We start from the raw sequence: 72,089 nt of genomic DNA on the forward strand, positions 1-72,089 counted from the left end.
CCTATAGGATTGCTATGAGTCCAAATCGACTCAACAGCAATGGGTTTGAGTTTATAGGGTTTCCAAGGCTGTGATCTTTATGAAAGCAGACTGCCACATCTTTCTCCTTTGGAGTGGCTGATGAGTTAGAGCTGCTAAGCTTTCTGTGAGCAGTTGAGCGCTTAACCATGTGCCACCAGGGCTCCTTAGGGTCTGATTAGAGGCTGTGTTTTAGGGTATATGGCATGCCCTTGGTGATTCTGTTTCTGTAATCAATGGACCCTGAGAACCTGCCCCATGCTTTGATGCTATCTTCTGAGACGTTAACAGTGATCTAGATAACCTCCTTTCACTGTCCCCTCTTTGGAGCACCTTCCCAATATTCGGGTTGACACTGCCTGATTCAAATAATACCTACTGAAAATAAATATTTTCTGTTACACTAATTTTGGTGTTTCTCTGTGCATTTAAGTTTTGACAGAACACTGAGTGGACATCCTTGGTAACTATTTTCTTGGATAAATCAATAAATGGCAAAGACTGAAAAATTATATAAACTTTCTATTGGATTTATATCACTTGGACTTTAATATATACAACTTCAGGTGACTTAAATCATTCATTACTCTTGGAAAGACTAATGCATATGCTGCTGGGGACCAAAGACTCTGATAATTCCAGATATCCCACTGACCTCTGGGACTTTGTGAGAACTCCATTAACACCTATGCTCCTTGGTGTCTGTTTCTTTAAAATGTGGGTTATAGACTGGATCAGCATTTCTTACCCTTTTGGGTTTCATGAAAGAAGTTGGCGTTAAATCAAGTTGAAGTTGTCAGCATTTCTTTCTGAATCAGGACACAAAGTTAACAAACATACGAACTCCCATCTTTTGTTAAGATATTTCATTAAAAGCAACATTTTAACAACAAAAGTCAGAAGGGCAAATTAAAAATAAAAGAAGGCTTTTAAATTAATTATATGTGCATGTTTGTGTATTTCTGAGAAAAAAACATTCCAAATTACCTTTTTTTTTTTGTCATTTTCATCACAGACTAGCAAAAAATTTTCACAAAGACCTAAAATCATTCCAAGGACCTTTGCTTAAGAACTATTGAATTAAATGCTTTTTACTCTCCTTTTCAACTCTAAAACTCTATGATCTATATTCTTCATTTCAATGCAGAATAGTGTTATGTAAATATAATTAATGTTAGATAGTATTATATTAATTAAATGTAATTTAACACAATATAATTTTGAAAAATGTAAAAATACTCTATTTTGTAGAGAACATGGGAAAACATCTCCTAATAGTTTATATAATAGTTTGCCACAAGTCATTTTAACACACTTTTAAAAACAGTTCCTGTGGGAAATGACAATGTCATTTGGGCCTATTAAAGCATCTTTCTGATTGCACAAACAAAGGAGAAGTACACTGTGGTAACACTAGCCTTTATCTTGTAGACCAGTTTTGCAAATTTGTAGTATCATTTCCCTAAACAACTCAAGACTGAACTGCGCTTCAGTTCCTCAGTTCTACATTTTTGCAGCTGCAAGAAACACAACCTTTGACTTTTTTTTTTAAAGCATTGCTGAAAAAGTTGAGATAGCTTTTGATTTTACCATGCATAACTATAAAGTAACATTTACAAGTGAACTAGACAAGGATATAATAAATTAGACCTCTCCTCTTTTTAGAGAGAGAAGATGGAAACAACGTTGGTTTTCTTTTCTCAATTAAGTATGTGCGAATCAAAAGAAAAAACTTTTTTCAAGTTAGTGCATGGTTTAGGAAAAGAAGAAACAAGCAAAGAAGCCAAAATCAGGTAAAGTCATTTTTGGTCTTAAACTTTTTAAAATACAATTGATGTCAAATATTTGTTAGTACTGGTTTTTGAATTATCTACTTGCAATTGGGAGAGGAAAAAAGCTCTTCATTCATAACGGTAAACAATAGTTAAATCTAAAATACTTCCATTACAAAAAAATAAAACAAGTATAACAATTATAGCCACACAGAATGGCTAAAAAAATCTTTATTGAAATATAATTGTAAATACTTTATTGCCACTGAGGGACAGCAAAATGTATTTCACATTTTTTTTTAATGCTAATGCCGCCATGTACATAATATTTCAGTGGGTTTCACTAGGCAAAAACCGTGTGAGTTTCACTGTGAGTATAAATGTGAGTGTAGGGGTGTTCAGGTGATTACCAATTCTAAGTGAGTTTGGTAGTCAAATGGAGAGATTTTGACTGTCATATAAATTGTCCTGAAGTTGATGTCTTTTTATTACAGAGCTAAGGAAAAAAGAAATAGGCTAAGTCTCCTTCTTCAGAGACATGAGTTTCATGAAGGTACTCACTCCAGTACATCTGGAGACTGGGCCAAACATACAAGGTAAATAACTTTAATTCTTTTGGAGGGGGGAGATTTTACTGATTCTGTTACTAAAAATTTGAAAAAGAAAAGAACGTGAAGGCTTTTTACTTTACTGGAAATTATACAGTAAGGTTAGATGATAAGTGAGGTTAGAGTTCTTATTTCAAGAAATTAGGAATGTTTCATAATATTAACCACTTTAGTAGCTTGAATTAATAATCATGTAAAAATTTAAAGGTACTCTTAAAATTTTATATCTGTCATTTTTAAATGATGTATTTTACTCCTTATAAACTGATGAAATACTCGTTAAGAGTTTTCACAATTCATATGGTAGTAGGAAACAGCTGTTCGTCTCTGTCATCAGCAGTTTGAAAAAATGCTGTATGTAGAAGAGAAAACAAAATTCAAATAATTATTAATTTAAAATTTTTAGCCATTTTTAATTCACAATGAGAGCAATCATCTTAATGCTAAATAATACAGTTCTTCCAAATTTGAAGTATGACAAATAAAATACCTAGGAAAAATGTATTCATCTCTCTTGATTATCATTTTATCTAAAAAGAGAGTTCTTATTCCTTTGGAATTTTATTAGTCAAACTTCCTGTATCTGCTAATTTTTTTTATATTTATATATATAATATTTAATATATATAATATATATATGTTAAATATATCGGCAAAATGTCAAAAGAAATTTGACCAATGTATTTGCAGGTGCCAAAGTAAATGCAACATTCATTTTCTAGTAAGAAAGGAGAAGCCTTTTGAAATATGACTGAAAAGGGCAGTAACATAGCATATGACAGGACAGATTCGTAAACAGACTTACTGCGCATTCCATTATAAAACATTTTGTTTCCTGAACAGAGTCTCCCCTGAAGAGGCAGTGAAATGGGGTGAATCATTTGACAAACTGCTTTCCCACAAAGGTTAGTGATATCTTTTCCCAAATATTTATTTTTTCCAGTCCAGTAAGTCTGTTTTTATTATTATTATTATTTTCTATTGTGCTTTAGGTGAAAGTTTCTTGTTCCTCATTAAACAATACACAATACATAGATTGTTTTGTGACACCCCGTGATGTGTCAACACTCTCCCTTTCTGGACCTCGGATTCCCCATTGCCATTCAGTTTTCCTGTTCTTCCTACCTTTTCATCTTTGCTTTTGGGCTGATGCGCCCATTTAGTTTAGTATACATGGTTGAATTGCAAATACTTTATTTCTTAATGGAAAATTATATGAAGTATATAATTATACAAAACTGGCTGTCATGACAGTTGAGGGTTTGGGATAATTTGTCATTTACAGCACTTTGAGTTTCTGATCACAGGACTCCGGATAGAATAGCCAACTAATGAAAGATTTTTTAAGATACTTGATTTTATTAAGTATTACTTATTACAGCTGAAATATTAGTATTTCTCTGTACTGTGGTAAACAGTTTAAAAATTTTTAGCTTTTCTGATTTGCACAAAACACTTGTTGTGTACAGTCCAGTTGATTCTGACTCATAGCAACCCTATTGGAGAAAGTAGAACCACCCCATAAGGATTCCAAGGCTGTAATCTTTATGGAAGCAAGTTGCCACATCTTTCTCATGGGTCGGCTGTTGGGTTTGAACTGTCAGCCTTTTGGTTAGTAGCCATACACTTAACCACTGTGCCACCAGGGTTCCTACAAAACCCTTGGTTTTATTAAATTCTAAATTGTCTATGTCACTTTTATTAAGATTATATAAAGTTTAGTTTTTTGACGGACATTCAGAGAAACCTCATAAAAACAAGTAGTACTTTTTTTTTTTTCAATTTCATGAATGTTTCACTCTGTGACCTTTATGTCAGTCATATATTTTTGAAACAGAATTTTGTATAAAAGTTGAGCAGTAAGTGAGGAATTAAGGTGGAGCTTTGTGGACGAGACAGAAGGTGAGGACAAGTATTGAGTCCCTGTTTGACTTACCAGCCTTAAAAGAAAGCATGAGTTAGAGGGAAGACTGCCTGGATTGCTACTCTCTATTTTTTTTTTAAGGTCAATTTACATAAAGTAAGTGACTGAGACATTTTGTCTTTATTTAGTCCATGATTTCTTTCAGAGAACAAACCCAATGAGTTGAACAGAGGAGGTTTCTGGGCTAGGCAAACACAGGGCCTATTCTCTAAACTGAACGGGTCAGAGTCTGCTGCAGAAGTTCACACTCTATTTCCACCCAAATACCAAGACACTTCCTCAAGCCTACAGCTCTAATTTATACCTCAAATTTTCCTGGTTCCTTACCTCATTCTTTGACTGAAACAGAAATCCTTCTCAGCTCTTCCCCAGACCATTCCAAGATGAGGCTAACCAGACTACTGTAACTACTGTGTACAGCATTTGTTAGTGGGTGTCTTATCTTGAGGTGTCGAATGTAAAAAGCAGTTCCTGTTGCCATGGAAGCTGGGAGCACCAAACCAAACCAAAAAAGGGCTTGTAATTAGGACTGCATTTGATGTAAATGCTGGACTGCATTTGATGAAAGACCAATTTATTTTCTGGTTTTTCCGCCTCCTTTAAAATTGTCCAACTCTCTATAAGGTTTTGGTGACCTCTTCGTTCATGTTACCTGCTCTTATTCAATATTCTATTTCTGCAGACTAGCCCTGTAAACTTTCCCTCTCACTATGAAAATAGATCACTACTCTGAATGTTGACTCAGAAGGAAAAATGTAAGTAGACAAATCAAGGCTTAAATTTAGGCAAGTATGTAATTGATGAGAATGGAGAATAGTGGTAAGAGGAAGTTTATGCTGATGGAAGTATAATCTGTTCCTTCTTCTCCTCTCCCTTACTTCACATTACACATCTTTCTTCATTCCCAATATTTAATCATTTCCCAGCTGTTGCTAAAATCCTAGCCAAGTATATGTTGAACCTGTCCATCTTTACTATATTCATTGCCACAGTCTTGGCTCAGGTTTTTTCCTGTTCTTAGTAGGCTAATTACAGCAAGCTACGTGAAAATTTCCTCCATGATTCATTCCCTAAAATTTGTTTCTCTTATTTCCTCCTATTTCAAAACATTTTGGTATATTTCTTGCCTTTAGTCCCTTTGCTAGTCAGAACAATGAGAAAATGAGGAATGGAATTCATTTTAGGCAATTGGACTAATAGAAGGAAGCAGAAGTTTTTTCATCCATGAACCCCAAACCCAGCTCACCCCTGGTAAATATTATATGCTCATATGAGAGAATTTGTTGTTAGGACCTAGTTCAGGGTTCCTTTGCCGTTTGATTTCTTTTTATCTTTTGTGACATAATGGTTGTATAATCTTAAACTCACTAATCGCCCTGGCCTCCAGCTTCCTCAACTGTGAAGAGATATGAATGACTTTAGTAGATTTGAGATAATGAATAAAAAGCCAGTAAATTTTAGATACTACCACATATAAATGCTTTCCATTCTTATGAAAACAATTATTGTCAACAGTAAAAGTAACAACATGTTTCTATTTTTTCCAACCTATTTCCCAATTTGATAAATACTAGAGTCAAAAGTTAAATTAAAAGTAATATACAAATTTGATTTTTTTAAACAAAAAAATAGATAAAAACCAAGAAATTTTGACCTTCAGTATGAACTTTAGCTTAAAATAATGTATCAATTTCTAAATGCACTTTAATAAAAAAGACAAGCAGTAATAAATCAAAAACCATTATCAGACTACACTAGTCATTCATAATCATCAATTTCAAATTTGGTTTTCATCAGTCTTCTCACAGAGTAACTTTATAAAAGTAAATGTTACCGATTTGAATTTTGGGACTCAATTAAATCCAATAGACTATACATGGACACACATTTATGAGTGTGTGTACTCATATATTTTTGTGGGTTTGTGTAAAACATCTTTGTAAGTAAAAGGATGCAGTAGAATAAAGTATAACTGAAAATAACTGGCTAGATATTTTTTAAAATGCTGTAGAACTTAAATGTATCATGTAGGCGTTAAAGGAGATAAAATACATATGTGCAATAATTCAACAGGCAGAAGAAAAGGAAACCACTGGCAGAGAAAAAGGTATAAAAAGGGTGAGAAAAAAAAAGATTCTGGTGTAACCTAAAAAGTCAAGGATTTTACTAATACTGAAGCAAATTGTCATGAACACATTAGGAAATCAAGTTGGAAGTAGATTTTGGGAGACTGTTATATAGCTCTGGTGGTGTAGTGGTTAAGTGCTATGGCTGTTAACCAAGAGGTCGGCAGTTCAAATCCACCAGGTGCTCCTTGGAAAGTCTATGGGGCAGTTCTCCTCTGTCCTGTAGGGTGGCTATGAGTTGGAACCGACTGGACGGCAGTGGGTTTGGTTTTTTGTTTTGGTTATATAGCTTACTGGCGTGGATAGAAAGGTAGAATTCTATGCATGTAGTATGGCCTACATACAAGGCTATTACAAACAGAGTCAACTTCAAAGTAAGGGCCATTTGAAAGGAAACTTGATAATCTTTAAAACTGAATTTGTATGTATGTTGCAGAGTGAAGTGATAAAAAAATAGGAGATGATGAAAAGGATGACCCAAAGATCTTTAGATTTTATTCCTTATTAATAGGAACATAATGGTGCCTTTTATAGATGAGAAATAGAAGAGGGAAAACAAATAACAGGTTAGAGTTTGAACTTGTTAAGTGTGCTGGTAAATCTTTTCAGAATGTTTGGGGAGGTGTATAGGTGCACATGGAAGCCCTAGTGGTTAAGAGCTACGGCTGCTAACCAAAATGTTGGCAGTTCAAATCCACCAGGTGTTCCTCGAAAACCCTGTGGGGTAATTCTGCTCTGTCCTATACGGTTGCTATGAGTCAGGATTGACTTGATGGCGAGTTTGGTTTTTTGGTATCTAGAGTGTGGGGAAAGTTACTGAGCTACATACAAAGACCCACTGCCATCGAGTCAATTCCGATTCATAGTGACCACATAAGATGGAGTAGAACTGCCCCATAGGGTTTCCTAAGCTGTAATATTTACAGAAGCTGATTGGCACATTTTTCTCCCTCAGAGGAGCTGGTGAGTTTGAACTGCCAACTTTTTGGTTAGCAGCCAAGCGCTTAATCACTGCATCAGCACGGCCCCTGAGTCACATATAGAAATTTTTGAACTATTCCACATAGCTGATAATTGAAGATTTGAAAGAGAATTATTTCCTATGAAGAGGGTCCCTATCAATAAGAAAATCTCCCCACTACAGCATAACTACTTTCCCAATGTACTACTTCCAGACATTTCAAATAATTTCAGTATTTTTAATGTTCTTATCAATAAATATTGACTTGGACTTTTACACCCTGAATTGTGGTTCTAAGATGAATTCTGAGAATAATTTATAATATGTAAGATAAAAATAAAATATGTAACTCATTCCATCCAATTAAAATTATGAACTGATTATGTTATGGAAAACACTTTATTACTGACTTTGAGTAAGGGCTGGGAGGAATGCATGCTACTCTATTATGGAAGGAAATTAGTACTTCTCATTACAGTTTTCACTTTCTGGCTTTTCAAGTTGCTCTTCCCAATTTTCAGTAACCAGTTTTCTGCAACGTAAGGGATTCCAATGTACTGCGAAGTCAAATTTCTGGGTCAAGCTTACCCATAACTAACACTCAATTTTTTAATCTATCTAAAGAATAAAAGTAAACCAAAGCCAATGTAAATTATAAATGGATCACACAAAGGAAACCACAATGTTCTGTGCCAGACCAAGAGATATGAAGCCAAATATGAAAAGAGAAACAATGCAACCTAGTATTTAGGAGATTATACTGTACTTGGGTTTCCAACTTCAGAGTTTCTTGACTTTTTGTTTCATTGGGTTTCTTGGCATCAGAAAAATACTCCAACAGATGCAAGGGTTTCAATTTAGAAACATACAATTATAAGCATTTCGTATTTGTATGACACATTGAGCCAACTTCTTCCAGTGTGAATTCTAATCCAAGGTTATATCAAGCACTTTAAAAATAGTTATTATTATTATTATTTACACAGCAAGTTAGGATCCCATTGCACAATTTCTACACAAATTGTTCAATGACATTTGTTAAATTCATCACAATATGTCGACATTCTCTAACTGTATTCTGTTGCATTTTCAGTACTCTGGTTTCCCTGCCCTCTTATTTTCTCATCTTTGCTTTTGAGTAATTGTTGACCTTTTGGTCTCATAATGATGTTTTTTAAATAGAGCACTGATCTTACGGGTAATATTCTTTATTTTGTGTGTCTCTCTGTTATTTTGCTAAAAGTTGATCTCAGGGGACAGGCTTGATTTTAGGTTTAAAGAGTCTCTCAGGGCAATAGCCTCCTTGATCCTCTGTTCTCTACTGTTCCAGTTTATCTGGATTTTTTTTTTTAATAAGGTTTTGAGTTCTGCTTCACATTTTTCTCCTATTCTCTCTGGAACCATCTGTTGTGACCCTGGTCAGAACGATCAACAGTGGTGGCTGGGTCAGAATGGTCAGTGGTGGTAGCGGGGCACCAGCTAGTTCTTCTGGTCTCGGGGTAGATGAGGTTGTGGCTCATAAAGCCTTGTTTATTCTCTGAGCTTTTGGTCCCTTCTTACAGTTCTGCTCCCGGCAAGTAGAGACCCATACTTGTGTGATGGCTGCTCATAAGCTTTGAAGACCCCAGATGCTACTCACTTCATTGTGATGCAGATCATGATTTTCACGAGCTGTGTTATGTCAATTGATTGAGTTGTCCCATGAGAATATCAATTGATTGAGTTGTCCCATGAGAATATGGCCCTAAGCTTTCAAACCTGGAAAACCAATCTTAGGAAGTGTTTGATTATGTCTGTGGAGTATCCGTGTTTGTATCTTCAATGAATATATGTGCCTGTATGCACATATTTGTATTTATACATACCTGTAGTTTTTTTTTTTTTTATAGTTACTTCGATGTGTCCTCACCTACATTATTCCTGTACCTACCAGTATACCAATATGCCTATACTCATCCATATGTGTCCAACATTCGTTTTTACTTGGTTGTGCTATAATCACTACATCCACATTTGGCATCACCTCTCCCATCACCAAAAAAAAAAAACAAGTCTTTATGATTTGAAGTCTACTTTCCCCTCCCTCCTCTTCTCCCTAGTAACCACTGATGAAATTGATCTCTCTATATGTACCTACTCTTATCTTCTTATAAAAGAGGGATCATACAGTATTTGTATTTGTCCTTATATGCTTGACTTATTTCTCTTAGCATTATGCACTCCCAGTCAATCCATGCCATAGTATGTGTCATGGATTCATCATTGATCTTTATGGTTGCATGGTATTCCATCGTACGCATGAACCAAAATTTGCTTATCACTTCATCTGTTGATGGGCATTCAGTTATTTCCATTTATTTGCAATAATTTGAAAATAAAGCAGCAATGTTATTGTGAATAAAGTGTGTATATGTCTGTTCCTGTCATTATTTTTATGTGTCTGGGATACATACAGAAGCCCTGGTGGTGCAATTTTTAAAGCACTGCTAACCAAAAGTTGGTGATTCGAACCCACCAGTCGTTCAAGAGAGAAAGATGTGGGTGTGCTTCTGTAAAGATCTACATCTTTGGAAACCCTATAGGGCACTTCTACTTTGTCCTTCAGGGTTGCTATGAATTGGAATCTACTCAACAGCAGTGAGGTTTTTAGGATATATACCAAGAGTGGGATTGCTGGATTATAGAGTAGTTCCATTTCTGGTTTTTTGAGAAAGCACCATGCATTTTCTATAGTGATTGTGCCATTTTACAGTTCCACCAGCAATAGATAAGGGTTCCAACCTCCTCACATCCTCACTAACATTTATTGTTTTGTTTGCTTTTTTTTTTCTAAATCAGTGTCATTTTAGCCGGGGTAAGATGGTATCTCATTGTACTTTTGATTTACATCTCTCTAGTTTAGTGGCTAAGGATCTCTAACACCTTTTCATTTGTTTGTTGGCTGCTTGGATGTCCTCTCTGGTGAAAGTTCTGTTCATGTCCTCTGCCCATTTTGTGACTGGGTTGTTTGACTTTTTGTTGTTGAGTTGTTGCAGTTTTCTATAGATTTCAGAGTTTCCAAAGTTGTATAGAGTTCCAGAGTTTTTTTAAATAAAATCTTTTGATGAGCATAATTTTTAAATTTTTTGAGGTCCTGTCTGGTTCAGGAGCTACTGTGCGGTGTGTGGCTCCTACTGCGGATGACTCAGGTGAGCACTTAGCTGCCTCCCACCCAGTAGGCAGCCCAGGTAGCTCTCAGTGTGGATGCCTTGCGCAGGCACTCCACTGGGTTCAGCTCAGCTGCCACTGCCTTCTTTGCTAAGCCAGCTGCCGGGAGGGCCAGTTTTCCTGTGAGAACCTGCCTGGGGAGGGGATGGTGTAGGCCAGGTGGCAGAGGGAGCCTGAGCCAGGGCTGGAGTGCCTGGGCTATGTACCTTTCCATTGGAGCCCTAAGGAACCATACCAGACAAAACATGGGGACTAGGTCTACTGAGTCCTGGGTGCTGAGGAGGACTGGGACTGAGAGTTTGGGCCTGGGCCTCCATCTCCACAGACTAAGTAGCTTCCAGGCAGCGCACAGCAGAAGTGGGGCTCCAAACTCAACAAGAGTGTCTGGCATCCTGGCACTCAGACATCTGGGTGCCCCAGCCCACAGACATATATGAGGTCAGGCATTGCTTGAATGGATGTTAATTAAGCAAAGCATACCTGTAATCAGTTATGATCTTCTTTATCTCTGTTGGTTCAGTTGTAATGTCATAAATTTTGTTTCTTAATTTGGTTATTTGCCTCTTCTGATTTGTTTCTTTTGTCAATCTAGCCAGTGGTTTGTCTATCTTATTGCTCATTTCAAAGCACCAATTTCTGATTTCTATTGCTTTTCTGTTTTCTATTTCATTTCTTTCTGCTCTGATCTTTATTATTTCCTTTTTCTGGTGCCTTTTGCCTTCTTTTCCTCTTCTTTTTTTATTTGTTCAAGTTGTTGGTTTAACTTAATGATTCTGGATTTTTCTTCTTTTTTTAATGAGGGCATTTATTGCTATGAATTTCCCTTTGAGTACTGTTTTTGCTAGGTCCCAAATATTTTGATATGTTGTGTTTTCATTTCAGTTTTTTATTAATTTCACTTTTGATTTCTTCTATGACCCAAAAGTTTTTTGGAAGTGTATTATTTAGCCTCCATGTATTTCTTTTTCTCTTATTTTTTCTGTTGCTGATTTCTAACTTTATACTATTATTGTCAGAGAAAATGCTTCATGTGATTTCAATCTTTTTAAATTTGTTGAGACTTGCTTTGTGTCCTAGCATATGGTTTATTCTGGGAAATGATCCATGTGTGCTGGAGAAGAATGTGTATTGTTCTGATGCTGGATGGAGTGTTCCATATACGCCCATTAGATCCAACTGGCTCATGGTTTTATTTAAGTTTCCAGTGTCTTTAGTGATATTCTTTTTAGAGGTTTTACTATAATCAAAATGTTGTGTTGAAATTCCCTACTATTATTGTGGAAATGTTTATTTCCCCTTTCACGTAAGTCAACAGTTTTCCATGTATTTTGGTGCTTTGCTGTTCAACCAAACAAACCCATTGCTGTCAGGTGCATATATATTTATAATTGTTATATATTCTTGCTTGATTGACCCATTTATTATTATGTAACATCCTTCTTTATCTCTTGTAATAGATTTAAAGTCTATTTTATCTGCTATCAGAATGGCCACCCCTGCTCTTTTTTGTTTACTAGTTGCATGGGATATTTTTCTCCATCCTTTAATTTTTAGCCTGTTTGTGTCTTTATGTCTAAGGTGTGTTTCTTGGAGACAGCAAAAGGATGGGTCATGTTTTCTTATCCATTCTGCCACTCTGCCTTTTGCATGGGGCTTTTAGACCATTCACATTTAAGGTTATTACTGAAAATGATGTGTCTACCTCACTCATTTTGCTATAAGCTTTTTGAATGTTTCATGTCTTCTTTGGTTTTTTATTCTGGTTTTTCTGTTTTTGTTTGTATTTGGGTGCTTTCTTATAATGAGTCTTTTTGCTTTCTTCCTCCTTTTCTTCAGAATGTTTTTTCTTGGTGATTTCTTAGTGGTTGCCACATGTATTCCATTACACAACTTATAGTTGCAACAATGCTTAACATGTGAACCACAGTTAATATACAACCTTAACATAATAAATCTACATCTGATATGGTCTTCCCATTCCCATTTCTGTTGGTGTGTCTCCATTAATATCAAATATAAGCCTTATTTAATAAGTTTACTTTGTGCTTATTTCTTACAAACTTGATGTATTTTTCTGTGTGTGGGATTTAATTATTGATTTTATTTCCTGAAAAATGTCATGTACTTGGTCCTTATGATTATCTGTGTTGTCGCATTTTTTGAAGATCACCTGTTGCCGTCAAGTCAATTCCGACTTATAGTGACCCTATTGGACACAGTAAAACTGCTCCATAGGGTTTCCAAGGAGTGCCTGGTGGATTCAAACTGCTGACCTTTTGGTTAGCAGCTGTAGCTCTTAACCACTATGCCACCAGGGTTTCCTTGGAGATCACAATCTCTCTTATTTTTCTCTTTTTTTCCCCATGTATCGATATGAATATTTATTTAATGCTCTTCCCTTTCAATTTAGAGTACTCCCTTGAATAATACTTGCAAAGCTGATGTGGTAGTGGCAAATTTCCAGAGCTTCTGTTTGTTTGGAGATGTCTTGATTGATTTCTCCTTTGTTTTTGAATGACATCTTTGCTGGGTAAAGAATTCTTGGCTGGTGATTGTTTTTTTTCCATATTTTATTTATATGGTGGGCCCTGGCAGTGCACTGGTTAAGAGCTTAGCTACGAACCAAAAGGTAGCAGTTTGAACCTACCAGCTGTTCCTTGGAAACCCTATAGGGCAGTTCTGTTCTGTGCTATAGTGTCTCTATGAGTTGGAATCTACTCAAAGGCAACAGGTTTGGTTTTGGGTTTGGTTATTCTATATATGTCATTCCACTGCCTTCTGGCAAATGTAGAGGGAAAGAGGCTTAGCTGGTCACAGGCCCTGTCATAAGCGGTGGAGCTCCATTTTCCTATGGTGAATGTGGGGGACCTCCTATGTTGTTCCATCATGGGGGTCCCTGCGTAGGCTCTACCATGTTGCCCTGCTGTGGGCCCTTTCCCTCTGTGTCACCCTGTCAGTCTAAAGTATTCCCCTAACCCTGTTGCCCTTAAAGCTCCTGCAGGTACTAGTGACAGTCCATCTCAAACCTCATTGAGATTCAACAACACTCTCTCATAGCACCACAGTCTCCCTATAATACTCCCTCCCAATTGTGCAACCCAAGAACTCTCATGGCCAATTTGTGTCACCTTAAAAAAATTGGGCTCTTGCTTCCTCAGATTGTCTCCTTTTCTGTGTTCCCTACTTGGGATGTTACCCAGCCCTATCCCAATATGGCTGTGATGAGTGAGCATTTCCGATGTTAGTGGGTAGGTTCTCCCAGATTCTGTGCCATCCTCATTCCTCCTTTCCTCCACTTCTGGACTCACTCTGACTCTTTAACACCTCAGCTGCCATCCAGAACTCTGAGATCTCAGTCTGTAATGTTTTTCATTTGTTATTCATTGGATTAGTTGCTTGGGGAGTAAATGGGAGTGTCCGCTTAGTTCATCATCTAGCTCCGCCCTCTATCAAGCATTTTTGCCATCTACATTCATCACCGTAACCTTCTAAAAGACTGTTTAATAAACTACTGCCTCTGTGTAAGAATGATTCCATTGTGATCTGACTTAGTGCAGCTGCTCAAAGTGAAAAGCAGAAATAGGAAGTAATTAATGTGCTGGAATAATCTTGTATAACATTACATATATTTTTAAAAGAATAATTTACTTAAAGCTTAAATAAAAGAACTACTTTCTCTTCATCAATTCATTTCTTGCATTAATATTGATTCTTCACTAGTATATTCATGTCAAAAAATATCAGTTAACTTTGGTGAACTCAGTGTGATCAATCACATCATTTTTCTGTGACTTAATTTTGAATGTTCATATTAAACTTGACACTTACCATGATAACCAAGAATGTTTCTATATATTTCCTAGAACAGAGGCTGGCATATAGTCAACACTTATACTTTGTGAATCTTTTAAATAAGGAGTCCTGGTAGTGCAATAGATTAGCATTTGGCTGCTAACCTAATGGTTGGCAGCAGGAATCCACCAGCAATTCTGTGGAAGAAAAGACTTGGTGATCTGCTCCCGAGAAGACGATACCCTAGGAAATCCTTTAGAGTAGTTCTACTCTGTCCTACATGGTCTCTATGGGTAGAAGTTGACTGGACAGCAAAAAACAACATCTTTTAAATAATGTTATTGTTCTTTTCTGGAAGGCTTCTATTTGAATTCCATGAAAGCTGATTTTTTTCCTGTTACTCCAAACTGAATAAATCAACCCTGCAGTTGTTCTTCATTTGTCCATGGCATATGCATGTCTGTCTTATTCATTAATCTCAATGTCCCTCAAAAGTAAAGACTTAGCTATCTTCAGAGTAGTTTAGTGGTAAAGGGCCCGTAATTTTGAATAACATAAACCTGGGTTCAAACCTGTGCTCTCTTTTACTATCTGTAAGATTTGGGGCAACTTAATTCTCTGAAGCTGAACTTCTTCATCTGTAAAATGGACATAATAAGATTGACTCCATAGGGCCGATACGGAGAGTAAATGGAATTACGCAACTACAATCACGCGGCAATGTGCCAAAACTTTAGTAAACATTCAAAACTGAGTACTGTTGTAATCAAGGTTACTGCATCTCAGTGTACAACACAGCCCTTCGCTTCACACTAGGTGTTTCATAAATAATTAAAAGATTGATGAAAGGAATTACTTTTAATAAGTAAGTGACAACTTCGGTTGCTTAACATACCTATGATCCCTTTTAAGTGTCAGTACAAAACAAGTTACTATAATTGAGATCTATTAATTGGAAAAGTAATGGACACATCCTTCATAAATCTTGACAATATATTGATGCACTTTAGGAATAACTTGATATTTAAAAACTGATCAATCCATACTTATACATGACATAGGGGTAGAGCAGTGATATCAATTTGCATCCCTTCACTGTGGTCAGTGCAACTTTATTCACAAATACTGAGTTTCCTTTTTCCAAACTAGACCTGACCTGAAACAGACTGCTGTCTCATCGCAGATATTTATTTTGCCACTTTACTTCAATTTTCCTTTAAATAGTAACAGAAGGCAAGTAAGAACAAGCGAAAATACTTATTATGGGGGAAGAAGGAGAAAACCAAAAAACCGAACCCATCGTGTCCGAGTCGATTCTGACTTGTAGTGATCCTATAGGACAGAATAAAACTGTCCCATAGGGTTTCCAAGGAGCAGCTGGTGGATTGAAGTTGCCGACTTTTTAGTTAGCAGTGGAGCTCTCAACCACCGTGCAACCAGGGCTCCTAGAAGAGGAAGTGGCAGCATTTAAATTATAAACAAACAGACAACAATACCCAATGACATTCTTCCTAAATCCAACAGAATGCACATTTTCATATGCATACTTTAAAAAACTACCTTAAAAAAAATCAGGCTTACCTGAAAATATTCTCACAATCATTTTATTATCTTGCTTCCAATTGATTCCTAGTATTTAACCAAGAAATTATCTTCAGATATCTGCTTTATAGCAGCTACAAAGAACAGCATGCCAAGACATTAACTCTGTAATAAAACATTGCAGATTTCTATTAGAAAATACAAAAAACCTATCACTTCTGAAGATAAGTATTGGAGATGAATTGAGAAAATATAAATATTTTTGAGAAATTGATCCAATAAAAAATGGGTATTAATTTTGGGGAAAAAACATTTCAGAAATTTGAAAGTGGAAGGAAATGTGGGTGCTAGCAACTGTTTTCCATTGCACTTAAATATTCATAGAGGGGAAAGTCCTCAAGAATAATTAAAAAAAAAGTTCCAGTCAGAGGCTAGAGCATGGTTACATGATCCGCTAAAGTTTGGTTCAAGCCTGTCAATCTGCAGATGTTTTTGTTGTGGTTTTGCTTTTAGACACATACATTGCCCACATTTGAAACTCTACCTTAATTTCAGTTTAGACATTGAAAGACATGTTTTGCTTCGGTCTCTTTGTTTCTTTCAAAATTAATAAAGAAGAAGGGAGGGAAAAAAGATGAAAAGTAAAACTAGAGATTATTCAATAAAACTGATTTTCCTTACATGAAAGAGCCCTGGTGGTGTGGTAGTTAAAGTGTTTGGCAGTTCAAACCAACCAGCCGCTCTGTGGGAGAAAGATGTGGCATCTGCTTTTGTAAAGACTTACAGCCTTGGAAAACACATGGGGCAGTTCTACCTTATGAGTCAGAACCAACTGGACGGCAGTGGGTTTAGTTTTTGGTTTTGGTTTCAGTTACATAAACAGAAAAGGAAGAAGTTTTTAAGTTGCTGTCAATCAGTAGTCAAATGATGTTTACGCAATCTTTTTCCCACAGTCCTTAGCCTGAGGCTCCAACTTCACCTGAAGTCTGGAGAGGATGCTACACTCTAGTTTTCAAAAATTAAAGGAATGTTGCCTTGGACATTGTAATGACTCAAACTGCGTTTTTACGAGTTCAGGCACTGAGAGCAAGGGCCAAATGAATTGTGGGAAGGAAAATCAAACAGGAACAATAATCCCTATGGGTGCTTATGTGGTAATAAATCAGGGTAAACCAGCATGTCTGACTCCCCGTTGTTCAAACTGGCAGCTTTTTTGTTTTAAAAACATTAAAAGTAGGGACATGCCATTAACTTTTCTCTGAAACATGTACATTTTAGGTATTAGGGGAAAATTTGCTATGAAATTGTTTCAAAGAATTATTACCCATTTATATTTCCCTTTCATGCTCTGAGAAAAACACACTGCTCAGCGTGAGAAATAAATTGTAAAAATCATGTACTAACCAAGCTAGAGGAATAAGAAGATTGGGTTAAACATCACCCATATTAATTACTCTTGCTTCTTCTCAGCAGTCAGAGTTTGCCGATACATTCAGGAATCATTTAGCACTAAGGTCTCCATAAGCAGGTTATGTTTGACTAAGGATTATCTCACTGGCATCCAATGACTGTAGACAAGTTCTGAAAGTTGCCTGTCAGTTTTATGAAGGCTTCTCAAATTCTTGTTGAGCCTGAGCTCTGCTCATCTCCCTAGTTTCTTCGCTAATATCTAACCACTAGCATCTGGTGCTTCCAAACCAAAAAAACCCACTACTGTTGAGTCAATTCCGGCTCATAGCTTAGAGTTACTTTATTGGGGAAAAGAAATGTCAGGACAGTCCCCTCCTCCCAGTGCAAATGGCAGAGTCAGTGGGGTGAAAGAGACTCACATCACTGTTTCATCATCATAAAGGTCAGAGTCATTCCATATTCTGACACTTAAGGATGTCCATAGGTTGTCATGTCACTTATTGAGTACTGATTTCTTAAATATGAAATTTATGGCACCCTAATATTTTCAAAAGATTACCTATAAAGTTAAAAAAAATGATATTCCATGATGAAGAGGCCAAGTTTTACGTATAGGAGAAATAAATGATTATATGTAAAATAAAATTAGAGGAGTGTATTAGTTTCCTGTGGCCGCTGTACAAATTACTACAAATAATATTAGTAGGTTAAAACTACACAAATTTATTATCTTACAGTTCAGTAGATCAGAAGTCCAATACAGGCCTCACGGTAATAAAATCAAGGTGACGGCAGGTTATGTTCCTTTCTGGACAGTCTAGGAGAGAATCCCTTTCCTGTTCATTCAGACTGTTGGCAGAATTCAGTTCTTTGTAATTTTGAACCAAGGTCCACATTTTCTTGCTAGCCATTTCCACCTTCTAGAGGTCATCACATTCTTTTGTTCCTGGCCACCTTCTTCCATCTTCAAAACTAGCAACACAGGGCCAAGTTCTTCTCACATAGTGTCTCTCTTACCCACTCTTTGGACTTCTACTTTTAAGGACTCATGTGATTAGATTGGGCCTACCCAGATAACTCAGGTTAATCTACCAGTCTCAAGGTCCTTAACCGTAATTATAACTTCAAATGTCTCACAGTCTAAGGTAACATGTACGCAGATTCTGGGTAACAGGGCATGGACATTTTTGGAGTGCCACTACTCTGCCTACCACAAGAAACATTCCCTTCCTGAGAATGACACACTTCTACAAATCTACTTTTATTATTTTTTTAAATGAGATCTTGGACAATTTAACTTATCTGAACCCCAGTTTCCCTATTTATGAGAATTAGTATATGAGATTTATTCCAGGTGTCTGTTGTGACAATTAAATTGGTAATGCATATACATGGCACTTAGCACTAAGCCTAGAACATAATGAACACTCAAACTCTCTAAAAATGTTAAATATGTAATAATTCATAGCTGTTGCCAGAATTCTACCAATATCTTCATTCTATATGGAATTTTTTATATTAGAAATAGTCATTGATCACAGCAAAAAGTATTAGAGAGGAGAGAGTACAAAAAATGGCACTATAAGTGAAAATGAGTTGAGCAGGCAAAGAGAGCTATAATTTATTTCACATTTTTCCAATAATATATCCAACATATGATAATATGATATAATTATTAGCAATCTTAGTTGCATTGGGACAAATCTGCTGCAAAAGACCTCTTTAAAGTGTTAAAAAGCAAAGATGTCATCTTGAAGACTAAGGTGCACCTGGCTGAAGTCATGATGTTTTCAATCATCTCATATACATGTGAAATCTGGACAATGAATAAGGAAGACTGAAGAATTGATGCCTTTGAATTGTGGTGTTGGTGAAGAATATTGAATATACCATGGACTGCCAAAAGAATGAACAAATCTATCTTGGGAGAAGTACAACCAGAATGCTCCTTAGAAGCAAGGATGGCAAGGCTACATTTCACATACTTTGGACATGTTATTAGGAGGGACCGGTCCTGGAGAAGGACATCACACTTGACAAAGTAGAGAGTCAGCACAAAAGAGAAAAACCCTCAATGAAATGGATTGACACAGTGGCTACAAAAATGGGCTGAAGCACAACAACAGTTATGAAGATGGCACAGGACAGGGCAGTGTTTTGTTCTGTTGTGTGTAGCATTCCTGTAAGTTGGAACTGACTTCAGGGCACCTAAGAACAACAAAAACATTAACAGTCTACTCACAGTTAAATCACTACAGAACAAGTAATCATTAATCAAATCATTCTCTGAGAGCTTTTAAAAATTATCGAGACTATATTCTACTGTAAGCCAAGTTTTTTTTTCTCTAAAGACAGATTTTATTAAGGTGAGTTGCTGTTTGTTTTCATTGACTTAAAAATACTATGAAGATGTTATCACAAACCAGTGTTATCTTTCTTTTTATTTTATTTATTTTGTTGTTGAGAATATACACAGCAAAACATACAAATCAACAATTTCTACATGTACAATTCAGTGATGTGAGTTACATTCTTTGAGTTGTGCAGTCATTCTCACCCTCCTTTTCTGAGTTGTTCCTTCCCCATTACCATAAACTCACTGCCCCCTCAAGTTCCTATCTAATTTTTTGAGTTGCTGTTGTCAATTTGATTCCATATAGATAATTTTCAAAGAGCACAATGCTCAAGCCAGACTTTTTTTTTTCTAGTTAAGCTAAACTATTGTTTGGTTTTAAGAAGGCTTAATACTTTTTGGCTTAAGGCTTAAAGATTACCTCAATAGTTTCATGGGTTCATCCAGCCTCCATGGTCCCAGAAAATCTGAAGTCTGTGAGAATTTAAAATTCTTTTCTGCATTTTCCCCCTTTTGATTAGGATTACTTTATAGAATTCTTGATCAGAAGGTTCATTAATGGTAGCTGGGTGCCATCCAGTTCCTCTGGTCTCATGGAAAAGGTGTCAGTTGTTCACAGAGGCAATTAACCACACATTTCATATCCTTTTCCTATTCCTAAATCTCCTTCTTCTTTTGTTAATCCAGGTGAATAAAGACCAATTGGTGTTCCTTGGATGGTCTTTTTTAAGCTTTTAATACCCCAGGTGCTACACAATGAACTTGGTAGAAAAGAAGCACTAAACACATTATTAGGCCAATTAATTGGGAAGTCCCATGAAACCATGACCCTAAACCTCTAAACCAAAGCCAGCAAGGTTTTTTGTTGTACATAAGCAGCCTCAGAAGCTAATCTTTTTTATTTGTTTGTTACTGGCTTAAGTATATCTAGCACAGAACTTTTGCCAATTCAACTTTTTACAGGTGTTCAACTTACTGATAGTGATAATCCCCTTCCAGTCAACCCACACTGAAAATGTTTTTGTTAGGCACTGTTGAATCGGTTCCTACTCATAGCAGCCGTATGTACAACAGAACAAATACTGCTGGATCCTGCACCATCCTCACAACCATTGCTATGTTTGAGCCCATTGTTACAGCCCTTGTATCAATCTATCTCACTGAGGGTCTTCCTCTGCAAATAGGTTTTTGTATTACAGTTATCCTAGCCTCATAAAGAAACCTGGGTGGCAGAGTGGATTAGAGCTATGACTGCTCACCCAAATGTTGGCAGTTCAAATTCACCAGATGCTCCTTGGAAACCCTATGGGGCAGTTCTGTTCTGTCCTTTAGGGTCACTAAGAATTGGAAGTGACAACAGCAATGGGCAGCCTCATGAAATGATAAGGAAAATATTTACTATTCATCTGTTTACTGGAAGAAAGTGTGTAAGATTAGACTACTTAAATGTTTTGTGGAATTCATAAGTGAGCCATATGGGCCTAAAGAATTTCCATGCACCCCCCAACTTCCATCAGAAGGTGTTTCATGGCAAAACAAATTTATTAATTAAATTAGGGCTCTCAGATTTTTCACTTCTTCACTGTCAGTTTGGATAGGTCGTATTTTTTTTAATTGTCCATTTCATTTAAATTCTATTTCTTGTAAAAAGTTGTTCATAATATTCACTTTTTAACTTCATAATATCTATATGTGTTAATACCCTCTGTGTACTTCATGATATGAAACAGTCTCTCTAGCCGTTCCATTTATATTAATATTTAAAAAAATTAAATTTCAGCCTTGTTAGTTTTCTCAATTGTTTGTATTCTATTATCTAAACTTTGACTCTTGCCTTTATGTTTTTTTTTTTTTTCCTTCTACTTACTGTGAATTCAATTTGCTCTTGATTTTAAAGCTTTGTAAGTTGGAAACTTATATCTTAATTTTTACAGTTTCTTCTTTTCTAATATAGCATTTCACAGACTAAATATCCCTCTAGGCATTGTTTAAGCTACATTCCACAAATTGTGATGTGTTGTGGTGTTTTCATGATAATTCAATTGCATACTTTTTCTAATTTCCTTTATGTTTCTTTCTTTGTTCTATAGATATTTAGAAGTGTGTTTTATTTGCACATATTGGGGATTTTCTAGATGTATTACTGCTTTTTTTTTTTTTTACTTCATTTCCCTTGTGGGGAAAGAACATACTCTTTAAGATTTCAGTCTTTTGAAATGTATTTAGACATTTCATATTCCATCTTGTGGTCTACCTTTGATTATCTTCCATGTGCACTTGAAAAGATGTGTCGAATAGAGTGCTTCATAATTGTCAATTAGGTCGATTTGGTTGATAAAGTTGTTTAAGTTTTATATACTCCTATTGATATTCTGTCTACTCATTCTATCATTTAATGAGAAGTAGATTAAATTATATAACTGTAATTGTGAATTTTTATCCTACTTCTTTCAATTCTATTGCTTTGCTGCATATATTTTGAAGTTCTGTAATTAAATACATAAACATTTAGGATTGTTATGTACTACTGATGATTGACCACTTTATAATTATGAAATGGAAATACCCTATATTTGGAATCATTTTGTCAGGCCATGTCATATTTCTTAAACAAAATTTTTATGTTTAACCTCTGCATCGTGTATCATTTTCATCCTTTCATTTTATCTTCCTGATTCTCTGTATTTAACATGTGTCTCTTGTAGCTAATATACTAAAAAACCAAACCAACCTGTTACCATCAAGTTGATTCCTACTCATAGCAACCCTACAGGGCAAAGTATAACTGCCCCATACAGTTTCCAAGGAGCATCTGGTGGATTCGAACTGCCAACATTTTGGTTAGCAGCTGTAGCTCTTAACCGCTATGCCACCAGGGTTTCCTCAGTCTGGTTTTAATTTTTAATCCAGTCTGACAATCTATGACTTTTATGAAAGTGTTAAGTCCATTTAAATGTAATGTCATTATTGTTATGGATAGGCTCGTGTCTAATATCTTACTATTTATATTTTGTTTGCTCCATCTTTTTGTTTTTGTTCCTCTTATACTTTCCTGCATTTGTTAGATTGGATATTTTCGATCTCTGTGTCTTCTAGTGTACATCCTTCTTCTTCTGCATCTTTAATCTGCTGTCATGCACATCCAAAGAATTTTTTTTTTAATTTCATATATTTTACAGTTTAGTTCTAGAATTTTCATTTGATGAATTTTTAGTTTTGATTTCTTTTCTGAGGTTTTTCATCTATTCACTCATGTCTTTTCTAAGCATTATGTCTTGAACATTTTTATAATAGCTACTTTAATGTCCTTATTTGCTAATTCCAAAATTTTGAAAACCTCATGGTCAGTTTCTACTAACTTCATTGTCATCGATAATGGATTACATTAGACATTTCCTTGCATGCCTAATAAATTTTTAGTATATATGAGTGTGGAGGAAGTGCTTGTCGTAGGAATCTAGATTATCTTCTGTTCCCTTTAAAGGATGTTGTTACTTTTCTGTCGTACAAATTACTGATGGATCCTGTTGATTCTTTCAGTCCAGTTTGATCTTTAAGGTTGGTCTCTTTCAAATATGTCTTAGTACTAGAAAAAAGTCACTTACCCTACAGCACAGTATTTATTCCAATGACATGGCTTTTCTTGGTTATCTCCACTACGGCTGACCCAGAACACCAAAATCTAGCAGACTTGTGCAACCTCTCGTATCTCCATTCACCTCTCAGCCCCACAAGAACTATTCTCTGCTAGAGCTCACAAAGCTTGCCTTGTCCGTGTGCACCTGACCCATAGTCAAAGACCTGCAGGAAACCCGCATACAGGTTTCTTAGTTCTCCTCAGGGCCAGATTAAGACATGTGAGGGACCTAAACACTGATAATCTGTGGTATCCACTCCTCTGCTCACTCATGCATTTGACTAGGATATGTGAGTTTTATATATATATAGGTATATATACACATACATATATGTGTATGTGTGTGTCTTAGCTATCCATGATGTAACTTCTTTTTAAACATGACTATATTAGCAATTGAACGCAAAAGTGGCATATGCCATTTCAGTGGAATAAGATGAATTGTATTACAAAATTTTTAGTGGATGCGAGGCACTAAGGTTTTTACTGTACACCACATTTTCGACAAAAAGAATACTCTACAACCAAGAAAATGAATCGGTGAACTTAGTTGTTTCAACAGATTAAAATTCTGTGATCTCCAGCAATGAAAAATCAGCTTTCACCAATTTTGCTTTAAATGGCTTATACTTCAATTTTGATGCTTGTTTCATAATTAATTGCTGTAATTATAAATAAAAAAATGAAAAGATGCCATAAAAGAAAATTTAATGATCAGAAAAGAAATATTACAACAAATTACTATATTTTATTTTTAGATAGATCTTTCATCTCTAACATGCTATAATTAAAAATATTTCTTTCTCCTCTGTGGTCTTACAAATTCTTCAGTGATTTCATCATATTTAAGCTGCCAAATAATATCTACTTCCATACATAATACATATAATGAATCAAGTCTTTCTTGAATCATTGTACGTCGAGGGTTTTTGAGTCTCTTTAGGGACAAAAATGAAAGTTCTGTTGTGTAGTTTGTGATCATTAAAGTAATGCAATTTCAACACTGGGAAATATGCACTGTATTTTATCTTCCATTATGGAATTATACCTACATGAGTTTTGTCTTTCCTGAATCTATAAACTTAGTTCCCATGTAAGAATGAAATTGTTGCACTTCTCCATAAAAGTTTGTATTTAAGTCATTGGGATAAGCTTGCATTAATTTCTTGAATGTTTTCATGCATATTTCATCCACATTGTTTAGGAAGGAAAATCTATTTGAAAGAACTTCATACACTTTCATCCTTCTTGTCCTGCAAGATTCAAGTGTGTCAATGATGGTGTAGTATGTGGTTATGGAAAATTAATCTCTGGCACTCAGGACTTCCAGAGCACTTCCATCAATTACTTGTTTATTTCAAATGCTCCTGTGATGGCGAACGGCTTGATAATCAGTATTTGGCAGTATTTGTTTTCAAAATTTTCAAAATCTTCTCTTAAAGTTTGCAAATATCCTGTTAATGACTGGTAGAGATCTGTGCATGTCTTTAAATTTACTTCTGAATCTTGGAGAGTTTAACTTGCCCAGTAAAAATTCTGCAATATTTTATTCCATGTAACCAAAATAAATACACACTCTAGTTTTTGCATTTTGTTGGTGTTGTTTCCAGCTTCTCTTTTAGTATCTCCTTTTTGTGTCTGGTCTTCGGGAATATTTTCGAAGTCATCTAGATTCTGAGTGTACAATTCCAGGATTGCACTTGTTGCTACAGCATGTGCTTCCCAACATGTATTAGAAAGACATTTTAACATTCGATCATTACCTAAATATGTTCTAAGAACAATGGTGAGTAAAAACTAAGACACACACAAACAAAAAAACCATTGCTGTTGAGTTGATTCCAACTGATAGTGACCCTATAGGACAGAGTAGAACTGCCCCATAAAGTTTCCAATGAGTGGGTGGTGGATTCGAACTGCTGACTTTTTTGGTTAGCAGCCAAGCTCTGTAGAGGTGGCAAAAAAATATGTAGAGTAACTGAACAGTAGGAAAAAATCAACTGCTTCTGGCCAACAATCTACTGCCATGTGTCCTACAAGATTAAGTGAATGCACAGCACATGTTATGAAAATGGCACATTTATTACATTCTAAAATTTTCTGTTGCATGCCTTTATAATGCCCTGACGTATTGGCAGCATTGTCATAGGACTTGCCTGTACACTTAGAAAAATCAATTTTGCAAGCTTCACATAAATAGTGAGGTGCTTGATTTACAATTTCTTCATCGTGTGACTTTTTAAGCTAGTAAATGTGTTAAGTTACTCGACAGGTTTTCCATCTGTTGGAGACACATATCTTGAAACAATATTTAGCTGATCTGTATAAGAAAGATCAGGAGTGGAATCTACAGATGAACTGAAATATTGAGCTACACTTATTTCACTGAAAATAGTTGGTTGAAAATTAGCACTTATTAAGTTTATTAACTCATCACCCATTGTTTTAGACATTTACGATGGGTTGCCCTTTCCTGTGTTACCATAATTTGAGATGTGACCTGCTAAAAATGGATCAAATTGAGCAACAATTTCAAATAAACCCCCAAAATTTCCATTTTGAGGGAACCCAAACCCTTCATTTCTTCCTCGAAAAGATAGCCTACATTCAGCAATTCTTGTAATGACAGCAACAACAGCTTGCTAAACAAGCTTTCCAATACTGACATTCTTCATTAATTTGTGTTTTCAGTTCATGAGTTAAGACGTCTTTGGTTTAAATATGACAGCATACAATCTCTGTATATTGAACTGTTTTCATGTTTGTCTATCATACTCAAGTTGCTCCAATTGCTAAATCCATAGGTAGCATCAAGAATTAAATGATTTAGAACTGAATAGTTTGCCAAGAAAAGAATATACAGAGCCAAATGGTGGAAAATACAGTAGGCACTCGTTCTTATAACTTACACCATTAGCTTTGAAATTAGAAATACACTCTAACTACAGAGCCTTGTTTGTTTGCTGTTGTTGTTAGGCGCCGTCGAGTCAGTTCCAACTCATAGAGACCCTATGCACAACAGAATGAAACACTGCCCAGTCCTGAGCCATCCTCACAATCTTTGTTATGCTTGAGCTCATTGTTGCAGCTACTGTGTCAATACACCTCGTTGAGGGTCCTCCTCTTTTCTGCTGACCCTGTACTTTGCCAATGATGTCCTTCTCCAGGGACTGATCCCTCCTGACAACATGTCCAAAGTATATAAGATGCAGTCTTGCCATCCTTGCTTCTAAGGAGAATTCTGGCTGTACTTCTTCCAAGACAGTTCTGTTTGTTCTTCTGGCACTCCATGGTATGTTCAATATTCTTCACCAACACCTCAATTCAAAGGCTTCAATTCTTCTTCGGTCTTCCTTATTCAATGTCCAGCTTTCACATGCATATAATGCGATTGAAAATACCATGGTTTGGGTCAGGCGCTCCTTAGTCTTCAAGATGACATCTTTGCTCTTCAACACTTTAAAGAGGTCCTTCGCAGCAGATTCGCCCAATGCAATGTGCCGTTTGATTTCTTGACTACTGCTTCTATGGGTGTTGATTGAGGATCCAAGTAAAATGAATTCCTTGACAACTTCAATCTTTTCTCTGTTTATCATGATGTTGCTCATTGTTTGTTTACCACCCAGAAATTTTTGACATGAATTTTTAAATGATCCACTGTGATGTTGACTGTCACTTGACCCTCTTTCAATCCAATAATTTACATCATTAGAAGAAAAATTATTCCACAAAGCAGGATCTGTATTTCTGTTATTTATGTGGTCTGCAGATGCGACAATTTCAGACTCTAAAGTATTTTCACTGTCTACACCATTATTAATTTTTTTTTACTACAGCAAGGAGTGGCTGCAGAGCTTGGAAAAAAATGCTGTTATGTTCATATTGTTGTTAGTAATTTCAGCACTAGCAGTACTAGTACAATGACTTTCACCCATTAAAATGAGCATTCAGCTGAAGTAGTCTTTTCTGATTCATTACATCTTAAAAAGGAAGTTAATTTTGAAATTGTTATTTAGGGTTTCACAAATCCTTTTCTTTTCATCTTCTGAGTGCTTTCATTTTTCCACTCCACTTAGTTGTTGCTGTTGCATTTTACCTGAGTATAAAATTATGTCACTTTTTAAATTTGGCTCTCCTCTAGCAAGTAAGGAAACCGTGGTGGGGTAGTGGTTAAGTGCCACGGCTGCTAACCAAAGGGTTGGCAGTTCCAATCTGCTAGGTACTCCTTGGAAACTTTATGGGGCAGTTCTACTCCATCCTATAGGGTCGCTATGAGTCAGAATTGACTTGACGGCACTGGGTTTGGTTTTTGGTTTATAGCAAATAAAGTTGAATAATTGAAATAAAAATTTTAAGATGAGTAAAATTTATAAAATAAAATTTATATCCAAATTTGAACATTAACATAAAAATTCACATTTGAAAATTGTTAAGTAAAAAAAATATTGATTTGGAAAATATGATTTTGTTCTTCAGATCTGAGATAATCAAAAAATTGTACTTAGAAGGCAGTCAGAAATAATTTCATTGGTTTGTCATACGATGTTCATTGGTGGGCCCTTTGCAGATCTCCACAAATATTTTTCATCTTGAAAGAATACTTAATAACTTGCACACTCACTTTCTGTCCTTTGATGCTACGTCTTCACAGTTCATTGGAATACTGCTGATACCTGATGGGGATGAGAGCTATTGGGAAAAGCATGATACAAAGATATGTTCAATCTAAAGACGCATTTTTGTTCACTTTGCACAGGACAAGGCCAGGTGCTGTCACAAGTCATGTGATTATAGAGCCACTGGCACATTCTTATGTGGTTGATGAGAAAGAACTGAATGTGAGATTATACCCAATTGGTCCAAAATAAAAAAGGAAAATGTAATTGTTATCATATACAAAATTTATAAAACGTACATTTTATTTCTCTGTGGATTGTTCAACTCTCATATTCAGAGTTCCATACAAAAGTGATGTCATAACAGTACCAATTTCTTGAAAGTCAGTCTGAAGAGAAATGGAAAATGAAATACATTTATATAATTTTTATTATCTAAATAGTCACTTAATTTATTCCCTTGAGCAATCATTCAGTTTTCTTACATGGAGATATGTAAATATTCTGATAAAGTGTAAATGTAATGTTCTGATAAATACTCTTTGTTGCTTTGCAACACATTCGTTGTTGCAAAACAGAAACATTCTGTATGATGAATATTGAATTTTGCAGCCATTTAATGTGCCTAACATCTCTATTATTAGCATATATAGAGTAATATCAAGCACTGTGTCTGCCCCACATAACAGACAAAAAAAAATAAAACTCAGTTGATACATAAATTAAAACCTTTTATCTTAGATAAATATTAACATTTCCAGTATGTTTTGGACTTTTGCTGTTAGTATTATATTAAATTATTACCCATGTGAGTATTATGTTAAAGGTATGCTAGATTGTGTCCACATGTATGTCAAAAATATTTTAAAGTTATAAATATTATAGTTCACAAAACTTAGGACACAAATGCTATACAGTTAAAAAGTAACTTGATTGAATTCATCGCAATGGTTGACTTATGCGAGTTCCCTCCATTTTGTGTGTCATCTGGGACAGGAGTTCCTATTGGTTGTTTACCAGGACATGTGCAAGAGCATACCCTTGTGTTTTTATTATGGTTGAAGTTGCTGGATCAGCATATGTAGATGTACAAGATTGTTCTCTCAGAATGGATCAAAAACTTGTTAGCTGTTAATATAATCTGTTCTTGCCCAGGAACTGCTCGTGATAGATCCAGTTGCATGTTGGGTGAATATAGCAAGAGTCAGACTTGACAGCCCACGCCCACCTCTCCTTTATTAGAAAAAAATCATATACACCTAAGAGACCCTCCAAGATAAGGAGTTTCAATTACACAGGAGGAGACCATAGGAGAGAGATGTCAACAAAGGTGTTTAAGTGGTAGGGGCCTAATAGCTTAAACAACCTTGCACATAGGCACCCTCACAGATGGGCCTGAACTTCATTTTCAACTGGCATATTCTCATGCACTGGAGCCAGTATCAATTCGTTTAGTGCCCTGCCAGTTTCCTTCCACTGTGGTGCTTTGCTTTTGCTTTTGTTCTGTCTGCTTGGTATCTATGGGTCTTTGCTTTGGACAACTGGTACCCTTGTTTTATTTATTTATTTATTTTTATGCACTTGCTTACCTGGCTTATCGGGTAATCCAGCCATGGTCCTCCATGGCATGCTTCCCTTTTCTTCAGTACACTGGCACACAAATTCCAGCCAGATCATGATCCCCAAACTTACTTCTGCTGAATTAGCTCTGTGAGATTCTGTACTTTGCTTAAGCTCCCTGTTTGTGGACTTCAGTCCTGAAAGTGCTTCCTTGGCTGAGAATCCAGGCAGACCTCAGACTCACTTCAGAGGTTTTTCTTCTCACAATATTCCCAGTCTCTATGGCCACCTGTTTCCTGCTTGAAAACTGCTGCCTTAAGATTCTGTCCAGCTTTAAATTTATTTATGGCCAGGAGATATGTCTGGCTCCTGTTCCTCTGCCACATCCTCTTCTTTATGTAGTTGAAGACTAAAATGTCCCTCTATTTAAGGTTCAGTAGATAAAACATTCAGTTGAGGACTTTGTCTGTTTTTTAACCTGCTGGATCCCAAGTACTAAAGAGTGTCTCAAACATAGTTAGCACTCACTCAGTATTTTTTCTCAACAAGTGAATGAGTTGTTCAGTGGGGAGTTCATCATGCGAACTAACTGATTGACTAAAATAGCTGACTAAGTTAGAAGTACTCCCCAGAATTAGGATTATGCTTGGAAAAATGCATATCATATCCAAAAGGGAGCAGTGTTCCTCCAGAAAAGTGTGTCCGCTTGTCTGAGGCCACATAGGCTGGCATTGACCACAACCTCCAACCTTGCAGATTCTCGGAATTGATATTCTCCTGTTGTTAGCATATCTGGAAGGGGTCACCTCTCAGAAGAGGACTCACACTGGCAAAGCTCATCAGGTCAAGTTCCAATTTATTATTACAGATTCAGAAGTAAAATTGTTACTGGTAACCATCTCTCCCTTTTGGTGTACCCATAGAAGAAGTCAAATCATAGTAAAATTGATGCTTGTCAAGCATTAAATTAGAATATTAAATAAGCATTTAATGCTATCAGATTAACTAGGAATTGGCTTCCTAAATGATCTGGGATATTATTATTTTCAAATACTTGTGTGTGTTGAAAAAAGGATTACTTTACTGTAGACTACAAACATGAAGTCAAAAGGCCAAAGTTCCGTTTCCTCTTGAAGAGAGATCTCGTAGGCTCTTAAGACATTTATCTTAAATCAAATTTTTGGCTTTTTTTTTTTATGATTAATGGCTGTGATTAATAATTCCTCTTGTAAATGTCATGTGTTTGATATTTCATTAAAAACACAAAACATGTCCTGAAATTGTACTATGTTTTAAATGATTTTTTATCTCTCATCTATTTGATTATTTACTTATTTTTTTAAGCAAAAAAGATAATTCATTGTTTCACATACCTAAAAAGACACTGGTATTCCAATTAACCAAGCTGCTTAACAAAGCACCCCAAAACTTAGCAGCATAAGGCCATCATTTTATTATACTGATGAACTCTGTGGGTCAGTAATTCAGATAGGGTACAGTGAGGATGGCTTGTCTCTGTTCCATTATGCCTGGTGCCTCGATTGGTAAGACTCAAAGGCTAAGGGTGACTTGATGGCTGCAGGCTAATATCATCTGGAAACATCTCATACCTGGCAGTTAAGGCTGGCTGTTGGCTGCGACTTTACCTGAGGCTGTTGGCCTGACACATGGCCTCTTCATGTGGGTACTCAGCTTCTTCATAGCATGGTAGTTGAATTCCAAGATCAAATGTCTCAAGAGAATAAAGCAGTAGTCCATGGCATTTTGATGACAGCCTCTGAAGTCACATAGCAACATTTCCACCTGCTGTTTTGATTGAGGAGGTCACAAATATCTGTCCAGGTTCAAGGTGAAGGAGTATAGGGCCCACCACTCTATGGGATGGGTGTCAGTGTCACACTGTAATTAGAACATAGATGGGTGAACATCTTTGGAAAATATAATCTGCCACACCAGGATAGCTAATAGAATTAAAGCAAATACTACAGGAACCAAGGACTGAGGATCTGACACAGAGAACTCAGGGCTACTGCTCTGTTTCATCTACTTCTCATTTTTGCTCATCTCTTCTCTTTGTTAGAAAATAACCCCTTATTTTTCTCAGCACCTGAATATAATTTCCCAGGGAAGGATATTGATGGGCCTTTTCTTAAGTCATGTGCCCATTACTAGGACTAATTAATGTTGCCTGAGAATGAAGAACTATGATTGTCCAAACCTAGATCACATGCCCAGGTCATGTGCCTAAGAGGAAAGCTTGCTGGGGAGCCTATAAGGAGTTGCACTACACAGGGTTTAAGTGAGCATTTATGTCAGTTTAGTGCGTTATTACAATTATGCTAGTTTTCTACCAGCACTCTATATTTGCAAGGTTTCAATGCCCCCTACCTGGCTACCTTGTTATCATGCCCTTGTCTTCCACTTCCACCTCTCTGATATTTGCTGGGTTTCCCACTAGAAAGAAAACTTCCCTGGTTCTCACAGCCACTCTCTGGCTGTTTTCTCTGATTCCCTTTCACCACCCCTCACTTTTATGTTTGAAGGGGCCATTCCAAAATGTGGTTTTTTCACCATCTTTCTAGTTGTAACTCCCTAGGCAATTGTCACGCTACTATTTGTGTCTTTGTGTCTTTCTCCAGTGCCTTTTTTTTTTTTTTTGCAATATCAAACTTAACCTAGGAATCCTTTTTCCTTGAAATCACTTCCCGGGGCCAGCAATTCAGAAAGAATGCAATAGGTTAGGAGCTTTCATAACAAAAATACCAATGGGGTTTGTGAGTCATTAGTATCATCCAGTGGAAAAGGATGTGAGATTTGGGCTGTTTGCGTTGATTCCTAGTTAACTTTAATTTTTAACATGTCAATTAGGATGCAAGTACGGAAAATTCAAAAGTGTTTAAACAATAAGGAAGTTTATGATCTCGCATAAATAGCAAGACTAGAGCTGGGATGTTCCAGAGCTGGTTAATTCAGCAGCTCGTTCACATCACAGAAGATCTAAATTCTCTCATCTCTCCCCTTTTCCATCCTCAGCAGGTAATCTGAGTCATTTGGACAACTCCTGTCATGGCAGCAGGATGGCTACTGAGCTATTCAATTATTTATTGATGATTTCCCTCAGAGAATAATTATTCAATGATTTCTTCATGCTTGGGATTGAAGATTTGATGGCAAATTAGACAAGGGTTTTCATCTTATGAATTTCATAGTATAGCATGGGAAACAAAAGTGAAGAGGCAATACCCAACAACCCAGTGCCGTCGAGTCGATTCTGACTCATAGCGACCCTATAGGATAGAGTAGAACTGCCCCATAGAAGAGGCAATAATAACATGAAATGTTAAATGCCACCCAATTTAACAGTAAACCATATATGCGGGTCACCCAAGTTTATCGTGAGGGGGTGGTAAAATCTTTTCAGATGAGCTGACCTCTAAATTAAATCTGAATGCACAATAAAGATTAGACTGATAAAATTGGAGTGGGAGGATAAAAGTGTTTCAGACAAAAGCTAGAGATGTGAGGATACATCACATGCATAAAAGTATAAGTGTTCTCTATGAGTGGAGTTTACAGTGTGAAGAAGTTAGTGGGAAAAGATGAAAGGCACTATTAGAAAATTGTAAACAGTGAAGAAACAGTGAAATTTGTACTATAGAAAGAAAAGACTGGCTGGAGTGTGGATAATAAACTGGGAGGGTGAGGAGAGAGGCAGGTGAAAACTGGATCCTGACTCAACAATTAAGGAGTTGTTATAAAATCTATGTTAAATTATTCTGATATGAATAAAAGTATTACAGATTGCATTAAAATAGACAGATGTAAGATAAGGAGGTAAAATTGACATGGTTTGATTATCGATTGGGTGTTGATATCGATCAAACTGTGTCCCCAAAAAAATATGTATCAACTTGGTTAGGCCATGATTCCCAGTATTGTATAATTGTCCTCCATTTTGTGACAGTAATTTTACGTTACGAGGATTAGGGTGGAAGTGTAACACTTAGGTCACCTCCCTGAACCAATATAAAGGGAGTTTCCCTGGGGTGTGGCCTGCACAACCTTTTATCGCTCAGGAGATAAAAGGAAACGGAAGTAAGCAGAGAGCTGGCGACCTCATACCACCAAGAAAGCAGCACCAGAAGCAGAGCGCGTCCTTTGGACCCGAGGTCTCTGTGCCTGAAAAGCTCCTTCACCATGGGAAGATTGAAGACAAGGATCTTCTTCCAGAGCTGACAGGGACAGAAATCCTTCCCCTGGAGATGAGGCCTTGAATTTGGATTTTTAGCCTACTTTTTACTGTGAGGAAATAAATTTCTCTTTGTTAAAGACATCCACTTGTGGTATTTCTGTTATGGATAACTAAGACAGGTAAAATTGAGGATCTCTGAGGAGCCCTGGTGACACAGTGGTTAAGCATTAGACTGCTAACCAAAAGGTCAGTGTTTCAAACCCACCAACCACTAAGAGGGAGAAAGATGGGTCAGTCTACTTCTGTAAAGATTATAGTCTTGCAAACCTTATGGGGCAGTTCTACTCTATCCGACTCATAGGCAAAGGGTTTGGTTTTGCATTTTGAGGATAAGTGTCAGGGTTCTAGAAGCTCAAGGGGCCTGCTGGATGGTGTCATTGAATGGGAAACATATGCAGAGAAGAATTGGAGAAAGATGATAACTCAGCTGAGACATGATAACTTTGGTGGGAAATTCAATGGAGACGCTTACCAGATGCTGAATGATATGAGCTTTCAGCTCAGAAAACAGATCTGGACTGGAGATGAATTCTGAGAATTTTCAGCATATTGACTGTAGTTCAGTGTTGAAGGGATTCCCTAGGAAATGGCATTTCAGTGAAGGGCGAAGAAAGATAAACAGAAGAATTCAGGGAAGCAATCAGAGGTATAAGAGGAAACAAGTGGTGTTAGAGGAAAATTACAGAGAAATCTCAACCAGAGCTGCTGTTGCACAAGAATGAATTAACATACGGACTGAAAAAAAAAAAGTTCATTGTAACAGCAAGTGATCTTGGCAAAAATAATTTAAATAGAGTATTGACTGGAAGCCAGATTTTGCTAAGGCTTACTTTATGAGGTCTATTCTAGAGAATGTCCCATGTGCACTAGAAAAGAAAGTATAGTTGGTTGCTGTTGGGTGGAGTGTTCTGTATATGTCTATGAGGTCAAGTGGGTTGATTGTGGCTTTTAGATCTTGCGTGTCTTTATTGAGCTTCTTCCTGGATGTCCTGTCCTTCACGGAAAGTGGTGTGTTGGAGTCTCCTACTATTATTGTGGAGCTGTCTACCTGATTTTTCAATGCTCTTAGAGTTTGTTTTATGAATCTTGCAGCCCTGTCATTGGGTGTATAAGTATTTAATATGGCTATGTCTTCTTGGTGTATTGTCCCTTTAATCGTTTTATAGTGCCCTTCCTTATCCTTTATGAAGGATTTAACTTTAAAGTCTATTTTGTCAGAAATTAATATTGCCACTCCTGCTCTTTTCTGATTGTTGTTTGCTTGATATATTTTTTTCCATCCTTTGAGTTTTAGTTTGTTTGTGTCTCTAAGTCTAAGGTGTGTCTCTTGTAGGCAGCATATAGACAGATCATTTTTTTTAATCTGTTCTGCCACTCTCTGTCTCTTTATTGGTGCATTTAGTCCATTTACATTCAGCGTAATTATAGATAGGTATACTTATGAATGTAGTGCTATCATTTTGATGTCTTTTTTATGTGTTGTTGACAGTTTCTTTTTCCCACTTAATTTTAAGAGCTGAGTAGACTATCTTTATATATTGTCCTTTCCTCATATTCATTGTTCTTGATTTTATTTCTACTGAGTCTCCATTTTTTTCTTATATTTTATTTTGATGAGTAGGATAGTTTGTCTTCTTTATGGTTACCTTAAGATTTACCTTTATTTTTCTAAATTTAGACCTAACTTTTATTTCTTTGTATCGCCGTAACTTCCTCTCCATATGGAAGATCTATGATTACATTTCTTAGTCCCTCTTTATTGTTCTAGTGTTGTCTTTTATATAATGACATCTCTGTTACCCTGTTTTGGGCTTTCTTTTTTTTTTTTAAATCTTGCATTGTTTTTTTGCTTTCCCTGTCTGGGTTGACTTCTGATTGCTCTGCCCAGTGTTCTAGTCTTGGATGGATACCTGATATTATTGATTTTCTAACAAAAAACTCACTTTAGTATCTCTTGTAGTTTTGGTTTGGCTTTTATGAATTCCATAAACTTCTTTTTATCTGGAAATGTCCTAATTTCACCTTCATATTTAAGAGACAGTTTTTTTTTTTTTTTTTTTTGCCAAATACATGAATCTTGGCTGGCAATTTTTTTCCTTTTTTTAAATAAGTCATCCCATTGCCTTCTTGCCTGCATAGTTTCTGCCAAGTAGTCCGAGCTTATTCTTATTGGCTCTCCTTTGTAGGTGACTTCTCGTTTATCCCTAGCTGCTCTTATAATTCTCTCTTTATCTTTGGTTTTGCCAAGTTTGATTATAATACGTCTTGGTGACTTTCTTTTAACATCTACCTTATGTGGAGTTCGATAAGCATCTTGGATAGATATCTTCTCATCTTTCATATCAGTGAAGTTTTCTGCCAACAAATCTTCAACAATTTTCTCTGTATTTTCTGTTATCCCTCCCTGTTCTGGTACTCTAATCACTTGTAGGTTATTTCTATTGGTAGGGTCCCACATGATTCTTAAGGTTTCTTCCTTTTTTAAAATTCTTTTATCTGATTTTTCTTCAAATATATCAGTGCCAAGTGATTTATCTTCAAGTTCAGAAATGCTGGCTTCTACTTGCTCATTTCTACTCCTCTGACTTTCTATTGAGTTGTCTACTTCTGTAATTCTATTGTTAATCTTATGAATTTCTGATTGCTGTCTATCTATGGATTTTTCCAGCTTATTAAACTTTTCATTATGTTCCTGAATAATCTTTCTAGTTTCTTCAGTTGCTTTATCTGTGTGTTCCTTGGCTTGTTCTGCATATTGCTTCATTTCCTTCCTTTTGTCTTGAAGGGTTCTGTATATTAATCTTTTGTATTCTGCCTCTGGTAATTCCAGGGATGCACTTTCATCTAGAAGATCCCTGGATTCTTTGTTTTGAGAGCCTGTTGAGGTGATCATGGTCTGTTTCTTTATGTGACTTGATATTGACTGTTGTCTCGGAGCCATCTATAAGTTATTGTATTAGTTTATGCTTACTTCCTGTGTTGTAGCTTCTTGCTTTATTTTGTTTTGATATGGCCAAATGGGTTGCTTGAGTGAGCTAGCTTGATTATTTTTGCCTTTGGAGCTCTGACGTCCTGTCCTCAGCTGGTTAGAGCTGTCATCAGGTATATCAGTCTAGGAATCCATTCACTTTTCTTGTATGAATTTAGCTCAGATTTCCAGGGAGCTGATCATCAAGTGTGTGGTACAGGCTCTCTTCTACAGTCTTAGAGGGGCAGGGGTGATTGGTGTATGTACCAGTATCTGATTGCAGCAGGGGGCCAAGCTCTGAACAAGGCAGGGGGCTAAGAATTGACCCCCGAGTGTCTCTGAAGAAAGTGCATCCCTATTCTCTAGAGCGTGCAGGTTGGTGGGTTCTGCAGATGGACCATGGGCACCCAATGTTTTTGGTTGTAAGGACTGGGAAGTATCAGTTATCCTTGGACCCCTGTTGTGGGTGGCTGGGTGACCTGAGCAGAGCTACCAGTCTTTAGGCTCCTGATGTGGGTAGGTGAGAACCCTGTTTAATAAGCAAACCAATGCCAAACATCAAACACCCACCTCTCCACCGTACAGCTGAAACAGTTGGAGTCTGCCAACAAGGGCCTATTCTCTTGAAATAGGCCCACACAGGTCCATACAGAGAGGAAAGATGCTCAAAGTCCATGGACCATTTATGCCTAGACAGGAGCCACTTCTGTCCTAATCTCCCCCAGTTAGTGGAGCTGGGAAATTATCTTTTCCCCCAAATGCAAATTTTTTCCTTCTCCAAGGCCGGGAGGATGGTCTAGGTTCTCAACAGTGCCTATCTCAGGCCCAGGGAATTCAGCCACTGAAGCTGGCTTGGGGGCGGGGGGGCATGGTAAAATATATGCAAGTACTTAGCTTTTGCCAAGAGCACCATTCTTCTCTGGTTCCAGAGGTGTGAGTAGGCTGTGTGGCTGGGTGCTTCTCCCTGAGGAAACCACAGCTGAATACTAGTAACAGGATGTCACTGCCACTCCAGGAATGGTGCCTAAGGGCTCCCCACAATTCAGGCCTAGTAACTCCTATTTGTTTCTGAACAGTCTCTTCCTCCCCCTGGCCCTCGGTTCGTTTTCTAAGCTTGCCTTTGATGCTCAGTGCTCCTAGATTGTCATAAATATACTCGTTTCACTTGTTTTTTCTGGTGTTTGTTGTAAAGAGGGCTTGCCAGAAGCATCTGCCTATTCCGCCATCTTGGCTCCGCTTCCTAGAAACCAGATTTTAATGGATTGGAAAGCCAGTGTGGGGGGGGAGGGGTTGAGGAAATTAAGAGACCAAGTGTAGAAAACTTCCTCAAAAGGTTTTATATTTGTGAGGAGAAAAGAGATTGATTAGTAGCTGTAGGATTATTTGAAGTTAAGTTTTGTTTTTTACTGATTTCCTATAATGAAAAGAGAATATTTTTGTGATATCAGGATTTTACTCAGAGAAAGTCGTTTAGTTTTGTTCTGTGTTTTCCCCAAGACTGTAATGTCTTATTTTGCTTGAAGGTATTGGCAATACGTACAAAGTACAGTGGGGACAGATGGAAAGGAGTTTAAGGGGAAATGAAAGAGTAGGAGTGTAGGAAGAAAAGGGGCAGATAACAGAGGAAAGAAAAGAAGTGTGTAAAAAACAGAACCCCAGTGAACTTAACAACTAACTCGGGAACAGGGAAAGATAAGTCAGAGAAGTGATCAGCCACTGTGACCTATGAGATAAGGCCTCCTAGAAACGTGAGGAGAAGAGTATTTCAAGTAAAAGGTGGTCCGTATACCAAACGCTGGAAAGTGAGAGATCCAGACAGGACTCATGGCCTTCGTGCAATAATTCACCTGTGGGTGGGTAAGAGACAACTAAAAGCCATAACTAGAAATGGAGTCCAAGACTAAAGAAAAATAGCTAAAAATCATTTAAAGGCAATTCAAACTTAAATCAAAAGTGGTTTCCTCAAGAACATTAGTCTGAGGAATCCGAGGGGAGCAAATTTTCCTTACATCGGTGTTTCAACAAGGCACTCCTTTTTATGTTCTAACACATTTCCCATGATATCAAAATTATTTTGTTGAATCTTTTTGTAGACTCTCAGAGCTTCAGGAAGAGAGGGACTATATTACACACCTTGTGGCCCAGTGCTTGGCACAGTAATTGACAGGGAGAATTAACAGAGACTCTATCTATGTTTATTAAACACATAAAATATTTTTATGTATTAAATAAATGTATATATTTTATGTATTAAAGAGTGGAGCATCAGAATTTTTGTTTCGAGGAGGATAGAGTAGACTTAATTCCCTATTTATCCCCAGTATTGTTTTGTATCTTGACTATCAATTTCAATATCCTAGTCATAATTTCAGGAGCGCTGGTGGCAAAAACGGTTAAGAGCTCAACTGCTAACTGAAAGGTTGGCAGTTTGAACTCACCCAGCTGCTCTGCAGGAGAAATACCCTGTGATCTGCTTCTGTAAAGGTTACAGGCAAGAAAACCCTATGGGGCAGTTCTACTCTGTCACATAAGGTCACTATATGTCAGCGTGAACTCAATGGTACCTAATAACAACAACAATCATAATGTACTATAGATGCCATTAGTGGAAACAGGATAAAGGCAACATAGTCTCTTTCTGTATTATTTCAGACAACTGCATGTAAATCTACAATTATCACAAAATTAAAAAGTTTAATTAAAAAAATGCTTATAAGTTCCCCCCCCCCCCAAAAAAAGTAGAGTATAAAAAACAGTTAAAAGAACACTAGTTTTGAAGTAAGATTATTTTGGGGTTGAATTGTAACTCTGCGAACATTTTTTTTTTTTAACTATGCAACCTTTTCCTGAAAGTCTCTGGTTGGTGCAAATGGTTTGCTCTTGGCTACTAACCTAAAGATAGGCAGTTTGAACTCACTCAATGGCAATGAGAAAGATAGCCCTGGTAATTTGCTTCAGTCTTTACAGGAGCCAAGAAAATCCTGTACAGCAGTTCTACTCTGTAACTAATGGGGTCACATGTCAGCAACAGGCTAACTTCTACCTTAAAAAAAACTAAAAAAAAAAAAAAACAAAAAACTAGTGAGGCTTAAATAACTGATAATCATCACCATCACCATCACTGAAATACTTATCGTATACAGTACTTATTCTGTGCCCGTCACTATTCTGAATGCTTTGCATATCTTAGCATGCTCAATTCTGTAAATAATCCTATGATGTAGGTGTCATTACTACCTTAATTTTACATGTTGGGAAACTGAGGCACAGAACGGAAAAATAATTAATTCACTTAAGGCCACACAGTAACTACCAGAACATGAATCTGAACCCAGGCAGTTGTCCATAAGGCTTGATACTTGCTTCTAACACCTATGGGTCTTAGAAAAAAAAGTAAAAATGCAAGATCCATACTATATGTCTAAATTCTGCCAAACTTTTGATTAGCAGCCACAGCTCTTAACCACTACACCACCAGGGTTTCCTGTATAAATACTTGGAAGTTATAATTCAAGCTAACAAACTCTTAAAATACATATTCTATCCTTTTGCTTTGACGAAGATATGTGGAAACCACTTGGAAGTTCAGGTATGAATTTAAAATTCTAAAACCATCACAGTTCCATACCTTTTTTTTTTTTTTTTAGGAAAACTAAAGAACTCTTTTTGTTTAGTGAGAAAGAGGTGGGTAAATGATGGCCAGCTCACATACTGTGAGATAGAGTAAATTTCACATATACTGTTAAATAGAGTAAAAAGGGAAAAAAATAGGCATCACAGTGACGAACTTTCACAAAAGATGATAGATTTGCGCTATAGAGTAGCGAGATATTTAGAAGACAGATGCCAGGTTATTGTGACCCATTTGTATGCAATTAAGTTTTCTAGGAAGCTCAAGAACATTTAAAACCTCAGACTTAAATTTTAAACCTAGACATGACAATCGTAAGCACACCACTCAGTCATCGAAAACTTCTCAGCAAGTGCCACTCCTGGGTAAGTATTTTTTCCTAACATTATTTGCCCCAAAATTTACAATGTGGCGCCTCGTGTTTCCAGTGTAATTGCACACTGGATTTGTCTTTGTACTCATGGTTTGGTTCCACACTGTGGAAGGCCTCCATGCTCGTTTGGAAGGACATCTCTGCCTGCAAATGCAAGGACTGTTTATACTCCTTGGACCTAAGGGTATGCCTACTGGTGGGCAGTGTATCCTTGGTGGATGTTCTTGAGGAAGAAGACTATGCAAACCCTGGGAACATGGAGCTATGGAGAAGTGAATTCCAGGGTCCTGACTACCTGAAACATGGTCTAGAGATGGAGTCATGATCTCCAGGTAGGATGTCTTTTTGGCTTTGAGGAACCATCCTCCTTTTTGGAGGGGTACAGCTAAGGAGACCCAGAACGAGGTTCAGAGTAGGGTCTCTTTCACCCAGGTCTAAGTGGGATACCAGCCTCATTCCAACAGTGATGACAATTTTGCATTCCACGATTGTGAAGATTACAGCCAATTTAGATGAAGTTCCTCATGTATATACTGTGCAAGTTGTATGTTATCATGCTGGATTAGAGGGAAGATGTGGCCATTCTGTTAATATTTGCAGTTTAATATTAAGTAATAAACTTTTCCATCATTAATATTTCATAGTTAAAATATATACTTTTTTTTTTTGGTAGATGGACTGGAGGCTTTTACCAGGTTTCTTAAAACTGAATTCAGTGAGGAAAACATTGAATTTTGGATAGCCTGTGAAGAATTCAAGAAAAGCAAGGAACCTCAACAAATTACCCTTAAAGCAAAAGCCATATATGAGAAATTTATACAGAATGATGCTCCACAAGAGGTATAGTAAGATGAATATGAAAATGTACAAACTGTTTGAAAATTTTTTTAGAGAATCTGCCTTCATAAAATTGGAATCTCATACATTCCATCCCAAAGGTCAGAACCATCTTGAAGCAATCGTAGCTATTTACATAGATTTCTATATACAAACAGGATCTATTGTAAGATGTTATCATTAGAGGAAAGGTAGGTCTGAACCCATTCCTCAGAGTTATTTTCATTCTAGAATAAGAGTGAATACATTTAATTGCAACATTTAGATTGATTCATTTGTCTTGATTAATCACTTTAGCACAAGCAACCTCTCAGAGGAACAAAGTTTTCTATACCCAATGAAGGCAAGTGAAATCAACAAGTTTGTATCATTAACTTTATGCTCATCTGCCTATACCAAGTTTTATTTGCCCCCAAAGTTTTATTCCTTTACAGTAAGACAGAGTGAAGAAGTTTCATAACATATAGATAAAGTAAGGAACCCTGGTGATACAGTGGTTAATGGTTCTGCTACTAATAGAAAGTTTGGCAGTTGAAACCCATCAGCCGCTCGAGGGAGAAGGATGTGGCAGTCTGCTTCTGTAAAGATTTAAAGCCTTGGAAACCCTATGGGGCTCTTGTATTCTGTGCTCTAGGGTTTCTCTGAGTCAGAATCGCCTTAACGGCAATGGGTTATAGATAAGGTAAACAAAATTTGGTAATGGTTCAAGTGAAAAACAAAATTGTGGTTTTCTTTGACTGTAAGCCCAAAGATAATTTTGTGATGTGATTACTAAAATGGCTATAAAACTAGCAAATTTTACTTGACTAGCCTATTATAGCCCTGGTGGTACACAGTGGATAAGAACTCAGCTGCTAAACAAAAGGTCAGCAGTTCAAATCCATCAGCCACTCCTCGGAAACCCTATAAGAAGAAAAAAAAAGAATTGTCATCCAGTGGATTCTGACTCATAGGACCCCATAGGATGGAGTAGAACTGCCCGATAGGGTTTCCAAGGAGCAGCTGGTGGGTTCAAATTGTCGAACTTTTGGTCAGCAGCTGAACGTTTAACCATTGTCCCACCAGAGCTCCAAACCCTATAGGGCAGCTTTACTCTGTCCTATAGGATCCCACTATGAGTTGGAATGGTTTCCATGTTTGTTTGTTTTTAATTGGCTTTTATCATCAGATATTAATTAAACAGAATTTCTGTTTTTCTATTGTGGTTTATGATTGTTAAGACTTTTTACACATGTATTAACTGAGGCCTGGGAAAAGTCACTACTGATCTAAAATGTTTTTGCGTTGAACATATACTTAATGTTGTAGGAGGAAGCAAGTTATACTGAAGAAAAAAAAAGTCTCCATTAACTAGCTAGTGAGGGCAAGCTTTTTTCTACATATATAAATGAATAAAAATACCATCCTTATTGATTTCTTAAAATGATTAAAGATACTATCTTTAATGTAATTCAGTGTAGATTAAAACTATCTGCCTATCTGGCCTTCAACAAAGGCCCGAGTCCATTAAATGGGGGAAAACCAGTCTTTTTAAAAAATGGTGCTGGCAAAGCTGGATAACCATCTGTAAAAAAAATGAAACAGGATCCATACCTCACACCATACACAAAACTAATTCAAAGAGGATCAAATATCTAAATATAAAACTAAAAACTATAAAGTTCTTAGAAGGAAAAATAGGGTCAATGCTGGAGGTCCTAATAAAAGGCATAAATAGGATACCAACCATAACTAACAATACACAAATACCAGATGATAAGCTAGACAACTGGGATCTTCTAAAAATTAAATACTTATGCTCATCAAAAGATTTCAACAAAAGAGTAAAAAAAAACCTACAGGCTAGGAAAAAAAATTTGGCTATGACATATCTGCAAAGGCCTAATCTCTAAAATCTATAGGAAAATCCAACACCTCTACAACTAAAAGACAAATAATCCAATTTAAAAAATAGGCAAGGGGTATGAGGAGACACTTCACCAAAGAAGACATTCAGGCAGTTAACAGACACATGAGGAAAAGTTCGTGATTGTTAGCCATTAGAGAAATGTAAATCAAAACTACAATGAGATATCATCTCACCCTGACATTGCTGACACGAATCAAACAAAACAAAAAAATAAATAAATAAATGTTGCAGAGGCTTCGAGGACACTGGAACTCTTACACACTGCTGGTGGGAATGCAGAATGGTACAACCATTTTCAAAAATGATATGGTGCTTCCTAAAAAAGCTAGATAAAGAAATGCATTGTGATTCAACAATGCCACTCCCAGGAATATATCCTAGAGAAATAACAGCTATCACATGAATAGACATATGCACACCCATATTCATTGCAGCATTATTCACAATAGCAAAAAGATGGAAACAATCTAAGTGCCCATCAACAGATGAACAGATAAACTATTATGGTACATGCACACAGTGGAATACTACACAAAGATAAAGAACAATGATAAATGCAAAACGTCTCACAGCATGGATGAATCTGGAGCGCATTATGCTGAGCGAAATAAGTCAATCACAAAAGGACAAATACTAAATGAGACCACTATTATAAAAACTCATGGAAAGGTTTACACACAGAAACAATCTTTGATGGTTATGAGGGAGAGGAGGTGTGGGGAGGGCAAAACACTAACTAGACAATAGATAAGTGGTAACTTTGGTGAAGGGTAAGATAGTACACGACACTGGGAAAGTCTGCATGACTCGGACAAGGCAAAGTCACAGAAGCTTCATAGACACATCCAACTCCCTGAGAGACTGAATTACTGGGCTGAAGGCTGGGGACCATGGCTTTGGGGGACACTTAGCTCAATTGGCATAACAAAATTTGTAAAGAAAATATTCCACATCCTACTTTAGTAAGTTATGTCTAAGGTCTTAAAAGTTTGTCAGTGGCCATCTGAGATACTCCACTGGTCTCACCCCATCTAGAGCAAGAGTGAATGAAGAAAACCAAAGACACAAGGGAAAGATTAGTCTAAAAGACTAATGGCCCCAAACTACCACAACCTCAACCAGACTGAATCCAGCACAAATAAATAGATGGTGCCTAGCTACTACCACTGACTGCTCTGACAGGGATCACAATAGAGCATCCCAGATAGAGCTGGAGAAAAAAGTAGAAAAAAATTCAAACTCACAAAAAAGGACCAGACTTACTGGTCTGGGAGAGACTAGAGAAACCCCTGGAAACCCTTTTAACTCAGTACTGAGTTCTCTCCTCAGGTTCACCCTTCAGCCAAAGATTAGACAAGCCCATAAAAGAAACAATAATACATGTAGTTCAACCATGAATATGAGATTAAATGGGCACAACAGCCCAGGGACAAGGACAAGAAGGCAGGAGGGGACAGAAAAGCTGGTAATGGGGAACCTAAGATTGAGAAGGGGAAAGTGTTGACATGTCACCAGCTTGGCAACCAATGCCCAAAAACAGTATGCTTATTAATTGTGTAATAAGAAGCGATTCTTCTCTATAAACCATCATGTAAAATATAATTAAAAATAAATAAATAAAAGTAAACTGCCAATCAAAATACTAGTATTTAAAAGCTCCTAATAGGTGTTCCCCCCATGCATTTCTCAGTTTGTCCAGGAAAACTGGAAATTGTCAAAAGTGAAATGGAAAGCATAAACGCTGATATTTGAGGCATTAGTGAGCTGAAATGGACTGGTATTGGACATTTTGAATCAGACAGTAATGTAGTATACTATGCCTGGAATGACAACTTGAAGAGAAATGGTGTTGCATTGATTGTCAAAACAAACATTTCACTATCTATCCTGAAGTGGAACGCAGTCAGTGATAGGATAATATCCATATGCATACAAGGAAGACCAGTTAATATGACTATTATTCAAATTTATGCACCAACCACTGAGGTCAAAGATGAAGAAATTGAAGATTTTTACCAACTTCTGCAGTCTGAAATTGATCGAACATGCAATCGGGGTGCATTGATAATTATTGGTAATTGAAATGCAAAAGTTGGAAACAAAGAAGAAGCATCTGTAGTTGGAAAATATGGCCTTGGTGATAGAAACGAAGCAGGAGATTGCATGATAGAATTTTGCAAGACCAACAACTTCTTCATTGCAAATACCTTTTTTTAAACAACACAAATCATGACTATACAAGTAGACCTTACCAGATGGAATACACAGGAATCAAATTGACCACATCTGGAAAGAGACAACGGAAAAGCTCAATATCATCAGTGAGAACAAGGGCAGAGGCCAACTGGGAAAGAGACCATCAGTTGCTCATATGCAAGTTCAAGTTGAAACTGAAGAAAGTTAGAACACGTTCATGAGAGCCAAGGTATAACCTTGAGTATATTCAACCTGAATTTAGAGACCATCTCAAGAATAGGCTTGACATGTTGAACTCTAATGACTGAAGACTAGACAAGTTATGAAATGACATCAAGGACATCATACATGAAGAAAGTAAGAGGTCATTAAAAAGAAAGGAAAGACAAATAAGACCAAAATTGATGTCAGAAGAGACTCTGAAACTTGCTTTTGAACTTTGAGTAGCTAAAGCAAAAGGAAGAAATGATGACGTAAAAGAGCTGAACAGAAGATTTCAAAGGGTGGCTCTAGAAGACAAACTAAAGTATCATAATGACATCTGCAAAGACCTGGAGGTAGGAAACCAAAAGAGAAGAACATGCTCAGCATTACTCAAGCTCAAAGAACTGAAGAAAAAATTCATGCCCTGAATTGCAATACTGATGGATTCTACGGGAAAATATTAAACGATGCAGGAAGCATCAAAAGCAAATGGAAGGAATACACAGAGCCACTGCACCAGAACTCAGGGACATTCAACCATTTCAGGAGGTAGCATTTGATCAGGAACTAATGGTACTGAAGGAAGAAGTCCAATCTGCACCAAAGGCATTGGCGAAAAACAAGTCTCCAGGAATTGACAGAATACAAATTGAGATGTTTCAACAAAAGGATGCAGCACTGGGAGTGCTCACTCATCTATGCCAAGAAATTTGGAAGACAGCTACCTGGCCATCCAAATGGAAGAGACCCATATTTTGCCTATTCCCAAGAAAGGTGATCCAACTGAATGTGGAAATTATCAAACAATATAATGAATATAACATGCAAATAAAATTTTGCTGAAAATCATTCAAAAGTGGCTGCAGCACTACATTGACAGGGAACTGCCAGAAGTTCAAGTTGGGTTCAGAAAAGGACATAGAACCAGGGATATCGTTGCAGATGTCAGATGGGTTCTGGTGGAAAGCAGAGAACACCAGAAAGATGTTTATCTGTGTTTTATTGACTATGCAAAGGCATTAAACTGTGTGAGTCCTAACACATTACAGATAACACAGAGAAGATTGAAAATTCCAGAACAATTGATTGTGCTCATGAGGAAACTACACAGATCGAAAGGCAATTGTTTGAACAGAACAACGGGATACTGCGTGGTTTAAAGTCAGGAAAGATGTGTGTCAGGGTTATATCCTTTCATCATACTTATTCAGTTTGTACGCTAAGAAAATCCAAGAAGCCTGACTATATAAAAAAAAAAAAATGTGGCATCAGGATTGGAGGGAGACTCACTAACAACGTGCATTATGCAAATGACACAACCTTGCTTGCTGAAAGTGAAGAGGACTTGAAGCACTTACTGATGAAGATCAAAGACTACGGGCTTCAGTATGGATTACACGTAAACATAAAGAAAACAAAAATCCTCACAACTGGACCAATAAGTAATATCATGATAAAAGGAGAAGTGATTGAAGTTCTCAAAGATTTCATATTACTCGGATTCACAATCAACACCCATAGAAGTAGCAGTTGAGAAATTAAAAGACGTATTGCATTGGGCAAATTTGCTGCAAAAAACTTCTTTCAAGTGTTAAAAAGCAAAAATGTCTTCTTGAGGACTAAGGTGTGCCTGACCCAAGCCATGGTTTTTTCAATCGCATCATATGCATAAGAAAGCTGACGATGACTAAGGAAGAAAGAAGAAAAATTGGTGCCTTTGAATTATGGTATTGGCAAAGAATACTATGGATTGTCAAAAGAATGAACAAATCTGTCTTGGAAGAAGTACGGCCAGAATGCCCTTAGAAGCGAGGATGGCAAAACTACATCTCACATACTTCGGATATGTTATCAGGGGGGATCAGTTCGTGGAGAAGGACATCATGCTTGGTAGGGGGCCAGTGAAAAAGAGATGGATTGACACAGTGAGTGCAACAACGGGTTCAAGCGTAACAATGATGTGAGGATGGCATAGGCCAGGCAGTGTTTTGTTCTTTTGTACATGGGTCACTGTGAGTTGGAACCTACTCAATGGCACCTAACTACAACAATAGATGTTTAATAAATACCCACGGCGGTGTAGTCGATTCTGACTCATAGCGAGCCTATATGTGTGGGTTATGAGATCAATAAATAGTGGCTCCTTATTGAGGTGGTGGAACTTGTAATCTGTCACTGTTAGGAGTTCTGTTTGACTATAAATTAGCACTGCCCATCAGGTAGCATTGTCTATGTGAATATTGTTCACACCAAATGAGATATTTTCCATTTCAGGGTTTCAATCTGTTTTGTGTTTCAATGTGTTATTCTGTCTTCCCAAGGCAAATGTTATACACAGGTAAACAAGGTAGATAGTTGTACACTGCTACCCACAAGGGAAAAGGAAGATCCCCTACGTGAAAACTCACCACCATCAGGCCAAAAACAGTGCTTTGATGTAAGGCATTAAAGGATTTTATATCTTTATGAGAATATTAGTAACTTAACACACGTTTGCTTGTAGGAAAGTATCATAACACAATGAAAAGAGCACTGAGTTAAAACAAAAGCCTCATGCTGAAATTCCAAGTACGCCCCAGAGTCTCTGTGAAGTTCAATTTCCCAATTTTTAAATGAGTCGGTTGAAGGTGATAATCTCTATGACAGTTTTTCATTATGTTGCTTTTATTATTGTTGTTTAGGTGTCATTGTGTGGATTTCAACTCATGACAACCCCCTGTGACAGAATGGAATTGTCTCAGAGGGTTTCCTAGGTTGTAATCTTTATGGAAGCAGATCTCCAGATCTTTCTCATGATGAGCCACTGGGTGAGCTCCAACTGCCAAACTTTTGGTTAGCAGTCAAGCACTTAACCAAAGCTCCTTCTTTTCATTATAATATTCCATTATTCTAAATTAGATAGTGAGAAGGACTATGAGCATGGGGAGGGAAAAATCAGGCCAAATGGCAGTGCATAGTCAATTAGTGATCCTCAGACCCATAAAAAGGAGCCCCAGTGATACGATGATTAAGTTCTCGGCTGCTAACAAAAAGGTGAGTGGTTTCAACCCATCAGTCGCCCCACAATAGAAAGACCTGGCAATCTGCTTTTGTAAAGATTACAGCCTTAGAAACCTATGGGGCAGTTCTACTCTGTCCTATTGGGTCACTGTGAGTTGGAATCAACTTGACAGCACACCACAACAAGACCCATAACAGAAAAAGAACCGAAACACAATAATTCCACTTCCAACATTGTACTGGTCCTGTTTTGATGATTTCTCAAAGGTGTTTACTTAAGTAGACTAACTATAATTAAAGTTTTTTTTTTTTTTTTTTTTATCATCATTCAGGTTAATCTTGATTTCCACACTAAAGAAATCACTGCAAAGAGCATCACCCAACCCACCCTTCAAAGTTTTGATGTTGCTCAAAGCAGAGTATATCAGCTTATGGAACAAGATAGTTACACACGTTTTCTGAAATCTGACATGTATTTAGACTTGACAGAAGGAAGACCCCAGAGACCAACAAATCTTCGAAGACGATCACGCTCATTTACCTACAATGAATTTCAAGATGTAAAGTCAGATGTTGCCATTTGGTTATAAAAACAAAAAAACTTAATTTCACTCATTTTGATTGCAAACTCTTAAATCGGCCTCTAAAATATAGAATGTTTATGTTAATGAATGTGTACATCCTTTCAAATAAAATTCATTACGTAAAAGTACTTTAAAAATGTAAACCATAAATATTTATACTAACAGTACATACAGTACCTGCTGATATATTCTGCAAAACTTTTCATTTGAACTCACTCAAATCGGAATCAGAAAAACTCATGACATTGACTAAAAGGCGGTAAAGAAATAATGTTTTATAAGTTAAATAAAGGTTAAGCTTTTGCAAAGTTTTCAAGTTTGACCAAATATCTAGCTTGAATTTTTTTCTATAAGTAAACAAAATAATCGTTAGATATATATATTTTTTAGACAGCATTTGCCACAAGGATGAAGACTCTCAGTCATAACCCAGCACCACCCAGTGCCACCATAGAGAATGTAAATATGCTCCAGTCCTTACAATGGGAGAATATGAACATTTGTTCCTTCGTTACTACTCTGGCTCAAGAATAAAAATCTATTACCACTAGTTTTTTTTTTTTTTTTTTATAAGGCACCAACAGGAACTTTGGGAGAAGTCACATTCATTTCCAGCTAACTCCCAGTTAAACATGACCCAGGCTGATGAATGAGAATGGCACCTACATTTGGGCTTATTGCTAAGTGAGCATAGACTTACCCAGTTGTATGTAGCATGCTTTTGCTGGTCTCAAAGACATGACCAGATTATACATAGCTCCAGGTTGAGACTGAATGGGGCATCTTCTCGCCTGCACTTGCTACTAAAATAGGGGGCCAGTCAGTGGTTTGAGTGATGACCAAGGAAGTTTACCCCAGAAGTCACCTGGCTTCAGTTTGGATTTTTAGAGTTGGGGTAGAAGTTAGAAATGAGATGATACAAAGAAGCGAGAAGACCGCGGCCCTGAAGACTCAGGTATATGCCACATGGCTCATATTCAAAAAGTGTTCCTCTATTGGTATGTCCTTCCAAGTCTTGGTGAGTCTTTTAATATCATGTTATTCAAATAATAATTGTATTAGTACATATACAAATGTATCTGTTTTAGGTAAATATTTAATTACAGGTATGTGTTGCATGGTCTATAAATGTCTGTATTTAAAGATGGTATACATTTGACTTTGGCAAATGCCATTTTATTTGAACTGTAAAATATAAAAACTTTAGATCAACCATAGCAATAAACATCTGAATTTCTTCATTTATATAGTTAATGTTCTTTTGACTACTAAATTATTTTACTGATTATTAATTATCTTTCCTGATATCAAATTAAACATGGACATATTTTCTTGTTTCAGAATGATATTGTGATGTTGTTGTTGGGTGCTGTCAAGTCCATTCCAACTTATAACTACCCTATAGGATATAGTAGAACTGCCCCAAAGGGTTTGCTAGGCTGTAGTCTTTAAAGAGTAGGAGATCTGGTGGCTCTGTGGTTAAAGCACTGGACTGCTAACCCAAAAGTCTGCGGTTGCAACTCGTTTGTTCTTCTGTGGGAGAAGGATGTGGCAGCCTGCTTCCATAAAGATTACAGCCTTGGAAATCCTGCGCGTTCTACTCTGTCCTATAGAGTCGCTACGAGTCAGAATTGACTCAACTTCAACAGGTTTAGGTTTTGTTGGGGGGGTAATCTTTACAGGACCAAATCTCTAGATTTTTTTCTCCCACTGAGCTGCTGGTGGGTTGGAACTGATGACCTTTCAGTTAGCACCCAGTGTTAATCATTGCACCCCCAGGGCTCCTTGATATTGGCACAGAAAGCATTGAGACATTGCATCATCGACTTTAATGCTAAATCAATTTTCCAATTCTGTTGTGAATGAGAAACAAAATATTGTGCATGTCAAAGATCAACTAAGAAAGTGATTTTTAATTTTTGTTTGGCTAATTAATAGCTCCTTTTCCTGTAGTAGTCTCTCCAGAAATATCATGGACTCATCAGAAAAAGCATGAGTTGATTTTAAAAATATTGCTCTAGAACTACAAATATGTTATTTAGCTTCACCACTCGTGATATAGTTCACAAGTACCCGATCTCTTGTTTATATTATAAAATATCCAATGAGAGCTTTCAAAAAGTTACTAGTGGATTTTGATGATATTAATGCCTGACTTCAAGGATCTTGTAATCTGTGGGATGATAAGGTAGAAAAATACAGAAAACAAATTTAAAAAATAAACAAATGACTTAAACCAAAACCCAAACCCATTACTGTCTAGCGGATCCCAACTCATAGCAACCCTATGGGACAGAGTAGAAGTACCCCATAGGGTTTCCAAGGCTGTAATCTTTTCACCAGTGGGCTGATAACATCTTTCTCCCATGGAGCAGCTGGTTGGTTGGAACCACCGACCTTGCGATTAGCAACAAAGTGCTTCACCACTGTACCACCTGGGCTCCATAAGTCACATAAGTAAAAGTGCACAGACAACACTGAATGCAAAAGGAATGGCATTGGTGGTTTGAGAAGTCAATGCCTGGCTTCATAACTGGATATCTGATCCTTAGAAATTCATATACATGTTAAGGAGCCCTATATTCCATATTTCTAAAAATAAGGGCTCAGGATTTATAATTTCTAATGCTCCACAATCAATAGCCGTGGAAGCAGCAGTCAAGAAATCAAAAGATGCATTACATTGGGTAAATCTGCTGCAAAGGACCCCTTTAAAGTGTTGAAGAGCAAAGATGTCACCTTGAAGGCTAAGGTGCGCCTGACCCAAGCCATGGTATTTTCAATAGCATCATATGCATGTGAAAGCTGGACAATGAATAAGGGAGATGAAGAAGAATTGATGCCTTTGAATTGTGGTATTGGCGAAGAATATTAAATATACCATGGACTGCCAAAAGAATGAACAAATCTGTCTTAGAAGAAGTACAACAAGAATGTTCCTTAGAAGCAAGGACAGCGGGACTGTGTCTCACATACTTAGGACATGTTGTCCAGTCCCTGGAGGAGGACATCATGCTTGGCAGAGTACAGGGTCAGTGGAAAAGAGGAAGACCCTCAATGAGATGGATTGACATAGTGGCTGCAATAATGAGTTCAAGCATAACAAGGATTGTAAGGATGGCTCAGGATCGGGCAGTGTTTCGTTCTGTTGTGCGTAGGGTCGCTATGAGTCGGAACCGACTTGACGGTACCTAACAACAACAACGCTTTTTATGGTCTCTGCTCTCCATGTTTCTAAGTAGATTGCCTGATATTCTTCAAAGCAGTTCTTAATTAATGCTGAAGGAAGGAAAAGAGCCAAATAAGTATGGCTAAAAATTAATATGGGATATTGACCTAAGAACAGGAAATAATTTTACAGAAAACTTAGAAATACATGAAAGGGAAGAAGTCAGAGGAAACAAAGTTTGTTTATTTTCTTTCTGACTAGTCAAATGTATGGTAACATTATATCTTTAAAGTATTGGACAATAAATACAGTTGTTTGTTTTAGGTAATTTGGAATGTCTTGAAGCATATTTCAGCAAAAATTAAAGGCTTTAAAATGTGTCATACTGTATTTGAATCCTGGCTCTGCTGCTTTCCAGGTATAGTATCTCAGAAAAGTTACCTAAATATTCCGAAGTTTAACTTTTCATTTACATTAATGGCATAAAAATTCGCTGTGTTCTTATGATGATATAAAAGGATACATTATAGAAAAATGAAAATTATAATAATCTGAACTACAATCTCTAATATCACATCGTAGTTTTTTAAAAAGTACCATATAGTAGATGTAGCAAAGAGAGACCTGGCACTCAGCTCCTGGCTCTTCTTGCTCGGTGGTAATGAGGTCCCTCTCCTCTCTGGTCACGTTTGTCTTTTATATCTCAAAAGAGATTAACTCAAGATATGACCTAATCCTGTAGATTGTGTCCTGCTGCATTATCATAACTGCTTCCAATCCTGTCTCATTAACATCATAGAGGTTAGGATTTACAACACGTAGGATTTTTTTTTTTTTTTTAATTGCATCAGATCACAAAATGAAGGACAATCACACAATACTGGGGATCATGGCCTAGCAAAGTTGACACACGTTTCTGAGGGACCCAGTTCAATCCATAACAGTACCTAATTAAAGACTTCCAGATTTTTGGAAGCACTTAGTTGTTTAATGATATGTGTCAAAATAAAATTGCATGTTAACTTTTATTTTTTTTTAATTGACTTTTAGAAATCCTTCGTTGTAAAATCCTAAATTTAAATAGCTCTGTTTTTGCTTTTATACTGAAGATATACGTTACATAGTAAGTTCCTGGGTTATGAATGTCCACCTTACAGAAAACTTGTAATTGCCCTTTAATGTTAGGTAAATTTGCCCTCACTTTGAAATGACTGAACCAACTCATACTTATAACAAACCCTTCATCACAATCACCTTCACTTGCTGCGTGTGCAGTGTGAAAAAGCTTCAAGCCTTTTCCTTCACTGAAGTAAGATTAAATAAGAACCATATGCACCTGGTCCCACTTAGCTACAAATTCAGCTTAAAGATGTGTTCAGGAATGGATCCCATGCATAACCTGGGGCCTAACTGTATATTAAATGAGTTAATACCTTAAATTTCTTTTTTAAATAGAAGCTACCTTAATTTTTTAGATTTTTGGCTAAATAATTGTTTTATGATTTAATTGTAGCTGCTGATTTATGCTTTTGTTTTATAAAAAGCCTCATTGCTTCCTTGTAATATTTTATTACGCTGCATATACCCATACATAAAAGAAGTACCTAGTACCATATTTTTATGTAAATAATGTGCACCTTCTACATTTGTTTGACAAGGGTGCTCTCCCCTTCCAGGTATTTTTGTAAGTGCACTATGCCATTTTTTTTTTTTCTTTTACACCAACATGTAAAAAAAACTGGCATAGCGGCATTTATGGAAATACCTTCTAGAAGGAGGGCCTTGTTCACAAACAAACATAGAAGATATACATTATTTGTGTAAAATGATATTTGCTTGCTTTCAAGATTCTAATACATCTATAAAATAAATTCTGCTTGACTAATACCAGTCAAAATTAATATTATAAAAAATGTGAATGTATACTGAAGTTTGAAATTGCAGGTCTTCATCAAAGAGTCTAATTTTTCCCTTTCATGTTATATGGCTGAGTCTTTGGCAAAGATATAAAATGGATTATTTGCTCAACTCTTTTCAAAGGGTAAGTGATGATCCAAGCCAACTTGACATCAGTGAGAGAAAAAAAAAGTTTAAGTATCAAATATAAAACCACAATAGTACATTTGCAAATGAATATATTCTTTAAAAAAAAACCCCAAAACTCTAATTATGCTACATAAAACAAGGGTGCATAAGAAATCACTGACAAACAATAAACCAGACAGAAGGAAATTTAGACTTTGACAGAAATACCAAGGGAGAATCTTCTGGGAGAAGCAGAGAATTAATTCCTATGTAACTTCCTCAAACAGAAAAGAATTTTGTATATGTCTTAATACATTGTATGTAACTGGCATCTTAGCCTTTACTTAACCATTATTGAACCTGGTTTTATGTTTTGTTTTATGCCCTTCAAGTCAACAAACTTGACAGTTTTACTACTTAGTATATTATGATTCTTTCTTCTACTTCTTTGAAAACTGAAATCCTGAAAAGAATCAATGGGACCTTTCTTTTATTTTGCAATCAGTTAACTAGCCTCTGTTCATACTAATGTGATTTTATAGACTTGGTTATTTTATCTCTGTTTTCATCTTTCTAAACTAAATAATAATTTATTGAGATTCTTCTAAAATCTATAACCTCTCTCTTTAGAGGTTTGTTCTCTTTAAGTCTGGCCTACAAAAGAAATAAAAACAATTTCTGAGTACAAGTATAAACAACAATACTTCTGTTTTTGATTCCGTACATAATGTAACTTTCAAAAACACTTTAATATGAAAATTGAATCAGGATGTTTAGATAAAGGAAGTAAAGCCCATGTAATGTGATTTCAGACTTTTGAAAATAAGATGCAATGGGAATTTAAAATAAACGGTGTATGGGAAGCCCAAATTTTCCCTCATTCTTCGTTAGTGTACAAGACAGCAGTGCGACTGGGCACCATAAGATTGCATTGGTGAATTTTAGAAAGAAGTTGAGATTTTATGAATAGAAAATACACAAACTCACAACTTTATTTCTCTCATACATCATCAAAGCTTTTTTTGAAGTACACGGATAAAGTAGATAATAGTTTATTTCTCATAGCATGCAAAAAAGCACATTTTTTTGTTTCTGGATGTTTAATGTATTTTTGTTGCTTGTAATATGTGACTATATTATTGGAAATAAAAATGGAAGATTTTCAGATATTTACAGAATTTAAATGTCTTTGTCTCAGGATGTGTTCTTCAATTTCAAGCACCCTGAGGAAAATGTCAAATATGCCAGTACATGATATGAAAAACACCCTCATTTACTGAAAATTTTGAGAGCTTTTCTGCTATATTCCAATATTTTAAATATTGGTATTTCATTTCAATTCTAAGCAATATAAAATATTTTAGATTTTTGTTTTCTTATATTAGAGGATCCATGACTTGGAATGCTAAAGCCTTCTTTTGAACTTTAACAATATAGACCAAGAAATATATTTTGAAAGAGATTTTCCTAAGCAGATTTATTCTACAATTTAATTTCTTTCAATGGTATAAAAGTCAGTGTAAAGGTATATAAAAGTTAATTTGCATGAAGCATGCACATGGAATGTGAAAATAATATATGAAATATTCATAATTCAAGCTTTAAAAACCAACCTCAGGGCTAAAAAAGCAATTATTATAGGAAATGGCTCAACAATTACAACAAACTTTCTCTTTGATGATGCCAGCTAATATATACTCTCCATTCTGAAGTAGATGAAGAGACAGTCCTGTTTTATAATCATGAACTTGAAGAATTAGTGATCCTTTGTATTTCCTCCTTAATATATTCGTCAGCTTTAGAAAATATTCATCAACTTTAAGTGCTTCAACCACTAATACAGTTCTCTACACAATCTTATTTGTCAACCAATTCAAAGTCAATTTTATATTTTTACTGATTATACACCTCTCCAAACTTCCATTAGTGTTTCTTAACCATGGCAACTAACGCACATTTCTTTATTGGCTAGCTCCCATGTTTACCTATTTGAACAGTATTGGAATTGCATTCTCATTCACGATAGTGTGGCCAACATCTGTTGCTTCTTTATCTTAGAATAAAATTATAAAAGAGTTACAGAATTACAGTCTTTCCCAGGGTCTCTCAACTGATTTCTATCTTGTTCTCTTCAAATCAGAGCAACAAACAATATTCTGTGTTTCTTAACAAAGAAGTCAGATTTTCTTGAATCCTATTGAGCATGCTGAGTCTTGGGTTGGTGCAAATGGTTAATACACTTGGCCACTAATCAAAAAGTTGGAAGTTTGAATCCACCCGGGGGCTCCTCAGAAGAAAGTCCTGGCAATCTACTTCCAAAAAGTCAGCCATTGAAAACCTTATGGAGCACAGTTCTATTTTAACACACGTGTGGCTGCCATGAGTCAGAAGGGATTGCACAACAGCTGCTTACTGAGTATATATATGTGTACACTCACATATTGGAGCCCTGCTGATGCAAAAATTAAGCACTCAGCTGCTAGCCAAAAGCTGACAATTCTAACACACTGAGTGGCTTTGCAGGAGAAAGGCCTGGGAATCAGATCCTCTAAAGATTACAGCCTCTTTGGAAGTTCTACTTTGTCACATGGGGTTGTATGAGCAGAAAATTGACTCAGTACCTAATAACGGCATAGATACAGATATAGACATAGACAGATAAATATATAGAGAGAGATAGATACACACACATATACCCACACACCATATAAGATATGGTGTATGCGTATACAGCTGCTAACCAGAAGTCATCAGTTTGAATCCACCAGGCGCTCCTTGGAAACTCTACGGGACAGTTCTACTCTGTCCTATAGGTCGAAATTGACTCCACTGCAATGGGCCTGGGTTTTTTGGGGGGTATGTATCATTTCTTCTGGTAGGCAGAATTCTAAGATGACCCCCAAGATTCTCTCCTGTAGCACACACTTTGTGTAACCACCTAACCTTGAATATAAGGTAGAACCTGTGTGTATGACAGGCTAGTCACTCCTATGAATAAGTTATTAAATAAATAAATAAACCCATTGCCTTTGAGTCAAATTCAACTCATAGCAACCCTATTGGACAGAGTAGAACTGCCCTGCAGGGTTTTGAAGGAGTGGCTGGTGATTTGGACTGTCGGCCTTTTGATTAGCAGCCAAGCTCTTAACCACTGAACCATATGGCTAATTGTGATGGGATAGTCACTCCAATAATTATGTTGTGATTACATAAGTCTCAGTTTTAATTGAGTGGGGAGGTATTCTAAGTCACAGAAACTTACTCCTACTGGCTTGGAAGAAGACCATGTTTGAACTACCTAAGGGGGCCATGTGGCAAGGAAATCTGGTGGTTCCTAGTAGTTAAGAGCAGTCCCTGGCCAACAGTTAAGAAAGCAGGACCTCAGTCAGACAGCCACAAGGAAATGAATTTTACCAGGACCTGGAGACTCAGGTGAAAATTTCAGCCCAGGCCAACGTCTCGATTTTAGACTGATGATACCCTGAGCAGAGAACCCAGTAAAGCCCTACCCAGAACGCTGACCCACGGAAACTGTGAGATAATTAATGAGAATTTTGCTAAGCTGCTAAATTTGTGGTAATTCATTATATAGCAATAGAAAACCAAGAAATTTCTATAAGTTTCCAAACATTTTATGTGTACCTCTCTCATGATATTTATGTTATTGCCATGTGCTATTAATCTATCTCTTGAACACTTATTGAAATACTAATATACATTATGCACATATAATAAGTGCTGAGGATACACTGATGGGTAAATTAGATATGATTGACTGCTCCTTTTTAAAATGTTGCACTCCAAATTGATCAAATACATCAAATGGCTTCAGACCAGTGCAAAGTTCAGTGGGAACATTGATCTGAATATAAACTTTGAGGCAGACAAAAGTGGCAATAGATTTTTTGGCTATTTATTCAATGTTAGGTCATTTATTCCCATAGAGAAAATTATTTTTGCAATGACATTTTTAGAGAAGGAGATTTGTTTCATTTTTCACAGTGTTACTATGAAGCAGCACAAAGATATAAAAAAAAGCACTTTAAGCCTTTTGAAGGAAGCACATTTTCTAAATACAAAGGAGAATTGCTATTAACAAAAGGGATTTTAATGACCTTATTCATGGAAGCATCCTTCACCAAATAGATTGCCATACTGCCTTTTTTTTTTTTTTTTTACTGCCTTATTTAAGAACAAAGTTAATTTTTAGTTATTTTATCAGATATATCTTCCTCCAGGTTTTAAACACGCTAACAATGATTAGCACTAGAAATGAATAATATAGTATTTTTACGAAAACAACACACACCTTCAGCTTTTGTTTACTGGTTGTGCCCTCCCCCAAGGTATTTTTGTAAGAGCACTATGCTAATTTTTTTTTTTCTACAGCAACAGGAGGAAGAGAATTGGCATACTGGTACTTTTGAGGATACCTCCCGGGGAGAGGGCATGGCCAGCAAACAAATGCAGAAGGCACATGTCATTTGCATAAAAATAATGTAAATGACATAATTTTAAAAACATCATTTTTACCTTCGTTTCCACGGGTGGTAGGCTCATAGTTGATTGTAGTCTCCTAATTTCAAGTAGCATAGTAAATCAAAATACAACCTATATTTGATCAGATTTAGAATTACACAAGGCAGATGCCAGACTGGAGTGCTGTCTAACTTAATAACAACATTTACAGAAAACATTTTATCGTTGCTTTACCACCTATTCCCATAGATCTCTAAAAGAGACAGTTGTTAATTTGAAATTCAAATTTCCAATTGCCTTCTGCCATAATTATGAACACTAGTAGACAAAACTCTTGTGTTTTGTTGCAATTCAAGATAAAAAAAAGACTAAAACCAAATCTTTCTAAATTATGCAACAAAACATGACCATGACTTGATTTGAAAAAGTATGTAGATAAGACACTTGTCACTCATACACACACCTATCTGGCTTTAGCTTGAAGCAGAATAAATAGCTATGAGAAGCTTAAGATGGTGATACGGAGTCAGTCTAAACTGGACAGCATTTGGCATTTCTAGAAATTCTACCACCATTGTGATTTGTACAATGAGGCATACTAAAAATTATTTTGTAAGCAGCTTGTGTAACAGTTCTGAACTATTCTTTAACATACATTAAAATCATTAACATTTTAAAGAATGACCTCTAAAAATGTATACACAAAAGAAAACAAAAGTTAGTTTAGAAAGCAAATCTCTCTCATGTGATGATTTGTTTTCTCTAGCCTTTTTCAATATTTTCCTTCTCTATCTTGTAAACAAAATTGTTCCCAGCCCACTAAAACCAAATAAATAAATAAATAAAACCAGAAAACAAACAAACCCGTTGCCGTTGAGTTCATTCCAACCCATAGCGACCCTATAGGACAGAGTAGAACTTCCCCATATGGTTTCCAAGGAGTGCCTGGCAGATTTGAACTGCCAACCTTTTGGTTAGCAACAGTAACTCTTTCCAATACGCCACCAGCTCTCTAGGAGACACTTAACACAAGAGGCTGGGTGGAGGAGAAAGGAAAAGGGGGAGAAGAACAAATTCATTCTTCCAAACTCCTCCAAAATCTACTAGCCTGTCAAAAAACATCATTCCTTTGCTGCCTGGTGGATTCCGACTCCTAGGGACCCTATAGGCAGAGTAGAACTGCCCACAGGGGTAACAAAGCTGTCCTCTTTACAGTGCAGTCGTTAAGAGCTCAGACTGCTAACCAGAGGGTCAGGAGTTCAGATCTACCAGCCTGCCCTTGGGAACCCTATGGGGCAGTTCTACTCTATCCTACAGGTTAGCTATGGATCAGGATTCACTCAAAGGCAGCAGGCAAAGGTACTCAAAGGTAGTCTTCACAGAAGCAAACGGCCACATCTTTCTCCTGAGGAGTGGCTGGTGAGTTCCAACCACCAATCTTTGGTTAGTAGCTGAATACTAAGCCATGGTGCCGCCAGGCTCCTTTCAAAAAGCATCATATGTAAAAAAAAAAAAAAGAAAAAGAAAAAATGTGTTTATAAATAATGTTTAAATTTTTTTTTTTTTTATAGTAGTAATATCCTAGCAGCCATTATTCTAACTATTTACTTGACTGTCTTTCCATGAAATCTATGAGTTTCTTCAGGACATAGACAAAGACTGGCAAAATATTTAAAAAGTGTGGTAATATCACCAGTAAAAAACTAACAGTGGCTTAAAAAACTTTATTTTTCTTACATGATAAGAAAGCCATGACCATTCTTTTCAGTCTACAAATATTCGTTCATGACACTCTTTGAGTATTCTCATCTCTTTTCTTTTGTAGACATATTCAACATCTCTCCAGATTTTGTTGTCGTTGTTGTTGTTAGGTGCCATTGAGACAGTTCCAACTCAGAATGAAACATTGCCCGATTTTGCGCCATCTTCACAATCATTGCCATGCTTAAGCCCATTGTTGCAGTCACTATGCCAGTCCATCTCATTGAGGGTCTTTTTCTTTTTGCTGACCCTCTACTTTACCAAGCATGATATCTTTGTCCACAGACTGATCCCTCTTGACAACATGTCCAAAGTTTGTGAGACAAAGGATTGCCATCTTCACTTCTGAGGAGCATTCTGGTTGTACCTCTTCCAAGACAGGTTTTTTAGATCTTTTGGCAGTCCGTGGTACATTCAATATTCTTCACCAACATCACAATTCAAAGGTGTTGATTCTTTTTCAGTTTTCTTTATTGATTGTTCAGCTTTCACATGCATAAAAAAAAAAAAAATTTTTTTTTTTTTTTGCATAGGAGGTGATTAAAAACACCATGGCTTAGGTCAGGAACACCTTAGTTTTCAAGGTGACATCTTTACTTTTCAATACTTCAAAAGGTCTCTTGCAGCAGATTTGCCCAAAGCAATACATCTTTTGATTTCTTGACTGCTGCTTCCATGAGTGTTGATTGTAGATCGAAGTAAAATGAAATCCTTGGCAACCTCAATCTTTTCCATGTTTATCACGATGTTTTTATTGGTCTAGTTGTGAGGATTTTTGTTTTCTTTATGTTGAGGTGTAATCCATACTGAAGGCTGTGGTCTTTGATCTTCATCAGTAAATGCTTCAAGTCCTCTTCACTTTCAACAAGCAAGGTTGTGTTATCTGCATAACACAGGTTATTAATGAGTCTTCCGCCAGTCCTGATGCCCCGTTCTTCATATAGCCCAGCTTCTCAGATTATTTTCTTAGTATACAGATTGAATAGGTATGGTGAAAGCATACAACCCTGATGCACACCTTCCCTGACTTTAAATCACACACACAGTATCCCCTTGTTCTGTTTGAACAACTACCTTTTGATCTATGTACAGGTTCCTCATGAGCACACTTAAGTGTTCTGGAATTCCCATTCTTCACAATGTTATCCATAATTCACTATGATCCACACTGTTTAATGCCTTTGCATAGTCAATAAACAAAGTTGTTGTTGTTAGGTGCCGTCAGATTGGTTCCAATTCATAACTACACTATGTACAACAGAAGAAAACACTGTCCGGTCTTGCATCATCCTCACAATCATTGCTTTGCTTGAGCCAGTTGTTCCAGCCACTGTGTCAGTCCATCTTGTTGAGAGTCTTCCTCTTTTTGCTGACCCTCTACTTTGCCAAGCATGATGTCCTTCTCCAGGGGCTGGTCCCTCCTGATAACATGTCCAAAGTACGTGAGACAAAGTCTTGCCATCCTTGCTTCTAAGGAGCATTCTGGTTGTACTTCTTCCAAGACAGATTTGTTCATCCTTTTGGCAGTCCATGGTATATTCAGTATTCTTTGCCAACACCACAATTCAAAGGCATCAGTTCTTCTTCAGTGTTCCTTATTCATTGTCTGGCTTTCACACGCATATGAAGCAATTGAAAACAGTTTGGCTTGGGTCAGGTCACCTCAGTTCTTAAAGTGATATCTTTGCTTTTCAACATGTTAAAGGGGTCCTTTACAGCAGATTTGCCCAATGCAATACATCTTTTGATTTCTTGACTACTCTTTCCATGGGTGTTAATTGTGGATCCAAGCAAAATGAAATCCTTGACAGCTTCAATATTTTCTCCATTTACCTTGATGTTGCTTATTGGTCCAGTTCTGAGGATTTTTGTTCTCTTTATGTTGAGGTTTAACCCTTCCTGAAGGCTGTGGTCTTCGATCTCAAGGTATGGTTTGGTAATCTCTCCTTTTGCAATTTCAACTCCTGGAGTTGGAAATGCTCTGAATTAAAAAATGGCATTGATCACATTCTGACCCAATCATTCTCTATATGTATTTATAAGTATTTACATTACATCTTTTCACTCTTTGGAGGTTAAAGACTCAGTAAAGATTCTGTGCTTTATCATCTTTGGATCCAATATAGGGTCTCATACATAGCAGAAATTGAAAAAAAAAATGTTGGAATAAGTGAATGGATAAATGAGTTGTGAAGCAGACACTGACTTCTTTAAGACTTTAAAAGCTATTTTAAATAGTTGCCTCAGCTTTGACTATTTTAATATGATAGTGACTGAAATGGATTAGAAGTCAAATCCAAACACAAGTCTACTTTTTCCAATGTCAATGTCCCGTATTACTTTCCTATATATTCCACAATTGAGAAATACTAAGTTTCAAACATTTGAAGCTCCAATTGTACCACTGATACACCAATTGTCATCAAGTTGACCCTAACTCGTGACAACCTCATATATGCCAGAGTACAACTGTGCTCCCTAGGGTTTTCAATGACTGATTTTTCAAAAGTAGGTTGCTAGGCCTTTCTTCTCAGGTGCCTGTGGGTAGACTCAAAGTTTCAACTTTTCAGTTAGCAACCGAGTGTGTTACCCATTTCCATCACCTAGGGACTTCATAGCATTAATGAAAGGGCTTATTTAGGATTTGAAATTCAAACTGTCAATTATATCCAAAGCATTTTTATATTAAATTAAATCTACATAAAAAATAGAATCAGGACTTCAGGAAGAAAAAAATACAATGTGATAGTTATTTTCATATGATTGTCATGTACACAACATATTTTGTTTTTCGAACTTTTGTAATGTGGAGGTATCTGATATTCTCATTTGTATTCTGCCCAAGCAGCTGCCATTCTCCACCTGCTGTGCAAAGCCCACTCACACTTTTAAAAGCGTCTAGAATTATGTAAAAATGCTTCTTCCAAATCAGTTAACTGTACTTCAGATGTCACTCACACTTTTGCTTGGCAATTTAGAAAATACATACATAAGACAGTAAATAACAGCAAGTTTAATTTCTTACTCTCACCAAATCCAAACTATTTTACCAACTTCCATAATATATTTTGATTATGCTGAAGAGTTAAAGAGTGAAATGGACACAGGAGGAAATGGGTGCAGGAAGCTGCCTGTATTTTTATAGCCATGTCTACCTGGAAGTCAAGTTGTTAATCTACAGAACAAGAAACTAAGACTGTATTTTTAGGACAGATTGCAGCTCCAAGGTTGAAGTTCTGGTACTCTCAGTTTTATAATCCATATAATACTGCAGCCAAGTTTATACTTACACTGTTATAAATACCTGGACATTTCTGAAACATCAGCTCATAGGGGCAACCCAGACAGTTTCCATGTTGTCTCAAAATTGGAAGGCTTGAGGGTTGTTCCAGCTCTGAGCTTAGACTGGCTACTCTGCTATCCATCTTCCCTAAAGAATAGTACATATTTTTAGGAACATAAAGGGGAATCTTTCACTTTCATAGTTGCAACACTGGAGCCTCTTAAAAAGACTTAACGCCTAGAAGACAAGGAAGAGTAAAAGATGGTTGTGTCAAGAGCTTTAGTGTAGAATTAATTGTGGCAATTTATCTGAACAACTGCAAAAGTCTGTGTAAATGTGATTTTTTTCCAAGGATAAACTTTCCACTTGTAATTTCCTAGGGAGTTAGGTGGCAATAGGGGAAGAGCAAGATGGCCAACACACATAGCTGCTGAGATTCAGCTTCATTGTACCAATATAATATTCTGTCAGTATTCCTATATACACAGCATCTTACTTGAAATTTTGACAACTAATTGAAATCCATATCCTTGCATCCCATAAGAGACTTGTAACACTATATGAATAATGAAGATAATTTAAAAGGATTCTTCCTAGAATTTCAATTTTCAGAAATTCATATATCTGTACCTACTCTTTCTAATGTTCTCCTTGTGCAAACATTGACTCATCTCACCACGGAATTTTATATGGTCGCCAAAGGTACTGGGAATGCATTAAATCAGTTAAGCCCTGCTGAAGGGAAAAATAATAACCACAAAGAGAGTTAATTCTGAAAAGCAATTTCTCAGCAAATCATCTAATTCTTTTGTAGTATCAAAGGAAGCAACATACTGTTCCATTTCAAATATGCTAATAAACATAATCTGCTAAAAAATATTTAATATTGTTTCAATCAAAGAAGAAAGATTTATTTTTAACCCAAGAGCAAGTCATTTTAGTCATAAAAATGTGATAAGAATGACAAATCTAAGAAAAAACAAACAAAAAGAAATGGGTCACATGTATAGCAAAATTTGGAACAATATCGGCCTTCAGAATTAAGTGGGTGAGGATTAATGTTTTGTTTCTGCCTTCTTTTGTCTGTGGACTACTTTGTATCAATCTGTTCTTATAGCTGAATATACGTATTCAGAAGCAATTGATTCTATATCAACAACAAAAATTCCAGTATTTCAAAACCAATGTGAAGATGTAATAATAAGATAAAAATAAGTTAAAGCTACTGAGAGATTTATAAAGGAGCCCTGGTAGCACAGTGATTAAAACTTTGGCTGCTAACCAAAAAATCGGTGGTTCACACCCAGCAGCAGTAGCTCAAGGAGAAAGATGTGGCCGTCTGTTTCTGTCAAGGTGACAACCTTGGAAACCCTATGGGGCAGTTCTACTCTGTCCAATAGGGTCACCATGAGTCAAAACCCACTTGATGGCACACAAGAAGAGGCCGATGCATAACAGAGAAGAATCAAGGAAAACTGAGGAAAACAGGCTACTACCTTCAGCTTTTAGTTAATTATAATTGATAGTCCTCGTAACAACAGCAACAACAAAAAATAAAGGTATAAGTCATTATTGAACAGTGGAGATCATTGTTAATTGCCTAACTTTTTTACTTTAGTTTGACGATACCTACCTTCTGAATTTCTCTTTACCATGGTAACACAACCAGCTTTCTGAAAGAAAGGAAGCTGAAAATCCTCAAAAAAAAAAAAAAAAAGCTAATACAAAGCGGTATTTTAAAATCTGTCTTGTACGGGTCTTATTCCCAAAGGAAGGTGACATTGAGTCAGAACTTGTATAATGAGTAGAATTTTGCATATAGGAAGGCAAAAGAGAATTTCAGACATATGAGGAAAAGATCGCCAACACCTATACCTTTAAAAATGCTTGTCGTGTGCTAAGAATGGCCAGCATAATGGTTCAAGAAGCAAAGGGCGGGGATGGAAAATGGTGAGAAATAAGGCTGGAAAGTGACTGAAGAAAGATTGCATAAGAAATTCAATGGCTCCTGAGATTTGAAATGAGAAAGGATTTTCTTTCAGTCATTTACCAAAAATTTGGGGCACTTATTTATTAGGTAATAGATCCCTGATGGCACAGTGGTTAAGAGCAATGGCCACTAACTAAAACTTTGGCAGTTTGAATCCATCGGCCACTCTTTGGAAACCCTATGGTGCAATTCTGCTCTGTCCTATAGGGTCATTATGAGTGGGAATTGACTTGACAGCGAACAGTTTTTTTTTTTTTTTTTTTTCCTGGTATTAGGAATTCTTTTAAAAGTACAAAAGCTAACCAAATGAAAGACAGAGTAGCAATTGTGAGAGTTTCAATCCACCAGGACAATATAAAATTTTAAATCTCTCTGCCTACAATAATAAAAACCTCAAAATATATAAAACAATGTTGATTAAAGCAAAAAAGCTGTAGACAAAATGACAATCATAGTATAATATTGTAATATACCCCCAAAATAAAAGAAAGATTAATTATTACTATTAACAAATGAATTTAGGAAATATTTTATACTTCAATGTAGAAGAAATAATTTTTCTTTACTGTTGTTAGGTGCTGTCAAGTGGGTTCTGACTCATAGTGACCTTATATACAACAGAACAAAATATTGCCTGGCCCTGCACCATTCTTACAGTCATTGCAATGTTTGAGCCCATTGCAGCTGCTGTGTCAATCCATCTTGTTGAGGGTCTTCCTATTTTTCCCTGGCCCTCTACCTTACCAAACCCTGGTATCATAGTGGTTAAGAGTCTAGCTGTTAACCAAAATTTCGCAGTTCAAATCTACTAGGCACTCCTTGGAAACCCTATGGGGAGGTTCTATTCTGTCCTATAGGGCCGCCGTGAGTTGGAATCAACTCAATGGCAACAGGTTTGGGTTTTTTTTTGTCTACCTTACCATGGAAGCAGCAGTTAAGAAAGCAACGGATGCATTGCATTGGGCAAATATGCCACAAAAGACCTCTTTAAAGTGTTAAAAAAGGAAACATGTCATTTTAAGGACTAAGGTGTACCTGACCCAAGCCATGGTGTTTCCTATCACCTCATATGCATGTGAAAGCTGGGCAATGAATAAGGAAGACTTTTGAAAAAGAATTGACACTTTTGAATTATGATGTATTGAAGAATGTTGAATCTACCACAGACTACCAAAAGAACTCTATCCTGGAGGCAGTACAGCCAGAATGTTCCTTAGAGGTGAGGATAGTGAGACTTCGTCTCATACACTTTGGACATGATATCAGGAGGGATCAGTCCCTGGAGAAGGAAATCATGCTTGGTAATGTAGAGGGTCAGCGAAAAATAGGAAGACCCTCAATGAGATGGATTGACAACAGTGACTGCAACAATTGGCTCAAGCATAACAACGATCATGAGGATGGCACAGTATCAGGTAGTGTTATATTCTGATAGGGTGACTAGGACTCAGAAACGACTTAACGGCACCTAAAAACAACAACTACCTTACCAGCGCTGTATCCATTTGTTGAAACATCTCAATTGGTATTCCATCAATTCCTGGAGCTTTGTTTTATCACCAATATCTTCAGTGCAACTTGGATTTCTTCCTTCAATACCATGGGTTCTTAGTCATATGCGACCTACTGACATGGATAAGAGTCAACAAATTCTTTTTCGTGCAGTGACTCTGTGTATTTCTCCCATCTTTTTTTTTCTTTTGATGTCTTCTGCGTTGTTAAATTTTTTGCCCTTGCAACTCAATGCTTGAATTTTTTCTTCAGTTCTTTTAGCTTGATAAATGTCTAGGGTGTTCTTCCCGTTTGCCTTTCTAACTCCAGGCCTTTGCACATTTCATTATAATACTGTACTTTGTCTTCTCACCACCTTTGAAATCTTCTGTTCAGCTCTTTCACTTCTTCATTTCTTCCTTTCACTTTAGCTACTCTACGTTAAGAGAAAGTTTCAGAGTCTCTCTTAACATCCATTTTGGTCTTTTCTTTCTTGTCTTTTTAATGACCTTTCCATTCTTCAACTCAACAGCAATGGATCCATGGCCTTGGGATAGGAAAATATATTTTAAACAATATACAAAAAGAATTAGCATAACAAAGATTAATACATTGAAAAATATTAAAATTAAAATTCTGTTCATCATAATAACCACTAAGAGAATGAGAAGACAAGCCAGAATATAAAGAAAAGACTTTTGATATATAATAGTTAAAAAACTAACATCTACAAATATTTTTAAAAGAAAAGAAGAAAATTCTATAAATCAATAGAAAAAAACTTGAAACATCAAAACAAAAAAAGCAAGTGTCTTAAACATACCCACTGCCGTGGAGTTGATTCCAACTCATAGTGACCCTATAGGGCAAGGTAGAATGTCTAAGAGTTTCCAAGGCTATAATTTTTATGGAAGCAGACTGCCATGTTTTTCTCCCAAAGAGTGGCTGCTAAATTCTAATTACTATCTTTTGGTTATCAGCTGAGCTCTGAACAACTGTGCCACCAAGGCTCCACAGACATGGTAGATAGTGTACAAATAACTAAATGGTCAATAAATATATGAAAATGTGATCAAAATCTTTTGTAATCAATAATGTGCAAATTAAAAGTTTAATGGCATAATTATATACATACAATGAAGTATCTAGAGATCTACATATGTATCTATCTCCACCAGAATGATTTAAAATAAAGACTCAACAAAATATGTAGGTAAAAATATAGAAGAGTGGAAACCTTCACACAGTGCTGGTAAGAGTGTAACTTTGTTATCTGCAGTCTTTTAACAAATGCTGCAAGAGAGGTGCTAATAGAGAAGAAGCACTATTTCAGAAAGAAGTTTCTATGGAGAAATGGGTCTGGCTTATGGAATGTTGGTTAGGGTGGCATTCACTTTAGCCAGGCCAGAACAGGATGGGAGAATGTAGGCCTCCAGTTGTGGATCCCCGGCTGGGGCATTTTGTTTCACATTGGCAGAGACTATGATGACCACCATTTGTGCTCCTTACTACTATGTCAAAGGGCTTTGGTATGGACATAGTTGCTCCTGGTTTTTATTTCATGAATATTTCTTATTCTTTGTTTTCAGTGTACTTGCAAGTCTTTCTTTCCTTCATCCTTCCTTCTTTTAGCTTCTTCTTTCATTTCATGTCTTTTTTCTTTTTGTGCATCACATACTACTTGGACAAAGTTATCAGGTTCTCTTAGCTTGTTATCCATTGAAAACATAAATTACCTTAATACATTTCAAAAAACTACATTTTATTATGTTGCAATATCCCTGAAAATCATGAAAATATTAAATTGCCAGGTCATCTCCCTGATTTCTAATTTCCTTCCGTAGTAAGGGCTAAGGTTGCATCAAATATCACACATACTATCTGTTCTCAGTTGTTGAGAAGACATTTAGATTTTTTTACAGCTCTGACTCCACTGAAATAGTGGCCACACACATTAATCATCTATTAAAAAAAAAAATTAGATAAGTATAAGATAAGTATAATTAGCTAGTTATATTTCATTCTAAATTATTTTTCTTTAATTGGCAAAATTGATATATAATGGTATGTAATTTTTTTTAATGGCATATGCTTTTCACAGGTTACAATAATTATTCATTTGAAAACATTTCATTACATTTGTTTATAGAGAACTAAATTCCATCCAAGCCCCCCCTGCAAAAAAAAAAAAAAATTGTGATAAATAAAAAACTCAATTGGAAAAACAAGTAGGTACATGTCTTTACATTTTAGAAATAGACTTTAAAATAAAATTACAATTACATAACATTATTGATCTTCCCATTTGTTAAGATATGTGTGGCACAAAACTTGGTTGTCAGATGGAGATGAAGTTAACATGATATATAGAAATAGTGGAGTTTGTGCCTGGTTCTCAAGGAACTGAAGCAAAGAAAAGAATGTTCAAACACTGCAAACATAATCAGCAGTATGTAACACAGGAATGGAGTCAGGGTGTGTTTTGAGAATGTGAACAGCAGTGGTATGGCATAAAACACATGTTATACAAAAGGCTTAACTGCTTATAGGATCATTTTAGTTGGTGCAGAAAATTCTCGAAACAATTTGGCCCGAATAAATGTTTTTTCTGCCATTCAGATACTCTTATACATGTTTCTTTTTATTATGGTATATTTGTTCTTCATCTAATTTGCAGTTATATTGTGGTGTAATTTTTTTTTTTTTTTTTTCTGGTTGATTTTACTCTCTCAATTTCAAAAACAGTGATCAGACTTGTAGAACAAGGAGGAATTTATTGGAAGCGGACTGTCATTCTTAAAAATGATATAGATGAAAAAATACTTGTCATGCACAATAACATTTATGTCAATTGTTTAGACATTTTATTTTGCATCAAGAAAATGAAAAGCCAAAACTTATATATTTATTTTCTTATGTTGCCCAACTAAAATAATTTTATTTATGCATCTACTTGTTATTGTCACTAGAAACATACATCAGAAATATGGAAAAAAACTGCAATAAGCCATAAGGTTAATTTCATGGAATTAATTTTGATTTTTTAATTGTGTGATTGAATAAAGTACATGGCATTACAATATAAAGAGTTTGGGCTGCCTTCATTCATTCAATGGGCTGAGGAGTATCCATTGTTTTTTTCTGGGAAATAACTTTTAAATAAAATGCTTGAGGTAGGACTTCTATGTTCTAAGTGTGCTAAGAAAATTAGATAAAGATTTAGATGCCATAATATAAGCTTATCATCCTTATTATGGGTTAAATTATGTCCCCTCAAAAATACATTGAAGCCTTAACACCCAGCCCCTATGAATGTGACCTTAATGATAAACAAGGTCTTTACAAATACAATTAGTTAAGTTGACGTAATGTCATACTGGATAGGGTGGGTTCTAATACTCTATGATTCGTGTTCTTATAAAAGGGGGAGAAGATACACACAGACAGAGACAAAAAGGCCATATGAAGACAGAGGCAGAGATGGGAATTACGCTGCCAGAGCCAAAGAAATCTGGGGCTACCGGATGTTAGGAGAGACACAAAGGGCTCTTCCCCTAGGGCCTGCAGGGGCAGTGTGGCCCTGCCAACACCCTGAATTCATACTTTTATCCTCTAGAACATGAGAGAACAAATTTATGTTGTTTTAAGTACTCACTTTGTGGTAATTTGTTATGGCAGTCCTGAACAGCTAATAGAATTCTGAAGAAAATTTAGCAATTGAAGTAGAACGAGAATGTTAACTTTCTTCACTTCATCTCTCCCTTTCCCTCCCTTGTTTTTTTTTTTTTTTTTCTATTCTCAGCAGTTCATCTTTGTTCCCGACTGTTTGACTCATGTATCACTTCATCCTGAGTCTCCCTAAAGACGTCCTAGGTGAATGAGGAAGTAATGAAGAACCAGTGACTCAGCTAAAAAATCATAAATCCTAACAACTGAAAAGGGTCAGACCCAGAGCAACTATCTAGGTTTTGCTTCTGAGATAGGTCAGATTATCCATTCATAGCCCATATCTTCTGTCTTAGTCATCTGGTGCTGCTATAACAGAAATACCACAAAGGGAAGGCTTTACCAAAGACAAATTTATTCACTCACAGTCTAGTAGGTTACAAGTCCAAGTTCAGGGTGTCAGCTCCAGGAGTAGGCTTTCTCTCTCTGTCGGCCCTGGAGGAAGGTCCTTGTCCTCAATCTTCCCCTGGTTGTGGAGCTTCTCAGGCACAGGGACCCCAGGTCTAAAGGACACGCTCTGCTCCTGGTGCTGCTTTCTTTGTGGCATGAGGTCCCCAACTCTCTGCTTGCTTCCCTTTCCTTTTTATGTCTTGAGAGATAAAAGGTGGTGTAGGCCACACCCCAGGGAAACTCCCTTTACATTGGATCAGGGATGTGACCTGGGTAAGAGTGATGTTACAATCCC

The 72,089-nt window shown here is 36.5% G+C and overlaps 1 protein-coding gene across 1 annotated transcript; it reads left to right on the top strand.

Annotated features, from left to right (window-relative positions):
* The first annotated feature begins 1,464 nt into the window (after positions 1 to 1,464).
* On the top strand, positions 1,465 to 50,721 carry RGS18 (regulator of G protein signaling 18). The gene is made up of 5 exons (XM_049868150.1): positions 1,465 to 1,811; positions 2,285 to 2,386; positions 3,242 to 3,303; positions 41,424 to 41,590; positions 49,229 to 50,721. The coding sequence occupies exons 1-5, from the start codon at positions 1,693 to 1,695 to the stop codon at positions 49,484 to 49,486; spliced, it is 708 nt and encodes a 235-aa protein (XP_049724107.1). The 5' UTR covers positions 1,465 to 1,692; the 3' UTR covers positions 49,487 to 50,721.
* The last annotated feature ends 21,368 nt before the right edge of the window (positions 50,722 to 72,089 follow it).

Source organism: Elephas maximus, chromosome 24, assembly GCF_024166365.1.
Source record: "Elephas maximus indicus isolate mEleMax1 chromosome 24, mEleMax1 primary haplotype, whole genome shotgun sequence".
Taxonomy (NCBI): Eukaryota; Metazoa; Chordata; class Mammalia; order Proboscidea; family Elephantidae; genus Elephas; species Elephas maximus.

Coding starts and splice junctions, on each gene's coding strand:
- RGS18 (XM_049868150.1), top strand. CDS start 1,693: ATGGAAACAACGTTGGTTTTCTTTTCTCAATTAAGTATGTGCGAATCA. Junction 1,812..2,284: donor AGCAAAGAAGCCAAAATCAG/GTAAAGTCATTT, acceptor TTTTTATTACAG/AGCTAAGGAAAAAAGAAATA. Junction 41,591..49,228: donor AGAATGATGCTCCACAAGAG/GTATAGTAAGAT, acceptor ATCATCATTCAG/GTTAATCTTGATTTCCACAC.